A 72,089-nucleotide genomic window follows, 5' to 3' on the forward strand; every position below is an offset into this window, starting at 1 on the left:
GCACCGATTAGGAGCATGGCTCTTCCAAAATCCAAAGCGGGCGCTCCCAAGACTTGCAGTGCCTGGTCCTTTTTTGACACAGTTGCAGATGACATTTGCTTTGTCAAATGCAAGCTGTGTAATCAGAAGGTGAAAAGAGGGAAAAGTGTCAGCAACCTCAATACCACAAATATGTGGAAACATGTGCGGACCAAGCACGTGGTGGAGTTACAAAAACACACTGAAGACCTAGGCCAACCTACAGCGCCACCTACCACCTCTTCAGCTCGTGTTGTAGCCTCTTCCTCCAGCTCACACACAGCTGGTTCGGCTTCCTCACAGGATCGCCATGGAAGAATCTCTGGCACTGACTGTTGTACAGAGACACAGTGTAATTCCACCCACAGCACCACTTTCCCAGTCATCCTCACACTCCCAGGCCAGTCTACAGCCATCGTTAGCACAGGCATGGGAGAAAAGGCGCCCATACTCGGCAAACCACCCCCGAGCACAGGCTCTGAATGCTGGCATTGCTAAACTACTGGCGCTTGAAATGCTATCATTCAGGCTGGTGGAGACTGACACATTCCGTAACTTTATGGCATTGGCAGTCCCACAATACAACGTGCCCAGCCGATTTTATTTCAGCAGGCAAGCCGTCCCTGCCCTGCAACATCATGTGGAGGGAAAAATTAAGCATGCGCTACAAAACGCCGTCAGTAGCAAGGTCCACCTGACCACCGATGCGTGGACCAGTAAGCATGGACAGGGACGATACCTTTCCCTCAATGCCCATTGGGTAAATGTTGTGGAGTCGGGTACAGATCTTGAGAGTGGCGCTGTACGTGTTCTGCCAACTCCAAGGATTGCAGGAATCCAGTCTGTACACATTGACTCCTCCTCATACTCCAGTTCCTCTGAATCAGCGCTGCAGGAGCCGTCACGGTCTACCTCCACATCGACCCGTGAACGGTTACCTGTTATGGTGACCAATATGAACACAGCCGTGGCCAAACGTCAACAGGCCGTATTAAAATTAATTTCTTTGGGGAATCGAAGCCACACAGCGCAGGAGCTCTGGAATGCCATCAAGCAGCAGAGCGACGTGTGGTTTGTGCCAGCGAATCTCCAGCCAGGCATGGTAGTGTGTGACAATGGCCGAAATCTGGTGGCAGCTCTGGGCCTAGGCAACCTTACTCACATCCCATGTCTGGCACATGTGCTCAACTTGGTCGTGCAGAGTTTTTTGAGGGACTATCCGGATCTTGATGCACTGCTTCACAAGATCCGCATAGAGTGCGCTCACTTGCGGCGTTCCAGCAATGCAAGATCACGCATTGCAGCTCTGCAGCGCCGATTACGTCTTCCAGAACATCGCATCATATGTGACCTACCCACCAGGTGGAATTCAACGTTACATATGTTGGAGAGGTTGTGTGAGCAGCAGGCAGCAGTAATGGAGTACCAGCTGCAGCAGGCGCAAACAAGTCGCAGTGCGCCGTTCACACTTCACCACCACTGAGTGGGCCTCTATGAAGGACATTTGCCACGTTTTGCGTGCCTTCGATTATTCCACGCGGATGGCGAGTGCAGATGATGCACTAGTCAGCATGACTATCCCCCTTATCTGCCTGCTTGAAAAAACACTGCAAGCACTAAGGGACGAGGTTTTGGAAGAGGTGGAGGATGAGGAGTCACAAATGCCATCTGCTTCTCTACAGTCTGCGCAACGTGGTTCCTCACAAAGGCCTAGGCAGGGGACACTTTGTGAGGAGGATGAGGAGGAGTCAATGGATGAGGAAGACATCTGTCCAGAGGAGGGAGGTACACAATGCTCTAGTAGTCAGTATCTAGAGCGAGGGTGGGGTGATGCAGAGCAGGCAGAGATCACGCCTCAAGCAGGGGACAGCGTTTCTTGGCCAGTTGGCAGTCTGCAGCACATGGTTGATTTCATGCTGCAGTGCCTGAGAAACGACCGCCGCATCGCCCACATTCTCAACACGGCTGATTATTGGGTGTCCACCCTCCTAGATCCTCGCTACCGGGACAACTTACAAAGCCTTATAACACCGTTGAACCGGGAGCGTAAATTGCGGGAGTACCAAGACGCACTGGTGCATTCCATCATGTTCTCCATTCCAACTGAGAGCAGTGCTGCTAGTGCTTTACAAAGCAGCTCAGTGCGTCGAGGCAGTGGAGGAAGCTCTGCACAAAGAGGGAGCAGAAGCAGCGCCTCAGCACAAGGCAAGACCAGTATGGCCGAAATGTGGCAAAGTTTTGTGTCCCCGCCGCCACAAATGTCTACACCATCACAGACGGCTCCAGTCAGCAGGAGGCAACGTTTCCGTCAGATGGTGACAGACTACATGTCTTGCCCTCTTAGTGTACTCCCAGACAGCTGTTCTCCCTTCAAGTTTTGGGTCTGTAAGCTAGATACATGGCCAGAGCTAAGTCAGTATGCATTGGAGGTGCTAGCTTGCCCTGCTGCTAGTGTATTATCGGAACGCGTCTTTAGTGCCGCAGGTGGTGTACTAACAGACCGTCGCATGCGACTATCCTCCGATAACGTTGACCGGCTTACTTTTCTCAAAATGAACAAGGCCTGGATCTCTCATGAATTTGCCAGTCCTCTTCCAGAATAAATAATTGTTGGCAAAAGTATCCAGGTCTCCTGTTCTGTTCATGTTTCTACCACCTGAACTGTAATCCCTGAGCTCCAACACCGCCAGTTGGCGCTCGGAAGTGCCGTCTGCACAGTCAACACTTGCTGCCGTGTCATTGGGGTTCAGTAACGTCAGCTGTTCCCCGGCTGTGCGGACGGCAATTTCTCCTGCTCTGTCCACATTCTCATTACTACAGATTTTAAAGTTGCTCCAATTACACCTCTGGCTCCTCTGTTTTCAGTATTATCCCTGAGCTCCAACACCGCCAGTTGGCGCTTGGAAGTGCCGTCTGCACAGTCAACACTTGCTGCCATGTCATTGGGGTTCAGTAACGTCAGCTGTTCCCCTGCTGTGCGGACGGCAATTTCTCCTGCTCTGTCCACATCCACTGTACTACTGATTTAAAACCTCCTCCAAATACACTTCTGGCTCCTCTGTTTTCAGTATTATCCCTGAGCTAAAACACCGCCAGTTGGCGCTCGGACGTGCCGTCTGCACAGTCAACACTTGCTGCCATGTCATTGGGGTTCAGTAACGTCAGCTGTTCTCCTGCTGTGCGGACGGCAATTTCTCCTGCTCTGTCCACATTCTCACTACTACAGATTTTAAAGTTGCTCCAATTACACCTCTGGCTCCTCTGTTTTCAGTATTATCCCTGAGCTCCAACACCGCCAGTTGGTGCTCGGAAGTGCCGTCTACACAGTCAACACTTGCTGCCGTGTTATAGGGGTTCAGTAACGTCAGCTGTTCCCCTGCTGTGCGGACGGCAATTTCTCCTGCTCTGTCCACATTCTCACTACTACTGATTTTAAAGTTGCTCCAATTACACCTCTGGCTCCTCTGTTTTCAGTAGTATCCCTGAGCTCCAACACCGCCAGTTGGCGCTCGGAAGTGCCGTCTGCACAGTCAACACTTGCTGCCATGTTATTGGGGTTCAGTAACGTCAGCTGTTCCCCTGCTGTGCGGACGGCAATTTCTCCTGCTCTGTCCACATTCTCACTACTACAGATTTTAAAGTTGCTCCAATTACACCTCTGGCTCCTCTGTTTTCAGTATTATCCCTGAGCTCCAACACCGCCAGTTGGCGCTCGGAAGTGCCGTCTGCACAGTCAACACTTGCTGCCGTGTCATTGGGGTTCAGTAACGTCAGCTGTTCCCCTGCTGTGCGGACGGCAATTTCTCCTGCTCTGTCCACATTCTCACTACTACAGATTTTAAAGTTGCTCCAATTACACCTCTGGCTCCTCTGTTTTCAGTATTATCCCTGAGCTCCAACACCGCCAGTTGGCGCTCGGAAGTGCCGTCTGCACAGTCAACACTTGCTGCCGTGTTTTTGGGGTTCAGTAACATCAGCTGTTCCCCTGCTGTGCGGACGGCAATTTCTCCTGCTCTGTCCACATCCACTGTACTACTGATTTAAAACCTCCTCCAAATACACTTCTGGCTCCTCTGTTTTCAGTATTATCCCTGAGCTCCAACACCGCCAGTTGGCGCTCGGAAGTGCTGTCTGCACAGTCAACACTTGCTGCCGTGTTATTGGGGTTCAGTAACGTCAGCTGTTCTCCTGCTGTGCGGACGGCAATTTCTCCTGCTCTGTCCACATTCTCACTACTTCAGATTTTAAAGTTGCTCCAATTACACCTCTGGCTCCTCTGTTTTCAGTATTATCCCTGAGCTCCAACACCGCCAGTTGGCGCTCGGAAGTGCCGTCTGCACAGTCAACACTTGCTGCCGTGTCATTGGGGTTCAGTAACGTCAGCTGTTCCCCTGCTGTGCGGACGGCAATTTCTCCTGCTCTGTCCACATTCTCACTACTACAGATTTTAAAGTTGCTCCAATTACACCTCTGGCTCCTCTGTTTTCAGTATTATCCCTGAGCTCCAACACCGCCAGTTGGCGCTCGGAAGTGCCGTCTGCACAGTCAACACTTGCTGCCGTGTTTTTGGGGTTCAGTAACATCAGCTGTTCCCCTGCTGTGCGGACGGCAATTTCTCCTGCTCTGTCCACATCCACTGTACTACTGATTTAAAACCTCCTCCAAATACACTTCTGGCTCCTCTGTTTTCAGTATTATCCCTGAGCTCCAACACCGCCAGTTGGCGCTCGGAAGTGCTGTCTGCACAGTCAACACTTGCTGCCGTGTTATTGGGGTTCAGTAACGTCAGCTGTTCTCCTGCTGTGCGGACGGCAATTTTTCCTGCTCTGTCCACATTCTCACTACTTCAGATTTTAAAGTTGCTCCAATTACACCTCTGGCTCCTCTGTTTTCAGTATTATCCCTGAGCTCCAACACCGCCAGTTGGTGCTCGGAAGTGCCGTCTGCACAGTCAACACTTGCTGCCGTGTTATTGGGGTTCAGTAACGTCAGCTGTTCCCCTGCTGTGCGGACGGCAATTTCTCCTGCTCTGTCCACATTCTCACTACTACTGATTTTAAAGTTGCTCCAATTACACCTCTGGCTCCTCTGTTTTCAGTAGTATCCCTGAGCTCCAACACCGCCAGTTGGCGCTCGGAAGTGCCGTCTGCACAGTCAACACTTGCTGCCGTGTTATTGGGGTTCAGTAACGTCAGCTGTTCCCCTGCTGTGCGGACGGCACTTTCTCCTGCTCTGTCCACATCCACTGTACTACTGATTTAAACCCTCCTCCAAATACACCTCTGGCTCCTCTATTTTCAGTATTATCCCTGAGCTCCAACATCGCCAGTTGGCGCTCGGAAGTGCCGTCTGCACAGTCAACACTTGCTGCCGTGTCATTGGGGTTCAGTAACATCAGCTGTTCCCCTGCTGTGCGGACGGCAATTTCTCCTGCTCTGTCCACATTCTCACTACTACAGATTTTAAAGTTGCTCCAATTACACCTCTGGCTCCTCTGTTTTCAGTATTATCCCTGAGCTCCAACGCCGCCAGTTGGCGCTCGGAAGTGCCGTCTGCACAGTCAACACTTGCTGCCGTGTTTTTGGGGTTCAGTAACATCAGCTGTTCCCCTGCTGTGCGGACGGCAATTTCTCCTGCTCTGTCCACATCCACTGTACTACTGATTTAAAACCTCCTCCAAATACACTTCTGGCTCCTCTGTTTTCAGTATTATCCCTGAGCTCCAACACCGCCAGTTGGTGCTCGGAAGTGCTGTCTGCACAGTCAACACTTGCTGCCGTGTTATTGGGGTTCAGTAACGTCAGCTGTTCTCCTGCTGTGCGGACGGCAATTTCTCCTGCTCTGTCCACATTCTCACTACTACAGATTTTAAAGTTGCTCCAATTACACCTCTGGCTCCTCTGTTTTCAGTATTATCCCTGAGCTCCAACACCGCCAGTTGGTGCTCGGAAGTGCCGTCTGCACAGTCAACACTTGCTGCCGTGTTATTGGGGTTCAGTAACGTCAGCTGTTCCCCTGCTGTGCGGACGGCAATTTCTCCTGCTCTGTCCACATTCTCACTACTACTGATTTTAAAGTTGCTCCAATTACACCTGTGGCTCCTCTGTTTTCAGTAGTATCCCTGAGCTCCAACACCGCCAGTTGGCGCTCGGAAGTGCCGTCTGCACAGTCAACACTTGCTGCCGTGTTATTGGGGTTCAGTAACGTCAGCTGTTCCCCTGCTGTGCGGACGGCACTTTCTCCTGCTCTGTCCACATCCACTGTACTACTGATTTAAAACCTCCTCCAAATACACCTCTGGCTCCTCTGTTTTCAGTATTATCCCTGAGCTCCAACATCGCCAGTTGGCGCTCGGAAGTGCCGTCTGCACAATCAACACTTGCTGCCATGTTATTGGGGTTCAGTAACGTCAGCTGTTCCCCTGCTGTGCGGACGGCAATTTCTCCTGCTCTGTCCACATTCTCACTACTACAGATTTTAAAGTTGCTCCAATTACACCTCTGGCTCCTCTGTTTTCAGTATTATCCCTGAGCTCCAACACCGCCAGTTGGCGCTCGGAAGTGCCGTCTGCACAGTCAACACTTGCTGCCGTGTCATTGGGGTTCAGTAACGTCAGCTGTTCCCCTGCTGTGCGGACGGCAATTTCTCCTGCTCTGTCCACATTCTCACTACTACAGATTTTAGAGTTGCTCCAATTACACCTCTGGCTCCTCTGTTTTCAGTATTATCCCTAAGCTTCAACACCGCCAGTTGGTGCTCGGAAGTGCCGTCTGCACAGTCAACACTTGCTGCCATGTCATTGGGGTTCAGTAACGTCAGCTGTTCCCCTGCTGTGCGGTCGGCAATTTCTCCTGCTCTGTCCACATTCTCACTACTACAGATTTTAAAGTTGCTCCAATTACACCTCTGGCTCCTCTGTTTTCAGTATTTTCCCTGAGCTCCAACACCGCCAGTTGGTGCTCGGAAGTGCCGTCTGCACAGTCAACACTTGCTGCCGTGTTATTGGGGTTCAGCAACGTCAGCTGTTCCCCTGCTGTGCGGACGGCAATTTCTCCTGGTCTGTCCACATTCTCACTACTACTGATTTTAAAGTTGCTCCAATTACACCTCTGGCTCCTCTGTTTTCAGTATTATCCATGAGCTCCAACACCGCCAGTTGGCGCTCGGAAGTGCCGTCTGCACAGTCAACACTTGCTGCCGTGTTATTGGGGTTCAGTAACGTCAGCTGTTCCCCTGCTGTGCGGACGGCACTTTCTCCTGCTCTGTCCACATCCACTATACTACTGATTTAAAACCTCCTCCAAATACACCTCTGGCTCCTCTGTTTTCAGTATTATCCCTGAGCTCCAACACCGCCAGTTGGCGCTCGGAAGTGCCGTCTGCACAGTCAACACTTGCTGCCGTGTTATTGGGGTTCAGTAACGTCAGCTGTTCCCCTGCTGTGCGGACGGCACTTTCTCCTGCTCTGTCCACATCCACTATACTACTGATTTAAAACCTCCTCCAAATACACCTCTGGCTCCTCTGTTTTCAGTATTATCCCTGAGCTCCAACACCGCCAGTTGGCGCTCGGAAGTGCCGTCTGCACAGTCAACACTTGCTGCCATGTTATTGTGGTTCAGTAACGTCAGCTGTTCCCCTGCTGTGCGGACGGCAATTTCTCCTGCTCTGTCCACATCCACTGTACTACTGATTTAAAACCTCCTCCAAATACACCTCTGGCTCCTCTGTTTTCAGTATTATCCCTGAGTTCCAACACCGCCAGTTGGCGCTCGGAAGTGCCGTCTGCACAGTCAACACTTGCTGCCGTGTCATTGGGGTTCAGTAACATCAGCTGTTCCCCTGCTGTGCGGACAGCAATTTCTCCTGCTCTGTCCACATTCTCACTACTACAGATTTTAAAGTTGCTCCAATTACACCTCTGGCTCCTCTGTTTTCAGTATTATCCCTGAGCTCCAACACCGCCAGTTGGCGCTCGGAAGTGCCGTCTGCACAGTCAACACTTGCTGCCGTGTTTTTGGGGTTCAGTAACATCAGCTGTTCCCCTGCTGTGCGGACGGCAATTTCTTCTGCTCTGTCCACATCCACTGTACTACTGATTTAAAACCTCCTCCAAATACACTTCTGGCTCCTCTGTTTTCAGTATTATCCCTGAGCTCCAACACCGCCAGTTGGCGCTCGGAAGTGCTGTCTGCACAGTCAACACTTGCTGCCGTGTTATTGGGGTTCAGTAACGTCAGCTGTTCTCCTGCTGTGCGGACGGCAATTTCTCCTGCTCTGTCCACATTCTCACTACTTCAGATTTTAAAGTTGCTCCAATTACACCTCTGGCTCCTCTGTTTTCAGTATTATCCCTGAGCTCCAACACCGCCAGTTGGCGCTCGGAAGTGCCGTCTGCACAGTCAACACTTGCTGCCGTGTCATTGGGGTTCAGTAACGTCAGCTGTTCCCCTGCTGTGCGGACGGCAATTTCTCCTGCTCTGTCCACATTCTCACTACTACAGATTTTAAAGTTGCTCCAATTACACCTCTGGCTCCTCTGTTTTCAGTATTATCCCTGAGCTCCAACACCGCCAGTTGGCGCTCGGAAGTGCCGTCTGCACAGTCAACACTTGCTGCCGTGTTTTTGGGGTTCAGTAACATCAGCTGTTCCCCTGCTGTGCGGACGGCAATTTCTCCTGCTCTGTCCACATCCACTGTACTACTGATTTAAAACCTCCTCCAAATACACTTCTGGCTCCTCTGTTTTCAGTATTATCCCTGAGCTCCAACACCGCCAGTTGGCGCTCGGAAGTGCTGTCTGCACAGTCAACACTTGCTGCCGTGTTATTGGGGTTCAGTAACGTCAGCTGTTCTCCTGCTGTGCGGACGGCAATTTCTCCTGCTCTGTCCACATTCTCACTACTTCAGATTTTAAAGTTGCTCCAATTACACCTCTGGCTCCTCTGTTTTCAGTATTATCCCTGAGCTCCAACACCGCCAGTTGGTGCTCGGAAGTGCCGTCTGCACAGTCAACACTTGCTGCCGTGTTATTGGGGTTCAGTAACGTCAGCTGTTCCCCTGCTGTGCGGACGGCAATTTCTCCTGCTCTGTCCACATTCTCACTACTACTGATTTTAAAGTTGCTCCAATTACACCTCTGGCTCCTCTGTTTTCAGTAGTATCCCTGAGCTCCAACACCGCCAGTTGGCGCTCGGAAGTGCCGTCTGCACAGTCAACACTTGCTGCCGTGTTATTGGGGTTCAGTAACGTCAGCTGTTCCCCTGCTGTGCGGACGGCACTTTCTCCTGCTCTGTCCACATCCACTGTACTACTGATTTAAACCCTCCTCCAAATACACCTCTGGCTCCTCTATTTTCAGTATTATCCCTGAGCTCCAACATCGCCAGTTGGCGCTCGGAAGTGCCGTCTGCACAGTCAACACTTGCTGCCGTGTCATTGGGGTTCAGTAACATCAGCTGTTCCCCTGCTGTGCGGACGGCAATTTCTCCTGCTCTGTCCACATTCTCACTACTACAGATTTTAAAGTTGCTCCAATTACACCTCTGGCTCCTCTGTTTTCAGTATTATCCCTGAGCTCCAACGCCGCCAGTTGGCGCTCGGAAGTGCCGTCTGCACAGTCAACACTTGCTGCCGTGTTTTTGGGGTTCAGTAACATCAGCTGTTCCCCTGCTGTGCGGACGGCAATTTCTCCTGCTCTGTCCACATCCACTGTACTACTGATTTAAAACCTCCTCCAAATACACTTCTGGCTCCTCTGTTTTCAGTATTATCCCTGAGCTCCAACACCGCCAGTTGGTGCTCGGAAGTGCTGTCTGCACAGTCAACACTTGCTGCCGTGTTATTGGGGTTCAGTAACGTCAGCTGTTCTCCTGCTGTGCGGACGGCAATTTCTCCTGCTCTGTCCACATTCTCACTACTACAGATTTTAAAGTTGCTCCAATTACACCTCTGGCTCCTCTGTTTTCAGTATTATCCCTGAGCTCCAACACCGCCAGTTGGTGCTCGGAAGTGCCGTCTGCACAGTCAACACTTGCTGCCGTGTTATTGGGGTTCAGTAACGTCAGCTGTTCCCCTGCTGTGCGGACGGCAATTTCTCCTGCTCTGTCCACATTCTCACTACTACTGATTTTAAAGTTGCTCCAATTACACCTGTGGCTCCTCTGTTTTCAGTAGTATCCCTGAGCTCCAACACCGCCAGTTGGCGCTCGGAAGTGCCGTCTGCACAGTCAACACTTGCTGCCGTGTTATTGGGGTTCAGTAACGTCAGCTGTTCCCCTGCTGTGCGGACGGCACTTTCTCCTGCTCTGTCCACATCCACTGTACTACTGATTTAAAACCTCCTCCAAATACACCTCTGGCTCCTCTGTTTTCAGTATTATCCCTGAGCTCCAACATCGCCAGTTGGCGCTCGGAAGTGCCGTCTGCACAATCAACACTTGCTGCCATGTTATTGGGGTTCAGTAACGTCAGCTGTTCCCCTGCTGTGCGGACGGCAATTTCTCCTGCTCTGTCCACATTCTCACTACTACAGATTTTAAAGTTGCTCCAATTACACTTCTGGCTCCTCTGTTTTCAGTATTATCCCTGAGCTCCAACACCGCCAGTTGGCGCTCGGAAGTGCCGTCTGCACAGTCAACACTTGCTGCCGTGTCATTGGGGTTCAGTAACGTCAGCTGTTCCCCTGCTGTGCGGACGGCAATTTCTCCTGCTCTGTCCACATTCTCACTACTACAGATTTTAGAGTTGCTCCAATTACACCTCTGGCTCCTCTGTTTTCAGTATTATCCCTGAGCTTCAACACCGCCAGTTGGTGCTCGGAAGTGCCGTCTGCACAGTCAACACTTGCTGCCATGTCATTGGGGTTCAGTAACGTCAGCTGTTCCCCTGCTGTGCGGTCGACAATTTCTCCTGCTCTGTCCACATTCTCACTACTACAGATTTTAAAGTTGCTCCAATTACACCTCTGGCTCCTCTGTTTTCAGTATTTTCCCTGAGCTCCAACACCGCCAGTTGGTGCTCGGAAGTGCCGTCTGCACAGTCAACACTTGCTGCCGTGTTATTGGGGTTCAGCAACGTCAGCTGTTCCCCTGCTGTGCGGACGGCAATTTCTCCTGGTCTGTCCACATTCTCACTACTACTGATTTTAAAGTTGCTCCAATTACACCTCTGGCTCCTCTGTTTTCAGTATTATCCATGAGCTCCAACACCGCCAGTTGGCGCTCGGAAGTGCCGTCTGCACAGTCAACACTTGCTGCCGTGTTATTGGGGTTCAGTAACGTCAGCTGTTCCCCTGCTGTGCGGACGGCACTTTCTCCTGCTCTGTCCACATCCACTATACTACTGATTTAAAACCTCCTCCAAATACACCTCTGGCTCCTCTGTTTTCAGTATTATCCCTGAGCTCCAACACCGCCAGTTGGCGCTCGGAAGTGCCGTCTGCACAGTCAACACTTGCTGCCGTGTTATTGGGGTTCAGTAACGTCAGCTGTTCCCCTGCTGTGCGGACGGCACTTTCTCCTGCTCTGTCCACATCCACTATACTACTGATTTAAAACCTCCTCCAAATACACCTCTGGCTCCTCTGTTTTCAGTATTATCCCTGAGCTCCAACACCGCCAGTTGGCGCTCGGAAGTGCCGTCTGCACAGTCAACACTTGCTGCCATGTTATTGTGGTTCAGTAACGTCAGCTGTTCCCCTGCTGTGCGGACGGCAATTTCTCCTGCTCTGTCCACATCCACTGTACTACTGATTTAAAACCTCCTCCAAATACACCTCTGGCTCCTCTGTTTTCAGTATTATCCCTGAGTTCCAACACCGCCAGTTGGCGCTCGGAAGTGCCGTCTGCACAGTCAACACTTGCTGCCGTGTCATTGGGGTTCAGTAACATCAGCTGTTCCCCTGCTGTGCGGACAGCAATTTCTCCTGCTCTGTCCACATTCTCACTACTACAGATTTTAAAGTTGCTCCAATTACACCTCTGGCTCCTCTGTTTTCAGTATTATCCCTGAGCTCCAACACCGCCAGTTGGCGCTCGGAAGTGCCGTCTGCACAGTCAACACTTGCTGCCGTGTTATTGGGGTTCAGTAACATCAGCTGTTCCCCTGCTGTGCGGACGGCAATTTCTCCTGCTCTGTCCACATCCACTGTACTACTGATTTAAAACCTCCTCCAAATACACCTCTGGCTCCTCTGTTTTTAGTATTTACCCTGGGCTCCAATACCGCTAGTTGCTGCTCAGAAGTGCCATCTGCACAGTCAACGCTTGCTCCAGTGTTATTGGGGTTCAGTAACGTCAGCTGTTCCCCTGCTGTGTGTCCGGCAAATTCTCCTGCTTTGTTCACATCCACTGTACTACTGATTTAAAACTTGCTCCAATTACACCTCTGGCTCCACTCTGTTTTTAGTATTTACCCTGGGTTCCAGCACCGCCAGCTGGTTCTGGGTAGTTCCATTTGCTCTTGTACCTTCTACTACCCATCCGGGTTCCAGTACCGTCAGCTGGTTCTCGGCAGTGCCTTTGGATTAGGTGCCTCCTTCTCGGTATCCAAGTTCCACCAACGTCTGCTGGTTCTTGGTAGTGCTTTCTGGCACAGGTACCTCCTGCTTAGTAACCGAGTTCCAGTACCGTCAGCTGGTCTTCGGCAGTTCCATTGGCTCTTGTACCTTCTGCTACCCATCCGGGTTCCAGTACCGTCAGCTGGTCCTCGGTAGTTCAATTTGCTCTTGTACCTTCTACTACCCATCCGGGTTCCAGTACCGTCAGCTGGTTCTCGGCAGTGACTTTGGCACGGGTACTCCCTCCTGCCCAGCCTGGTTCCAGCACGCCAGCTGTTTCCGGGTAGTGTCAACGTCACTTTGCCTCCAATGCGTTGTCCTGTCGTGTTGCGGTCGGGTTAGCCGACTCTATGGTGCCTGCAGTTTAGGTGACTCCTATGTGGGCTGCGGGATCTGGCAAAGAAGGCTGGTTCCATAGTGCCAATAGGACAAGCACCCCCTGTAGGACTGTGGGTTTTGGTAACTGCGGCCGGCTCGCGGCCTTGAACTTTTTTTTACATGGGTACCTTCTGCTACCCATCCGGGTTCCAGTACCGTCAGCTGGTTCTCGGCAGTGCCTTTGGATTAGGTGCCTCCTTCTCGGTATCCAAGTTCCACCAACGTCTACTGGTCCTTGATAGTGCTTTCTGGCACAGGTACCTCCTGCTTAGTAACCGAGTTCCAGTACCGTCAGCTGGTCTTCGGCAGTTCCATTGGCTCTTGTACCTTCTACTACCCATCCGGGTTCCAGTACCGTCAGCTGGTTCTCGGCAGTGTCTTTGGCACGGGTACTCCCTCCTGCCCAGCCTGGTTCCAGCACGCCAGCTGTTTCCGGGTAGTGTCAACGTCACTTTGCCTCCAATGCGTTGTCCTGTCGTGTTGCGGTCGGGTTAGCCGACTCTATGGTGCCTGCAGTTTAGGTGACTCCTATGTGGGCTGCGGGATCTGGCAATGAAGGCTGGTTCCATAGTGCCAATAGGACAAGCACCCCCTGTAGGACTGTTGGTTTTGGTAACTGCGGCCGGCTCGCGGCCTTGAACTTTATTTTACATGAGTACCTTCTGCTACTCATCCGGGTTCCAGTACCGTCAGCTGGTTCTCGGCAGTGCCTTTGGATTAGGTGCCTCCTTCTCGGTATCCAAGTTCCACCAACGTCTGCTGGTCCTTGGTAGTGCTTTCTGGCACAGGTACCTCCTGCTTAGTAACCGAGTTCCAGTACCGTCAGCTGGTCTTCGGCAGTTCCATTGGCTCTTGTACCTTCTGCTACCCATCCGGGTTCCAGTACCGTCAGCTGGTCCTCGGTAGTTCCATTTGCTCTTGTACCTTCTACTACCCATCCGGGTTCCAGTACCGTCAGCTGGTTCTCGGCAGTGACTTTGGCAAGGGTACTCCCTCCTGCCCAGCCTGGTTCCAGCACGCCAGCTGTTTCCGGGTAGTGTCAACGTCACTTTGCCTCCAATGCGTTGTCCTGTCGTGTTGCGGTCGGGTTAGCCGACTCTATGGTGCCTGCAGTTTAGGTGACTCCTATGTGGGCTGCGGGATCTGGCAATGAAGGCTGGTTCCATAGTGCCAATAGGACAAGCACCCCCTGTAGGACTGTTGGTTTTGGTAACTGCGGCCGGCTCGTGGCCTTGAACTTTTTTTTACATGGGTACCTTCTGCTACCCATCCGGGTTCCAGTACCATCAGCTGGTTCTCGGCAGTGCCTTTGGATTAGGTGCCTCCTTCTCGGTATCCAAGTTCCACCAACGTCTGCTGGTCCTTGGTAGTGCTTTCTGGCACAGGTACCTCCTGCTTAGTAACCGAGTTCCAGTACCGTCAGCTGGTCTTCGGCAGTTCCATTGGCTCTTGTACATTCTGCTACCCATCCAGGTTCCAGTACCGTCAGCTGGTCCTCGGTAGTTCCATTTGCTCTTGTACCTTCTACTACCCATCCGGGTTCCAGTACCGTCAGCTGGTTCTCGGCAGTGCCTTTGGATTAGGTGCCTCCTTCTCGGTATCCAAGTTCCACCAACGTCTGCTGGTCCTTGGTAGTGCTTTCTGGCACAGGTACCTCCTGCTTAGTAACCGAGTTCCAGTACCGTCAGCTGGTCTTCGGCAGTTCCATTGGCTCTTGTACCTTCTGCTACCCATCCGGGTTCCAGTACCGTCAGCTGGTTCTCGGTAGTTCCTCAGCTTTCTTGTACCTTCTGCTACATTTCCAAGTTCAAGCTTTTTGAAATGGTTCTTGGTAATCACTCTGGATCTCCCTGACGAGGACCCTGAAGACGAGGACCCTGAAGACCAACCCTAAGTAGACGAGGACCCCGAAGACAACGACCCTGAAGACGAGGACCCTGAAGACCAACCCTAAGAAGACGAGGACCCCGAAGACAACGACCCTGAAGACGAGGACCCTGAAGACCACCCCGAAGAAGACGAAGACCCTGAAGACCACCCCGAAGAAGACGAGGACCCTGAAGACCACCCCGAAGAAGACGAGGACCCCGAAGACGAGGACCCAGAAGACCAACCCGAAGAAGACGAGGACCCCGAAGACGAGGACCCCCGAAGACGACGACCCTGAAGACCACCCCGAAGAAGACCAAGAAGATGACCCTGAAGAAGTTGACCAAGAGGACAAAGAAGAGAAGACAAGCACCAAGATACAGAAGAACAAGAGACAGAAAACCAAGAAGCAGAAATACAAGAAGCTGCAGAACAAAAAGCGGAAGAACATTAAACATAAGACTAAAAATCAGAGCAAAAGATAATATCTAAATTATAAGCAGAAGATGACTAAGCAGTGTATGGGGGTGAGTCCGTTCCTCCTCGTGGTGCCCCTGGAAAAGACCTGCTGCTGCAGGCCAAACTGAACGCGGACAAATCCTGTTGTAAATCTTTTGTGACGGGCAGAACGAAAGGTGTAATGTCCAACCTTTTATAGATAACAGCTACAGGAATGCCTGTCACAAATAAGAATATGATGAAGAAGAAGAATATGAAGAAGATGAAGAAGTAGAATATGAAGAATGTAAAAAAAAAGAATAATACGAAGCAGGTGAAGAAAAAGAAGATGAAGAAGGTGAAGAAGAAGAGGATGAAAAAGATGCTGAGGATGATGAAGGAGAAAGTGTGGGAGAAGTAAAAAAGAAGGTGAAGAGCATGGAAGTAGTGAAACATAAATATCTGACAAAATATAAAAATACTTAACATAGTCAATATTTCCGTAACTCAGAACGTCTTAAAAAAATATTAATTCCTGCTATTCCATTTGATTGGGCTAAACCTCTATGCCTTTATTGTCTCCCCCACCTCCCCCAATACATTCTACATTATTCTTAGTTGTTTTCCTTCATGTAGAATTAACCTACAAGGAAAGAAAGGGTTTATTTTCATTCCGATATTTCTGTCCCATTGACTTGCATTGGTTTCCGGTATCGGAATCGGCGATATCCGATACTTTTTCGGTATCGGTCCGATCCAATCCGATCCGATATTTCCCGATATCGGAAGGTATCGCTCAACACTAATCATAATACAAATGACAAACATTGAGGGACAACAAGTTTATGGCGAGAAATGGAAGAATTTCAATTTGACAGCTCTAAATGCTTTTTATAGGTTTACTACTGTTAGCAGGAGTGTATAGTTCGTATGGTGAATCACCCATAAGTTTATGGAATTCCGAAACTGGTCGTCACATATTTAGGGCCACAATATCTCTAGAAAGATTTCATGAGATTTCAAGAGTCCTTCCGTTTGATAATAAAACCATTCGAATTGAAAGAAGAGCCACAGAAAAACTTGCCCCTATTAAGAGATTTGTGGAATAAATGGGTAGAGATTCTACCAACATTTTATAATACTGGTGAAAATGTGACTGTAGATGAACAACTGGTGTCATTCAGAGGTAGGTGCCCGTTCAGATAGTATATTCCAATTAAGCCTGCAAAGTATGGCATCAAAATATGAACAGAAAAAGTTCATACGCTGTAAGCGCTCAGGTATATACAGGAAGAAACACTGGAGAAAGCTGAAAAAAATCAAGGTATGCGAGTAGTTTTGGATTTGACACACGGACTCAAAGGACAAAATGTTACATGCTACACTTTTTTCACATCATACCAACTGGGGCAGATGTCCCTGAAAAGAAAAATGACCATGCTGGGTACTGTTAGAGAAAATAAGCCAGTGCTGCCGCAAGGAATCCTCAGTAAGGGAGACGTTTATAGGTCTATGTTTTATTTTACTAAGGATACCACAGTAGTTTCTTATGTTCCCAAAAAACACAAACAGGTCATTCTGATGAGCACAATGCACCGTGATAGTGCAATCAGTAATTGAGACGACAGAAAGCCGGACATGATTTTACATTACAATGCCACAAAAGGGGCAGTTGATACTCTAGATCAACTCATAGGCACTTACACCTGTAAACGCAAAACAAATCGGTGACCAATGGTTGTTTTTTACAATATGCTTGATGTGTCAGCATACAGTCCATTCGTGTTATGGCATGAAATACACCCAAATTAGAATAAAAATAAACTATATAAAAGAAGAATTTTTATAGAGGAGTTTGGAAAATCACTGGTTAGCCCATATATCGAAGAAAGAAAAGTAACACCCAGAGATGATGGAGCGGCAGCCATTGTCCACAGTTTCCAACAGCATGCTCAAGAAAGTGAACCAACAGCTTCCACCGGCACTGCTACGATACCCACGGCCTCCACCAGCAACGCAACCAGCCTAAAACGGAAGTGATGTGCCTTCTGTCCAACATAAAGTAATCACAAAACAAATGTGACAAGTTGCAGTTGTGTAAAGTACTTATGCAAAAGGCATTCAAATTATACTTGTGACGAATGCAAACAGTAAATTTAGCACCGTGAACCTTACTTACCATTTTAAATAGCAAAACTAAACTATTTTTTTTTTTTATTTATTTTTTTTAAATATATTTACATACAGTTTGATGTTATTAGTTATGGTTTACAGTTATATAAAGAATATTTTTTTATGTGCAAATATGCAATATGCATGAATATTGCAATAAGGCCATGTAACATTTTTTGAAACAAAAAAATAAAAATTAAGTTTTTGATTTCATTTTTCATTTGTTTATGAACAACCATGTTCACATACAGTATAATAATGCAACAGGTATTCAAATAAAACACTTAAATTAGCTAAAAATCAAGACTTTAATAGGTCCGGTCAAAAATGACCGGAACATTATGAGTGTATAGTAGACTTCAACAGAACAGCAGGGTTAAATATCGGTACCCCTCAAGACACCGCCTCATGTTACTGCGACATCATCGCGAGGGGCCGATCATGGCCATGGTGACCCAATGTCCTAATGACAACATCTGGGTTACCAGAGCTAGCAAGTTAGTTAGATCATGGGCAATGCATGATCTACAGCAGGGGTCTCAAACACGCGGCCCGCAGGCTGCAATGGTGCCCCTCCGGCTGCTTCTTGCGGCCCGCAGGCACATAGACCCCGTAATGATCGCGGCTCTCTCCAGCAGCCGCCCACATCAGCGCTGTAATGCAGTGTATTGCCGCGCAGAGACTGGCTCTCTACACAGCAATACCAGTGCCAGCCGCCGGCCTATCAGAGGCCAGCATCTGACATCTGCATCCCAGCGCAGCGGAGTATGACGTCACTGCCATGCGCAGATGTCAGTTGCTGGCCTCTGATAGGCCGGCGGCTGACACTGGTATTGCTGTGTAGAGAGCCAGTCTCTGCGCGGCAATACACTGCATTACAGCGCTGATGTGGGCGGCTGCTGGAGAGAGCCGCGATCGTTACGGGGTCTGTGCCTGCGGGCCACAGGTGAAGAAAGGACGCCGAGGGAACAGAGGACAGGTGAAAAATTTTTTTTTCTCTGTCATGTGAAATACAGCGCTCAGTATGGGGGGGGGGACCTGTGCTCAGTATGGGGGGGGACCTGTGCTCAGTATGGGGAGGGCACTGTGCTCAGTATGGGGGGGGGACCTGTGCTCAGTATGGGGAGGGCACTGTGCGCAGTATGGGAGGACAGGGACCCTGAGCGCAGTATGGGGGACGGCATCCTGAGCGCAGTATGGGGGGACGGGGACCCTGAGCGCAGTATGGGGGGACGGGGACCCTGAGCGCAGTATGTGGGGACGGGGACCCTGTGCGCAGTATGGGGGGACGGGGACCCTGTGCGCAGTATGGGGGGACGGGGACCCTGTGCGCAGTATGGGGGGACGGGGACCCTGTGCGCAGTATGGGGGGACGGAACGGACCCTGTGCGCAGTATGGGGGGACGGGGCGGACCCTGTGCGCAGTATGGGGGGAAGGGACGGACCCTGTGCGCAGTATGGGGGGACAGGACGGACCCTGTGCGCAGTATGGGGGGACGGGACTGACCCTGTACGCAGTATGGGGGGACGGGACGGACCCTGTGCACAGTATGGGGGGACGGGACGGACCCTGTGCGCAGTATGGGGGGACAGGACGGACCCTGTGCGCAGTATGGGGGGACGGGACGGACCCTGTGCGCAGTATGGGGGGACGGGACGGACCCTGTGCACAGTATGGGGGGATGGGACGGACCCTGTGCGCAGTATGGGTGGGACCCTGTGCGCAGCATGGGGGACGGGACGGACCCTGTGCGCAGTATGGGGGGGACATGCCAGCAAAATAAGGACCCGGATGGGGGACCATGTCTGCAATATGGGGACCATGTCTGCAATATGGAGGACCTGGATGGGGGACCATGTCTGCAATATGGGGGACCTGGATGGGGGACCATGTCTGCAATATGGGGGACCTGGATGGGGCACCATGTCTGCAATATGGGGGACCTGGATGGGAGACCATGTCTGCAATATGGGGAACCTGGATGGGAGACCATGTCTGCAATATGGGGACCATGTCTGCAATATGGGGGACCTGGATGGGGTACTATGTCTGCAATATGGGGGACCATGTCTGCAATATGAGGGACCATGATGGGAGACCATGTCTGCAATATGGGAGACCATGTCTGCAATATGGGGGACCTGAATGGGAGACCATGTCTGCAATATGGGGAACCATGTCTGCAATATGGGGGACCATGTCTGCAATATGGGGGACCTGGATGGGAGACCATTTCTGCAATATGGGGGACCATGTCTGCAATATGGGGGACCTGGATGGGAGACCATGTCTGCAATATGGGGACCATGTCTGCAATATGGGGGGACCTGGATGCGAGACCATGTCTGCAATATGGGGGACCATGTCTGCAATATGGGGGACCATGTCTGCAATATGGGGGACCTGGATGGGAGACCATGTCTGCAATATGGGGACCATGTCTGCAATATGGGGGGACCTGGATGGGAGACCATGTTTGCAATATGTGGGACCATGTCTGCAATATGGGGGACCTGGATGGGGGACCATGTCTGCAATATGGGGGACCATGTCTGCAATATGGGGGACCATGTCTACAATATGAGGGACCATGATGGGAGACCATGTCTGCAATATGGGAGACCATGTCTGCAATATGGGGGACCTGAATGGGAGACCATGTCTGCAATATGGGGAACCATGTCTGCAATATGGGGGACCATGTCTGCAATATGGGGGACCTGGATGGGAGACCATTTCTGCAATATGGGGGACCATGTCTGCAATATGGGGGACCTGGATGGGAGACCATGTCTGCAATATGGGGACCATGTCTGCAATATGGGGGGACCTGGATGCGAGACCATGTCTGCAATATGGGGGACCATGTCTGCAATATGGGGGACCATGTCTGCAATATGGGGGACCTGGATGGGAGATCTGTGGGGGTCTGTGGATGATGCACTGTTATGGGTGATCTGTGGATGATGCACTGTTATGGGGGATCTGTGCATGACGCACTGTTATGGGGGTCTGTGGATAACGCACTGTTATGGGGGATCTGTGGATTACGCACTGTTATGGGGGATCTGTGGATGACGTACTGTTATGGGGGATCTGGGGATGATGCACTGATATGGGGATCTGTGAATGACGCACTGTTATGGGAGATCTGTGGATAACGCACTGTTATGAGGTATCTGTGAATGACACACTGTTATGGAGATCTGTGGATGATGCACTGTTATGGGGGATCTGTGGATGACACACTGTTATGGAGATCTGTGGATGATGCACTGTTATGGGGGTCTGTGGATGATGCACTGTTATGGGGGATCTGTGGATGATGCACTGTTATGGGAGATCTGTGGATGACGCACTGTTATGGGGATCTGTGAATGACGCACTGTTATGGGAGATCTGTGGATGACGCACTGTTATGGGGATCTGTGGATGATGCACTGTTATGGGGATCTATGGATGACGCACTGTTATGGAGATCTGTGGATGACACACTGTTATGGGGGTCTGTGGATGATGCACTGTTATGGGTGATCTGTGGATGATGCACTGTTATGGGGGATCTGTGCATGACGCACTGTTATGGGGGTCTGTGGATAACGCACTGTTATGGGGGATCTGCAGATGACGCACTGTTATGGGGGTCTGTGGATGATGCACTGTTATGGGTGATCTGTGGATGATGCACTGTTATGGGGGATCTGTGCATGACGCACTGTTATGGGGGTCTGTGGATAACGCACTGTTATGGGGGATCTGTGGATGACGCACTGTTATGGGGGTCTGTGGATGATGCACTGTTATGGGTGATCTGTGGATGATGCACTGTTATGGGGGATCTGTGCATGACGCACTGTTATGGGGGTCTGTGGATAACGCACTGTTATGGGGGATCTGTGGATTACGCACTGTTATGGGGGATCTGTGGATGATGCACTGTTATGGGGATCTGTGAATGACGCACTGTTATGGGAGATCTGTGGATAACGCACTGTTATGGGGATCTGTGGATGATGCACTGTTATGGAGATCTGTGGATGATGCACTGTTATGGGTGATCTGTGGATGATGCACTGTTATGGGGAATCTGTGCATGACGCACTGTTATGGGGGTCTGTGGATAACGCACTGTTATGGGGATCTGTGGATGACGCACTGTTATGGGGATCTGTGGATGACGCACTGTTATGGGGGTCTGTGGATAACGCACTGTTATGGGTGATCTGTGGATGATGCACTGTTATGGGGGATCTGTGCATGACGCACTGTTATGGGGGTCTGTGGATAACGCACTGTTATGGGGGATCTGTGGATTACGCACTGTTATGGGGGATCTGTGGATGATGCACTGTTATTGGGGATCTGTGGATGACGCACTGTTATGGGGGATCTGGGGATGACGCACTGTTATGGGGATCTGTGAATGACGCACTGTTATGGGAGATCTGTGGATAACGCACTGTTATGAGGTATCTGTGAATGACACACTGTTATGGGGGATCTGTGGATGACGCACTGTTATGGGGGATCTGGGGATGACACACTGTTATGGAGATCTGTGGATGATGCACTGTTATGGGGATCTGTGGATAATGCACTGTTATGGGGATCTGTGGATCATGCACTGTTATGGAGATCTGTGGATGACGCACTGTTATGGAGATCTGTGGATGATGCACTGTTATGGGGGTCTGTGGATGATGCACTGTTATGGGGGATCTGTGCATGACGCACTGTTATGGGGGTCTGTGGATAACGCACTGTTATGGGGATCTGTGGATGACGCACTGTTATGGGGATCTGTGGATGACGCACTGTTATGGGGGTCTGTGGATAACGCACTGTTATGGGGGATCTGTGGATGATGCACTGTTATGGGGGTCTGTGGATGATGCACTGTTATGGGTGATCTGTGGATGATGCACTGTTATGGGGATCTGTGCATGACGCACTGTTATGGGGGTCTGTGGATAACGCACTGTTATGGGGGTCTGTGGATTACGCACTGTTATGGGGGTCTGTGGATGATGCCCTGTTATGGGGGATCTGTGGACGACGCACTGTTATGTGGGATCTATGGATTACGCACTGTTATGGGTGATCTGTGGATGACGCACTATTATGGGGGATCTGTGGATGACACACTGTTATGGGTGATCTGTGGAGGATGCACTGTTATGGGGGTCTGTGGATGACGCACTGTTATGGGGGTCTGTGGATGACGCACTATTATAGGGATCTGTTGATGAACCACTGTTATGGGGATCTGGAGATGACGCACTGTTATGGGGGATCTGGAGATGATGCACTGTTATGGGGGATACAGTGCTTGGGCAGTTTTTACGGTATATTAAATGTGAATATGGCCTCCATCATCCTGCAGAATTCACCTATCATATGTACTGCATGGTCTGGATACATTCTTAAGGATGACTGGGGTTATTGTCATATTAAAATACAGTAAACATTTTGACTACTTACCGTACAGTGCAGTCCCTGTTTGATTGCCACCCCCTCATCCTTAGAATACAACCACGTACTGTATACATGGGAATATTCTGAAAGATGAGGGAGGTGGTAGTCACATTTACAATAAACACTTTGGCCACTTATGGTACAATCCCTGGACTGTTTATATTAACTATAACTACAATCCCCATCATCCTTCAGCATACTCCTATTGGTACTGTATATTCTGAAGGATGATGGGGGTTGTAGTTACTCCCCTTCAGTGTCTCCGCTCTCCCATAAAGCCATAGATCTTAGCTCTCAGGACCTTTCATACAAGGGACACTCTTTTACTGACAGATCCCCCATAACAGTGTGTTATCCACAGATCCCTATAACAGTGCGTCATCCTCAAAGCCCCATAACAGTGCGTCATCCACAGATCCCCCATAACAGTGTGTTATCCACAGACCCCCATAACAGTGTGTCATCCACAGATCCCCCATAACAGTGCGTTATCCACAGACCCACGTAACAGTGTGTCATCCACAGATCCCCCATAACAGTGCTTTATCCACAGACCCCCATAACAGTGCGTCATCCACAGATCCCCCATGACAGTGCGTTATCCACAGACCCCCATAACAGTGCGTCATCCACAGATCCCCATAAGTGTTTCATTCACAGATACCTCATAACAGTGCGTCATCCACAGATCCCCAATAACAGTGCGTCATCCACAGATCCCCCATAACAGTGCGTCATCCCCAGATACCCCATAACAATGCGTTATCCACAGATCCCTATAACAGTGTGTCATCCACAGATCCCCATAACAGTGCGTCATCCCCAGATCCCCCATAACAGTGCGTCATCCCCAGATACCCCATAACAATGCGTTATCCACAGATCCCTATAACAGTGTGTCATCCACAGATCCCCATAACAGTGCATCATCCACAGATCCCCCATAACAGTGCGTCATCCACAGATCCCCATAAGTGTGTCATTCATAGATACCTCATAACAGTGTGTCATCCACAGATCACCCATAACAGTGCGTCATCCACAGATCCCCCATAACAGTGCGTCATCCACAGATCCCCCATAACAGTGCGTAATCCACAGATCCCCCATAACAGTGTGTCATCCACAGATCCCCCATAACAGGGCATCATCCACAGACCCCCATAACAGTGCGTCATCCACAGATCACCCATAACAGTGTGTCATCCACAGATCCCCCATAACAGTGCGTAATCCACAGATCCCCCATAACAGTGTGTCATCCACAGATCCCCCATAACAGGGCATCATCCACAGACCCCCATAACAGTGTGTCATCCACAGATCCCCATAACAGTGGGTCATCCCCAGATCCCCCATAACAGTGCGTCATCCCCAGATACCCCATAACAATGCGTTATCCACAGATCCCTACAACAGTGTGTTATACACAGATCCCCCATAACAGTGCGTCATCCACAGATCCCCATAACAGTGCGTCATCCACAGATCCCCATAAGTGTGTCATTCACAGATACCTCATAACAGTGTGTCATCCACAGATCACCCATAACAGTGCATCATCCACAGATCACCCATAACAGTGCGTCATCCACAGACCCCCATAACAGTGCGTAATCCATAGATCCCCCATAACAGTGTGTTATCCACAGACCCCCATAACAGTGTGTCATCCACAGATCCCCCATAACAGTGCGTCATCCACAGATCCCCATAACAGTGCATCATCCACAGATCCCCCATAACAGTGCATCATCCACAGATCCCCCATAACAGTGAGTCATCCACAGATCCCCATAACAGTGTGTCATCCACAGATCCCCATAACAGTGCATCATCCACAGATCCCCCATTACAGTGCATCATCCACAGATCACCCATAACAGTGTGTCATCCACAGATCCCCATAACAGTGCATCATCCACAGATCCCCATAACAGTGCGTCATCCACAGATCCCCATAACAGTGCATCATCCACAGATCCCCATAACAGTGCATCATCCATAGATCCCCCATAACAGTGCATCATCCACAGATCCCCATAACAGTGCGTCATCCATAGATCCCCATAACAGTGTGTCCTCCACAGATCCCCATAACAGTGCATCATCCACAGATCTCCCATAACAGTGCGTCATCCATAGATCCCACATAACAGTGCGTCGTCCACAGACCCCATAACAGTGCGTAATCCACAGATCCCCCATAACAGTGCGTTATAAACAGACCCCCACAACAGTGCGTCATCCACAGATCCCCCATAACAGTGCGTCATCCACAGATCCCCCATAACAGTGCGTCATCCACAGACCCCTATAACAGTGCGTTATCCACAGACCTCCATAACAGTGCGTCATCCACAGATCCCCCATAACAGTGCATCATCCACAGATCTCCATAACAGTACATCATCCACAGATCCCCCATAACAGTGCATGATCCACAGATCCCCATAACAGTGCGTCATCCACAGATCCCCATAACAGTGCATCATCCACAGATCACCCATAACAGTGCATTATCCACAGATCCCCATAACAGTGCATCATCCACAGACCCCCATAACAGTGCATCATCCACAGATCCCCCATAACAGTGCGTCATCCACAGATCCCCATAACAGTGCATCATCCACAGATCCCCATAACAGTGCATCATCCACAGATCCCCCATAACAGTGCATCATCCACAGATCCCCATAAAAGTGCATCATCCACAGATCCCCATAACAGTGCGTCATCCATAGATCCCCATAACAGTGTGTCCTCCACAGATCCCCATAACAGTGCGTCATCCACAGATCTCCCATAACAGTGCGTCATCCATAGATCCCACATAACAGTGCGTCATCCACAGACCCCCATAACAGTGCGTAATCCTCAGATCCCCCATAACAGTGCGTTATCCACAGACCCCCATAACAGTGCGTCATCCACAGATCCCCCATAACAGTGCATCATCCACAGATCACCCATAACAGTGCGTCATCCACAGACCCCTATAACAGTGCGTTATCCACAGACCACCATAACAGTGCGTCATCCACAGATCCCCCATAACAGTGCATCATCCACAGATCTCCATAACAGTACATCATCCACAGATCCCCCATAACAGTGCATGGTCCACAGATCCCCCATAACAGTGTATCATCCACAGATCTCCATAACAGTACATCATCCACAGATCCCCCATAACAGTGCATCCTCCACAGATCACCCATAACAGTGTATCATCCACAGATCCCAATAACAGTGCGTCATTCATAGATCCCCATAACAGTGGGTCATCCATAGATCCCACATAACAGTGCGTCGTCCAAAGATCCCCCATAACAGTGCGTTATCCACAGACCCCCATAACAGTGCGTCATCCACAGATCCCCATAACAGTGCGTCATCCACAGATCCCCATAACAGTGCGTCATCCGCAGATCCCCCATAACAGTGCATCATCTACACATCCCCCATAACAGTGCATCATCCACAGATCCCCCATAACAGAGCGTTATCCACAGACCCCCACAACAGTGCGTTATCCACAGATCCCCATAACAGGGCATCATCTGCAGATCCCCCATAACAGTGCGTTATCCACAGATCCCCCATAACAGTGCATCATCCACAGATCCCCCATAACAGTGCATCATCCACAGATCTCCCATAACAGTGCGTCATCCATAGATCCCACATAACAGTGCGTCGTCCACAGATCCCCCATAACAGTGCATTATCCACAGACCCCCATAACAGTGCGTCATCCACAGATCCCCATAACAGTGCGTCATCCGCAGATCCCCCATAACAGTGCATCATCCACACATCCCCCATAACATTGCATCATCCACAGATCCCCCATAACAGAGCATTATCCACAGACCCCCACAAAAGTGCGTTATCCACAGATCCCCATAACACGGCGTCATCTGCAGATCCCCCATAACAGTGCGTTATCCACAGATCCCCCATAACAGTGCATCATCCACAGATCCCCCATAACAGTGCGTCATCCACAGATCCCCCATAACAGTGCGTCATCCACAGATCCCCCATAACAGTGCGTCATCCACAAACCCCCATGACAGTGCGTAATCCACAGATCCCCCATAACAGTGTGTTATCCACAGACCCCCATAACAGTGTGTCATCCACAGATCCCCCATAACAGTGCGTTATCCACAGACCCCCGTAACAGTGTGTCATCCACAGATCCCCCATAACAGTGTGTTATCCACAGATCCCTATAACAGTGCGTCATTCACAGATCACCCATAACAGTGCGTCATCCTCAAAGCCCCATAACAGTGCGTAATCCACAGATTCCCCATAACAGTGTGTTATCCACAGACCCCCATAACAGTGCGTTATCCACAGACCCACGTAACAGTGTGTCTTCCACAGATCCCCCACAACAGTGCATTATCCACAGACCCCCATAACAGGGCGTCATCCACAGATCCCCATAAGTGTGTCATTCACAGATACCTCATAACAATGCGTTATCCACAGATCCCTATAGCAGTGTGTCATCCACAGATCCCCATAACAGTGCGTCATCCCCAGATACCCCATAACAATGCGTTATCCACAGATCCCTATAGCAGTGTGTCATCCACAGATCCCCATAACAGTGCGTCAACCCCAGATCCCCCATAACAATGCGTTATCCACAGATCCCTATAACAGTGTGTCATCCACAGATCCCCATAACAGTGCATCATCCACAGATCCCCCATAACAGTGCGTCATCCACAGATCCCCATAAGTGTGTCATTCACAGATACCTCATAACAGTGCGTCATCCACAGATCACCCATAAAAGTGCGTCATCCACAGATCCCCCATAACAGTGCGTAATCCACAGATCCCCCATAACAGTGTGTTATCCACAGACCCCCATAGCAGTGTGTCATCCACAGATCCCCAATAACAGTGCGTCATCCCCAGATCCCCCATAACAGTGCGTCATCCACAGACCCCCATAACAGTGCATCATCCACAGATCCCCATAACAATGCGTTATCCACAGATCCCTATAACAGTGTGTTATCCACAGATCCCCCATAACAGTGCATCATCCACAGATCCCCCATAACAGTGCGTCATCCACAGATACCCATAAGTGTGTCATTCACAGATACCTCATAACAGTGCGTCATCCACAGATCACCCATAACAGTGCGTCATCCACAGATCCCCCATAACAGTGCATCATCCACAGACCCCCATAACAGTGCGTAATCCACAGATCCCCCATAACAGTGTGTTATCTACAGATCCCCATAACAGTGTGTCATCCACAGATCCCCCATAACAGTGCGTTATCCACAGACCCCCGTAACAGTGTGTCATCCACAGATCCATAACAGTGCGTTGTCCACAGACCCCCGTAACAGTGAGTCATCCACAGATCCCCCATAACAGTGCGTTATCTACAGACCCCCATAACAGTGTGTCATCCACAGATCCCCCATAACAGTGCGTTATCCACAGACCCCCGTAACAGTGTGTCATCCACAGATCCATAACAGTGCGTTGTCCACAGACCCCCGTAACAGTGAGTCATCCACAGATCCCCCATAACAGTGCGTTATCCACAGATCCCCAATAACAGTGCGTCATACACAGATCCCCATAACAGTGCATCATCCACAGATCCCCATAACAGTGCATCATCCACAGATCCCCCATAACAGTGTGTCATCCACAGATCCCCCATAACAGTGCGTTATCCACAGACCCCCGTAACAGTGTGTCATCCACAGATCCATAACAGTGCGTTGTCCACAGACCCCCGTAACAGTGAGTCATCCACAGATCCCCCATAACAGTGCGTTATCCACAGATCCCCAATAACAGTGCGTCATCCCCAGATCCCCCATAACAGTGCGTCATCCCCAGATGCCACATAACAATGCGTTATCCACAGATCCCAATATAAGTGTGTTAACCACAGATCCCCAATAACAGTGCGTCATCCACAGATACCCATAACAGTGCGTCATCCCCAGATCCCCCATAACAGTGCGTTATCCACAGACCCCCAAAACAGTGCGTCATCCACAGATCACCCATAACAGTGCATCATCCACAGATCTCCCATAACAGTGCGTCATCCACAGATCCCCCATAACAGTGCGTTATCCACAGATCCCCCATAACAGTGCGTCATCCACAGATCCCCCATAACAGTGCGTCATCCACAGATCACCCATAACAGTGCATCATCCACAGATCCCCCATAACAGTGCGTAATCCACAGATCTCCCATAACAGTGCATCATCCACAGATCCCCCATAACAGTGCGTCATCCACAGATCACCCATAACAGTGCGTCATCCACAGACCCCCATAACAGTGCGTAATCCACAGATCCCCATAACAGTGCGTCATCTCCAGATCCCTATAACAGTGCGTTATCCACAGATCCCCAATAACAGTGCGTCATACACAGATCCCCATAACAGTGCGTCATCCCCAGATCCCCCATAACAGTGCATCATCCACAGATCCCCCATAACAGTGCGTCATCCACAGATACCACATAACAATGCGTTATCCACAGATCCCAATATAAGTGTGTTAACCACAGATCCCCAATAACAGTGCGTCATCCACAGATACCCATAACAGTGCGTCATTCCCAGATCCCCCATAACAGTGCGTTATCCACAGACCCCAAAAACAGTGCGTCATCCACAGATCACCCATAACTGTGCATCATCCACAGATCTCCCATAACAGTGCGTCATCCACAGATCCCCCATAACAGTGCGTTATCCACAGATCCCCCATAACAGTGCGTCATCCACAGATCCCCCATAACAGTGCGTCATCCACAGATCACCCATAACAGTGCATCATCCACAGATCCCCCATAACAGTGCGTAATCCACAGATCTCCCATAACAGTGCATCATCCACAGATCCCCCATAACAGTGCGTCATCCACAGATCACCCATAACAGTGCGTCATCCACAGACCCCCATAACAGTGCGTAATCCACAGATCCCCATAACAGTGCGTCATCCCCAGATCCCCCATAACAGTGCGTTATCCACAGATCCCCCATAACAGTGCGTCATCCACAGATCCCCCATAACAGTGCGTCATCCACAGATCCCCATAACAGTGCATGATCCAGAGATCCCCCATAATAGTGCATGATCCACAGATCCCCATAGCAGTGCATCATCCACAGATCCCCATAACAGTGCGTCATCCACAGATCCCCATAACAGTGCATCATCCACAGATCCCCCATAACAGTGCATGATCCACAGATCCCCATAACAGTGTATCATCCACAGATCCCCATAACAGTGCGTCATTCACAGATCCCCCATAACAGTGCATCATCCACAGATCCCCATAACAGTACATCATCCACAGATCCCCCATAACAGTGTATGATCCACAGATCCCCATAACAGTGTATCATCCACAGATCCCCATAACAGTGCATCATCCACAGATCACCCATAACAGTGCATTATCCACAGATCCCCATAACAGTGCATCATCCACAGACCCCCAAAACAGTGCATCATCCACAGATCCCCCATAACAGTGCATCATCCACAGATCCACATAACAGTGCATCATCCACAGATCCCCATAACAGTGCATCATCCACAGATCCCCATAACAGTGCATGATCCACAGATCCCCCATAATAGTGCATGATCCACAGATCCCCATAACAGTGCATCATCCACAGATCCCCATAACAGTGCATCATCCACAGATCCCCATAACAGTGGGTCATCCACAGATCTCCCATAACAGTGCGTCATCCACAGATCCCCCCTAACAGTGCGTCGTCTACAGATCCCCCATAACAGTGCATCATCCACAGATCCCCCATAACAGTGCATCATCCACAGATCTCCCATAACAGTGCGTTATCCACAGGTCCCCACAACATACATTAACATTAAATGTTTTAGTACACTATTTGGCTCAAAATATTTTTTTTTCTTATTTTACTCCTATAAAACCTATGTGCGTCTCATAATGAGGTGCATCTTATAAAACGAAAAATACAGTAAATGTGGTATCATTGTAATTGTACTGACCTGAAGAATAAAGCTGCCTTATCAATTTTACCTCATGCGGAGCGGCATAAAAACAAACAAAAAAAATATGGCTAATGAAATAAGTAAAACTAGTTTCGTCTCCAAAAGAAAAAAAAACACTAGTTCGAGATTTCAACAAGGAGACACATTACACCCCCTTCAACCCAAACTAAACATCTGTCACCCGGCAAGTACCCTGCATTGATAGAGAGTGAGAGCTCTGGAAAAGCAGTATGCAGATGGGCATCATTTTCCTTTGGAGGAAACTCTTATTTGGCACAATATCCTAACTTGTGTTGTAAGCAGGCCTGTATTTGCTGCTAGGCACCAGTAGTCCGGTTCCTAGGGTGGCATGTTGGGGGGGCAGAGCAAGGTTCAACATTTTTAAAAATAAATAAATATATATATTTTATTTTTATTTTCCCGTCCTCCAGATTCCAGTACAAAACGGTGGTATTTGCAGAGGAGGGAGGATTTCATTATTTGAAATTTGCATCTTAAAGGGAATCTGTCAGCAGGTTTTTGCTACCTCAACTGAGAACAGCATAATGTTGGCAAAGAAAAGTTGAATCAAATGACATATCACTTAAGACAACCTATAAATAGGAACCAATTTTTTAAAATCTGACCAGTGTCACTTTATGTAGTAGTAGTAACTCTGGAATGCTTCAACAAATCCCATTGATTTTGAGATTGTTTTTTGTGACACGTGATACTTTATAATAATGGTAAATTTAGGTTGATATGTTTTGCGTTAATTTATAAAAATATCAGAAATTTGACAAAAATGTTTTAAAAATTGCAATTTTCAAACTTTGAATGACTATCCCTATAATTCCGATAGTCATACCACACCAAAACATTAATAAATAACATTTCCCTCATGTCCGCTTTACATCAGCACCATTTGTAAAGTGTTTTATTTTGTTAGCATTTTAGAACGTTTAAAAATGTAGCAGTAATTTTTCACTTTTTCAAGGATATTTATAAAACTTATTTTTTTAGGGACCTGTTCAGTTTTCAAGTCCCTTTGCTGGTCCTATGTGTTGGAAACCACCCAAAAGTCATACCATTTTAAAAACTGCACCCCTCAACGTATTTAAAATTGCTTTCAGGTAGTTCATTAACCCTTCTGGTTCTTTTCAGGAAGTATTGGAAAGTGGCATGACAAGAATGAAAAAGTTTATTTTTACCACCTAAATTTTGATATCTTCTGAACAGGCCGCTATAGCCGGAAGACCCTAAGGCCGTTACCTGCCATGGCAAACATCAGGACCACACAATGAAGATCTCAGAGTGCCAATGAGGTTAAAGAGGGAGCGCCCACACTCTGTTAACTATTTAGATTCTGTAGTCACTATCGACAGCAGAAACTAAGGGGTTAAACATCCATGGTCGGTGCCAACACTAATCATGGCTGATGCAGCAAGTTGTCAGCTATAATGCACAGGTGACAGTTACAGGATTGTCATCTGTCGGGGAATGCTAGTCTCTTATATGGTAGGTCAGTAAAAAGACGTCTATTGGTCACTAAGGGGTTAAAATTAGTAAATTCTTTATTTATGCAAATAGATAAAACATAAACACACAATAAAATCCATATTAAAAAGGAGAATGTCAGACATAGATTTCAACCAAACAGGTGAACCCCAAATTAGATTTAGAATCAATAGCATGTAGTGGTCACAGTTCAGTAGGTTGTATCTATGAACCATAGCACTAAGTAATCAGTGGAAGATATCCTACTGATAGTAATGATAATTAGACATAATCAAAAAAGTGCAATATAAACATGCATTATACATTACACACTATATGAACAAATATATATCTATTCTTTGGTTACAAATGCTGTAGGATCTAAGATCTCAAAGATTGTACACATATCCAAAATCAGACATTACCAAACTTGCAGAAGGAATCACTCATTATACAGTGCATAGGAGATTGAATAGTAAAGTGATAGTAAATAGATCATAAAACCCGTATGGTGGCCAGAGAAACCCCTGACGCGCGTTTTGCGTTCTGCTTCCTCCGAGGGGTATAATGTATAATGCATGCTTATATTGCACTTTTTTGATTATGTCTAATTATCACTACTATCAGTAGGATATCTTCCACTGAATACGAGTGCTATGGTTCATTAATAAAAACTACTGAACTGTGACCACTACATGCTATTGATTCTAAATCTAATTTGGGGTTAACCTGTTTGGTTGGAACTTATGTCTGACATTCTCCTTTTTTAATATGGATTTTATTGTGCGTTTATGTTTTGTCTATTTGCATAAATAAAGAATTTACAAATTTTAAACGTTCTTTGGCTAATGCTCCTGGCTTTATATAGGTTGTCTTGATTGATGGGAGAGCCCATCATTTTTTGGTCTATCTAGGTTTTGATGTATCACTTAGTTTACTGGGTGTAGCAGTTCAGAAACAATCAGAGCTTTTAGATTTAGAATGAAGCAGAGCTGAGAAAGCTAACCCCGTCCCCACCAGGCTCTCTGTGTACAGTGTCCATAGACAGAGAGGTGCTTATTACAGGGGAAGGGGGCATTGTTGGACTAATGTAGTCTGGCAATGTTAATCTCTTAGTAATAAATCCTTCACAGTTAGTAAACAACAGCACCCACTTTGACAAGTGACACATCTCTGAATTCTGTGTTTCAGCCTCTATCTCCTGCTGTATTCAGATTACATAGTAAAAACCTGCTGACAGATTTCCTGTAAAGATGCAAATACAAATGAACCTCCGAGTATGCTGCCACTTCCAGGGTCAGAGGAGTTCCAATCAGCTCCCTGCCCAGATGTGCAGTGGCACATTCATGATGCTGATGTTGCTGTAGCATGAAGAAGTTGACTCATCCCGCTGTAAATGTTGATATAAAGCATCGCAGAAGAGAAGTCACCAGAGTCTGGAAAAGGTCAGGGCTTATACAGCTGAAGGTAAGTGTGCTTTTACTGTTGACTGGAGATTAGGGGTCATAAAGAGTAAGTAACAGTGAGAGGGACATTATGGAGAAGAAGTAGTCTGACTAGTTCAATATGAAGAGAGGGTATAATGGTGGGCTCAGTATTAAGAAATCGTATCATGTACAGCTCAGTATGGTGAAGAGGCAGTGTTTAATGCCTAGTACGGAGAGAGGCTGAGTATGGCAAAGGAGCAGTGAGTGAGGCCTAGTAAGGAGAGATGTAAAATTGGAGGCTCAGTATGGAGAAGGGGTAGTGTGGCAGATTTGATATGCAGAGCGGCAGCGTGAGGGATTGAGTATGGAGAAGGGATAGCATGTAATGCTCAGTATGAAGAATGGGCAATATGGGGGGCTCAGTATGGAGAAGGAGTAGCATGGGAGGGCTCAGTATGGGGAACAGGCAGCATCAGGGGGAATATTATGGAGAAGGGGTAGAATGGGGCTCTCAGTATTGTAAAAGGGACAGCATAGGGGTCTAAGTATGGAGAAGGGGCAGCATGAGAGATTCAGTGAGTAGAAGGTGTAACATGAGTGCTGAGTATTGAGACATTGTGGTGGTCATAGTATATTAGGGGTATGGTTTGGTGATTATAGTATATAATTTGGTGTGTGATGGAAATATTTTATAGACAGGATAGTGTAGCAGCCAATTACCATAGGAGTCACAGTGTGGGAGTCATTTTTTGTGAAAGGCACACATGTATAAGAAATTATTTACTCAGGGCACAGTGTTATTTTTATTCAGGTGCCATTAAAATTACACTTTTAATTTTAAGTACACGATGCAGAAGACCAGAGAAGAGGCAATTTTGTAGAGACAACCTATGACTGTGAAATATCACCATGGTGTCAGGACCAGGAGCTATCATATACCAAGATCTAAGGGTGTAATTAAATTGGCAAATTGCAACCTTTAAATAACCACCAATCTGCTATGCAAAGCTGATTGGCAGTCATTTGATAGCCTGTTTAGACAGGCTGTGACTGCACTTTCATGTGCACAGAAAGATCGTTAACATGATCATTCTGTGCTCTTAGAATAGTAATTCTCTCGGCAGTACATGTGTACATAGCATAGTGTGCTGCTGAGAACAATAATATTTAAAGGGAGTATATCACCCCAAAAATAATTAAACTTCATAAACATCTGCTGGGCCAGTAGCTGAAGAGGGGACGACTCATGCAGGGAAAAGAGACTTCCTTTTTCTACATAGAGCAGAAAGAATATATTTAACTGAGTAGAAAGGCAAAATGAGCAATTGTAAGTACACAGTGCCATATCATATAATAATTGCAATACATTTAGAAGATAAAAACTTGGATGGGAGTACTTTTTTAAGTTATTAGAATTGTTAAGGTATAGGTTGAACTCAATAGACTTCAACCTTATAAACTATAAAACTATAGTATTAGATCATTATTAAGTCAGTATGCTGGACCTGAAATGAACCTGTTGATAATGTTGGGTTCGGCCAACTTTAGTCTACTGTGCAAAGGGGACTTAACTGCTATTAAAAAGGGTTTGGGAATTTTTAGGGCATGTGCTCACGAGTCACGACATCTACGAACCCGGCGAGCTTTTCAGCCTGAAGACACTTGAGGATACATCGACATCTCTTGTCCCGAAGTGAGTTTTTTACTTCTTTTCAGTCTTTTTCAACATCTTTTGTTCACAGTTTTTTTATTTAAATTATATTCAATAAACTAGTGTGCCGCTTCCAAACGGAAGTTGCTCGAAGAATGGCCAGTTCTCTTCTTTTAAATGCATCGAGTCTTTGGAAACCTGAAGTGTGTTAATATGGAATATATGAATAGCAAGGTATTTTTATATTGTTGTAAACCTGTTCATTCTTTTTAGCAATTATTTAGTGCTTTTTCAGACGGGTCACGGAGCGGATCAGCCTGAAAAAGACGTTGTGTGCACATACCCTTAGTCTGACTTACCACTAGGAGGCGTGGTCACTTAAAATGCCTAGGGCAGCAGGAAGGCTAAATACAGTCCTAGTTGCAAGGCTTGATAACAGGTTATGTACTGATTTATAGGGTAACAATTCATAGACTGCGTTCTTTTGGAGAGCTAAGTTTTATACTTTTTTCAGTGAGTATTACATGGGCTACAAAACTTCCAACACTGACTGGTGGTCTTCACAAGATGAAACATTACTCCAGAGACCAATGATCAATCTTCCAGTCTAGTACAACAAAGGACCAGGCACATTGAAATCCAAGCAGGTGAATTGGCTAAAATGAAACAGGCAGAAGAACCAAGAAAGATTACATTCATAAAGGCGAAAGATGAACAACTTTGCTCTTGTACTGTGGATGGTGATATGTGAGAAGCTGAGAAAATTATTCTGCTGAGACGATGATGAGTATTGGACATTCAATCAAAAATTCAGCCTACGTGATGCACCAGCAAACGCAGTATAACGCTGGAATCAGCTGCACCGAGCCACACCCGTCTCTGATTCATAGGCTTCCATCCTGTACGCCTGGGCTCACACAATACAGCAATCCTGCCAGGAATGCTTTACCGGGAAATGAACTGAATTTTTCTTCCAGAACAGGATGAAGGGGCCTCCTGGAGGTTTTACTGAAAGAAAATGACTTATTTTGAAAACATCATTTACAGTTATATGAAAAAGTTTGGGCAACCCTATTAATCATAAGCTTAATGTTTTATAAAAATTGGTGTTTTTGCAACAGCTATTTCAGTTTGATATATGTAATAACTAGTGTTGAGCCACCCCCGTAGTGTTCGAGTTCGGTTCGGTTCATCGAACACCCTTGTGTTCGTCGAACTGTTCGTCGAACACGTTCGAACACCGTTAAAACCAATGGCAGGCAAACAAAAAGCACTTAGAAACACATAGAAAACACCTTCAAAGGTGTCCAAAAGCTGACAAACTGCTCAGAAGACATAACTAACACATGGAAAAGTGACAAGTACATATAGTCATGCGAAAAGAAAAGAGGTGGAGGAGTAAAAGGAGGGGGAGAGACAGATATAGGCATGTCATGCCCTTCAAAAATCCAAAAAGTGAGAAGCCGACACGGCCAGTCCGTTCCTGCCCGTGCCACCTCCGTGTCGCCGGGTTTGTGCCAGAGCCGCGGTGGACCCTGACGGCCAGCCCCCCTCTCCCAATACTGGTGCCTGTCCGCTGGTGGGTCGAGCGAGCCCCCCTGTGGTGGAGGCAGCTCTAAGCTTTTTAATTTAAATTGTCTCTCTAATTTGAATGAATACACTTTAAATCCTTTTACAAGGATCTATTGAAGGGCAAGTCTCATGCCAGCAGCCGCGGAATTCCAGCTCCAGTAGCGTCCACTAAAGCTGCTGCAGTCAAAAAGCTTTTATAAGGATCGAGCTCGGCTGTCCACCGCAAGGCGTCCTACCGCCAGCCCCAGCCCCTATGCCTTGGGGTGCCTCCTGATGCTCTTCACTGAGTATCCCGTGGTCCCGAAGCATTTCCTTTGAAAAAATTAAGTGTCCAAACTACAGATGGTGTAGCTTGCTTTACAGCCGGGATAATCCGCTGACTAGCAGACACTGCTACTAGGCACAAAGTATTTCCTGGGCTAAATGCAGTTAAAAATTTGTAATTAGATACTCTCGTTGGATGCTGAGAAAGCATTCCATAGAGTCTCCTGGCACGCCATATATTATTCTCTTAAAAAGCTTGGGGTAGGGGTCTAGGGGACCCTTTTATAGCCAAAATCACGGCCCTGTACCGCAATACATCACCTAGGCTGAAGATAAATGGAACTGTAGCACCCCGAGGGCTCGGTTGCTACAGAGGTATTGCACCTCACCCAGAGGTGTGATATCTCACTCTCAGGTAAGGATGGAGTGTGGATCAGGACCCGACACCTGCATGCATTACACCACATTGTCGTGGGGCAGGGCGACCAATATGCCCCTGAGATGGGCACGACAGTCCTTTTCACTGGCTGGAGTGGGGTGAGGGAACACTGAGGAAGGGGAACCCTGTAGTGCAGGAGCAGGGAGGAAGCAGTTTCTGGGTGCATTGAGAAGGGAGTATAAAAGGTGGGCACCATCTTAGTTCAGTGCAGAGAAGTCTGAGCAGAAGTGACAGGGAGCAGGGGCTCTGCATGAGCTCTGCTCCGGAGGCGGGCCTAGTAACAAAGGCCCAGGCCTGGAAGAGGGAGAAGGAAGGAAGAGGAGCGGAGAAGGCTCCAGGAACGAGGAACGAAGGGATCCCAGGGTTGCGGACGGGCGAGTCGCCACCGCACACCCGAATCCACCTGCGTGGAGGGGTCAGGCCAAAGGGAGAGACCGGTCCCCGAAACTAGTGGAGGTGGGAAAACGACCCTCAGCTAGAAACCGGAGGCTGTGACATTTTATGTGGCTCAGCCCCTCGCTACACCCGCTAGGAGGGCAGCACATAGGGTCAGGGAAACTGGCGCCAAGTTTACCAAGAGGAGGCCCGAGGCAGCCAGACAGAAGGGTTGGTAAGAAAGGCCAGACAAAGGACACACAAAGGGGGTCCTGTGAAGCGCTCCAAAGTTATCTGGGAGTTGTCTGAGCCCCTCACCTGGTGAGCACAGTACGACGTGGGCAGCCGTTACCTGCAGAAGTGGTCTGGATAATAAGAACTGTGAGTAAAGGCCCTGGACTGCATCACTGACTCCGTGTCGTTACTGCTGCTGCCCTGCACTATCACCCCCAACCTCCGCATACACTGCCCTGAGGCTATACTCCTCCCGTGGGGAGTTATGCTACGCTCTGCTGCACCCACAACACCAGCCTCAGCGGTCTGCCCTGCAGCGGAGGTTCACTCTGACCCCAATCCACGGGTGGCGTAGTCGGACATTTAAACATCAAAACCACATAAATAGTTCCGCCACTGGTTTGACCGCCCTGAGCCACGGAACCGGGTCGCCGCCACGGAGACTACAACCACCAGCATCCACCAAAAAGGGTCCGGCTCCGGATGTCCCAAGGCCCAGGGGGCGCGTCAGAACATTTTCATCACCTTTCATAATCACCAATGGGACAAGGCAGGGATGTCCTCTGTCCCCTCTCTTATACATCCTAGTGACGGAGCACCTGCTCTCATCAATTCGCCATAACCCCAATATTAGGTGGATTGAGGTGGGAGGCACCGAGTACAAGTGCTCTCTATTTGCTGATGATGTCCTAGTATATATCACTCAATCACATATATCCATCCCTGCTGTTATGGCTGAAATAGATCACTTTGTTACATGGTCAAATTTTAAAATCAATACAGCGAAGTCTGAGGCCCTCGATGTCTCCCTCCCCAAATCCATACAGGATTCCATCCAGTCCAACTTTCCTTTTGCCTGGCCCTCACAGGGTATCAAATTCTTAGGAATTCCTATTCATAGAGACCTCTCCCGTCTATGTTATCTTAATTTTGGGCCCTTTATTGAACAACTCCATACAGACCACGGTTGGCAAGTTAGAACTGTAAGATTCACTACGTGAACCACTGGTGTTTTGTGGAAAAGCACATGTACACTGTGTTCCAAATTATTATGCAAAAAGTGTTTAGGAGTGATAAGGGAAGAATTTGTTTGTTTGTCAGTTAAACTCATTGATGGTGATGTGTGTCAGGGCTCTTTATATCACTGTAAGCAATTGCAGACACCTGTGCTAATTAGTTTGGCAGGTGTGTCCAATGAACGGCAAGACTACTTAAGAAGGCTGTCCCACATTATTAAGCAGCCTACATTTTCTGCCAAAATGGGAAAGAAAAAGGATGTGTCTGCTGCTGAGAAGCAACAAATTGTGGAGTGTTTAGGTCAAGGCATGACTACAATCAATATTGTGCGATGATCAGGATGAAGTGTCTTGGCAATCAAGAAGAATGTAGCTGATTCACAGTGCACACGTGTGCGTGCTGATAAGGGCAAATTGAGGACTCTTTCCTACAGGCAATTACGTCAGGTTAAAAGAGCAGCAGCAAAAAAGCCTTGTCATAGCAGCAGACAAGTTTTTGAAGCTGCTGGTGCCTCTAACGTCCCCCGAACAACAAGATGCAGGGTCCTTCAGAGATTTGCAGCTGTGCGTACGCCATCCTGTCGACCTCCTCTATCCACTTCACACAAGCAGAAACGGCTCCAGTGGGCCAAACAATACATGAAGACTGACTTCAAAACTGTTTTGTTCACGGATGAGTGCCGTGCAATGCTCGATGGTCCAGATGGATGGAGTGGAGGATGGCTGGTTGATGGACACCCCACGCAAACACGGCTACAGCGCCAACAAGGAGGAGGTGGAGTAATGTTTTGGGCTGGAATCATGGGGAGAGAGATTGTCGGCCCCTTTAGGATCCCTGAAGGGGTAAAGATGAACTCCATAATGTATGTGGAGTTTCTCAAACAGCACTTCCTGCCATGGTTCAAGAAGTAGAACCGTGTATTCCACAGCAACATCATTTTCATGCATGATAATGCACCGTCTCATGCTGCACATAACACATCTGCATCTCTGGCTGATATGGGCATAAAAGGGGACAAACTTATGGTGTGACCCCCATGCTCCCCTGACCTCTACCCCATTCAGAACCTCTGGAGCATCATCAAAAGTAGTGTCTATGATGGCGGGAGGCAGTTCACATCTAAGCAACAGCTCTGGGAGGGTATTCTGTCCTCATGCAAAACAATTGAAGCAGAAACCATCCAAAACCTGACAAATTCAATGGATGAGAGAGTTCAGAAGCTCCTTTCGAACAAGCGGTCCTATGTGCAAATGTAACATAACCTAGAATAAAGTTTTGAGTTGAAAACTGTTTGATTTCAGTTTCTAATAACCTGCTAATGCTTATAATTTCAAAAAATGACCATTTTTTTGGTCTTTATTAAAATGAAAAGGTTGATCGAAGAGTGTGGGGGATCTAAGAGTGTGGCAACCCAGTAGTCAGGATTACTTTGAATTCTGACAATCTGAGGGTCATGTTGCAGGTAGTGCAGCAAGAAGGCACTTATGTGTCTTGCGCATCTCGAAGCCCCAAAATAATTTTCCAGGCTAGATGCAGCTAAAAATTATTATTAATTTTAAATCTGGTGGAGCTAAGTATAGATGGCCTAATAGAATCAGTACTGCACACTGCTACAAAGCCCAAATTATTTTCCAGCCAAGATACAGATAAACATGATTAGTAATTTTAAATCTGGTGGAGCTTAGTATAGATGACCTAATAGAAACAGTACTGCACACTGCTACAAAGCCCAAATTATTTTCCAGCCAAGATACAGATAAACATGATTTGTTATTTTAAATCTGATGGAGCTTAGTATAGATGGCCTAACAGAATCAGTACTGCACACTGCTACAAAGCCCAAATTATTTTCCAGCCAAGATACAGATAAACATGATTAGTAATTTGAAAGCTTAAAACGGTTGGTGAGGTGATTTTAATCAATCATCAAGCTTTTACTCTCCCCAGGATGACACAGGGGTAGAAAAGTCGTTTCGGTTCCATGATTTGTTCATCTTTATGAACGTGAGTCTGTCTACATTATCAGTGGAGAGCCGCGTGCGCTTATCTGTCAGCACACCACCAGCAGCGCTGAACACACGTTCAGACAGAATGCTGGCTGCAGGGCATGACAAGATTTCCAAGGCGTAAGTGGCGAGCTCCGGCCATTTATCCAGATTGGAAGCCCAAAAAGAGCAAGGGTCCAGTGACACAGTCATGGCTTCAATGTTTACTTGGAGATACTCCTGTACCATCGTCTCTAGGCGTTGACTATGTGTCAGACTTCTTGTCTCCTGTGGCCTTGCAAAGGATGGGCTAAAAAAGTGGTGAAATGATTCTGCAAAATTGATGTTACCAGCAGATACTGTGTTTCTGTTACAGCTTGAGTGCTGAACACTCGACGGTCTTACGGTTGGCAAGTTGGAACTGTGAGATTCACTACGTGCACCACTGGTGTTTTGTGGAAAAGCACATGTAAGATTCTGCAACAGTCTCTGCTGATACTCCTGCATGCATGCATCCCTTTCTATGGCAGGAATAATTTCTGCAAATTTACTTTTGTACCGGGGATCTAACAGTGTGGCAACCCAGTAGTCAGGATTATTTCTAATTCTCACAATTCGAGGGTCATGTTGCAGGTAGTGCAGCAAGAAGGCACTCATGTGTCTTGCGCATCCAGGAGCACCAAGTCACTGTTGTCTTAGTGGCGAGGTAACAATCATGCTTCCTTCCTCTGTCCTCTCCCCCCAACGTCGCACAACAGAAATGTGATCAAGGTCTCCCTCATCTGATGAGTTTTCCATCAGTTCGTCCTCCACTTCTTCCTGGGCTCCTGCACCTTCCTCACTAGTTTGGCTGCTACCATGAGCCCAGGTAAAACCATCTCCCCCACCCTCACATGCCTGCCGACTTGGTACTGCCGACCGTCTGGACCTTGCAGATGTTAGCCCTTCCGCATACAACTCCTCCTCCTCTACTTCCTCCACCTCCTCTTGTGCCACCACCTGACTCCGAATTCTGTTTAACATGTGCTCCAGCATGTAAATCACCGGAATAGTCATGCTGATAATGGCATCGTCAGCACTAAACATCTTCGTCGCCATTTCAAAACTGTGCAGAAGGGTGCATAGGTCCCTGATCTGAGACCACTCCTCCAGCGTGATTTGCCCCACCTCTGGATCTCGCTGGCCCAGGCTATATGTCAGAACGTATTGCACCAGGGATTGTCAGTGCTGCCACAGTCGCTGCAACATGTGCAGAGTTGAATTCCACCGGGTAGGCACATCGCATTTTAGCCGGTGAAGTGGCAGGCCCAACGACTTCTGTAGAGATGTAAGTCGCTGAGCTGCGGGATGCGAACGGCGGAAGTGAGCACACAGCGACCGTGCCCTCTGCAGAAGGCCATCTAGTCCGGGATAGTGGGCTAAAAATTGCTGGACAACCAGGTTCAACACATGAGCCATACAAGGCACGTGTGTGACATTGCCCCGGCGAAGGGCCGCACCCAGGTTTGCAGCATTGTCGCACACGGCCTTCCCTGGTTTCAGGTCCAGTGGAGACAACCATTCATGAAGTTGGTTCTCCAGAGCTGACCACAACTCCTCAGCTGTGTGACTCACATTTCCCAGACATTTCAAAGTAAAAACCGCCTGATGACGTTGAGCCCTACTGCCAGCATAGTAAGGAGGTGTGCAGGATCCCTTCTGCGCAGTTAGAAAGCTTGTGGCATGACCAGACAGGCTTTGGGTGCAGGTGGAGGACCGAGAGGAGGTTGAGGAGGCAGAAGCAGTGGAGGAACTTTGAGATAAAGAGGATTGACGCACAACTCGTGGGGACGGCAAGACTTGGACAGCAGCCCCTTGTCCTGCTGTCTCCTTAGTTACCCAGTGCCCAGTCAGCGACATGTAACGCCCCTGTCCATGCCTACTCGTCCAAGTGTCTGTGGTGAAAAGCACCCTGTCACACACAGAGTTTCTCAAAGAAGCGGTGATGTTGTGTGTGACATGCTGGTGGAGCACAGGCATACCTTTCTTTGAGAAGTAGTGCCGACTGGGCATCTGGTACTGGGGCACTGGGACGGACATAAGGTCTCGAAAATCCTCTGTGTCCACCAGGCAGAAAGGCAGCATTTCTGTAGCCAAGAGCTTGCAGATGGTGAAATTCAACCTCTTAGCTTTCTCATGGCTAGGAGGAAATGGTCTTTTACTTGTCCACATCTGAGGGACCGAGGGCTGGCTGTTGTGCTTAGACGGGGTTGATAAGGGTGTCCCCGGCAAACTGCCGGTCTGTGAGGAAGATGAAGCCGGACATGTTAGGTTGCCTTGATCCAAAGGTGGTGCTATCGATGTCGGACAGCGCTCAACACCAGCTGGTGTTACCACCTCCAAAGAAAATGATGAGCTGCCAATCACGCTGGCTGTTGCGGCTAAAGAGGTGGCAGGTCTGCGTCCCAAAACAGGTGTGACTGCTGTCCCCCCAGTCACAGAGGATGAAGAGGCCGCAGATGCACAAGATGGGGCAGATGGTGGTTGGCCCGGCCGGCTAGGCCGCATTGTAGCACAGTGAGCTTCCCACTGCAACTTATGCTTCATGTCCATGTGCCGGTTCATGCATGAAGTACTCAAACTATGTATTTTTTGGCCTCTACTTAGCTTTTGTTGACAAATGTTACAGATAACACAAGTTGGGTCATCTTTATCGATCTGAAAAAATGCCCAGGCTATGCAAGGCTTAGCACCCATGCGACCTGAAGAGCCACCACGACTTGTGGTCAGAGGCAGAGTTGTGTTTGAGGATGCAGTTGTTGACTTACTTCCGGTACTACGTCTCTGTCCAGGAAGGAGCAACCTGACCTCGTCGTTACTAGCATCCTCCTCCACCTCCTCTGCTGACCTCATCTCTGGGCTGACTGTGGGTTGACAGTAAGTGGGATCTCCAACCTCATCATCATCACCCTGTGTGTTATCACACCCGTCGTCCTCAGAGTCAACCTGTTTCTGCCCTGACAAAAAACTAAAGTTGTCACTCCAATCAGGTATTTGAGTCTCATCATCGTCTTCCTCATTGTCTCCACCAACAGGAGTTACAGTTTGGGAATGAGGGTCTACATTATGTTCAGAATCTTCTGCGTCTGCTCCTGGATCCGACTCATAAAGATTCTGGGCATCAGTGCAGATCATTTCCTCGTCTGGATTCACAGAAGCGCTGGAGCCGACCTCTGATTCCCAGGCTATAGTATGAGTAAACAGCTCTGCAGACTCAACCATCTGTTCTACCTCATACTCAGACAGGGTAATAGTAAACACTATGGCCAGCATAATGAAAATCACGAATATGGAGTGCGGAAAAACCACAACTCACACCCCATGGTCGCACAAGAAATTGCTTACTCAAAATGAGTGTAAAAACACAAGGGAGAACTGAGTATACAGCATATAAAAAAGACTTTATTAATAGAAGTATAGATACACAATATTATAAATATAATGAAATGATGCAGATAGGGAGACGATACAGAGCCACAAGGGCGCAAATAGGGAGACAATCTGGAAGCACAAGGGCACGTAATAACTATCCACGACTAACCAAAATAGTAGGATAGTGTAATGGAGGGAAAAAGGGGAGGGAAAGATGGGGGGGGAGGGGAAAAAGAGCGACCCAAAGCAGCATATGCTGATAAATGGTAAGATAAGAGAGGTATCTATAGAAGGATATCAGTACATTAAATAATGGTAAATACATATCCCATTTTTCCCCCTAATGGGGCCAAAGTAGATAAAATCCGTATATAGGATACACTCACCAAAAAGGTCACCAAGGGGCGCTCAAGGAGGGGGGCAGGGAACAAGGCAGGAGCAGACCAGTGTGGAACCTGCGGGCCTCGACGCGCGTTTCGCGGGTTTGCTTTATCAAGAGGAGTTCTCATACTCAGACAGGCAGCTGGAGATTTGGGAGCTGTGAGGAAGCAAGTGCGATTGGGGTGACACCTCTGAGGACTGGAGTATTTGTGATGTTGAAGTTGATGTGGAGGAGAGCCCACTTAAAGGAGCACTTGATATCTGTTGAAGCACCTGCTGTTTTTGTGCCTCATCTGGAATTTGTAGCGATTGGCGTGGCCGTAAAAAAGGGATCTTATCACATTGTCCGCTAAAAGAAGTAGACATTTTAGTTTGGCTGGAAGATGGTCTTTCTTCTGCAGATGTTACTGTTGCTTTAACACCTACCCCACGGACACAACCTTTTTTGCCCTTCCCAACACGCCTATTCCCCTTTCCACCAGCAGCAGGCCTTTTTCCACTCATTTTGGTGGTTAACTAATTCACAACTCTGGAGTTGTTTGCACAAAAAAACAATGGATGGGAACCGAGCAGAGCTGAGTGGCCAAACTCTGTTATTAGGCCAAAACTATCGTCTGGGTTAGATGCAGAAAAAAATTATATTCAATTTGCAACCTGATGGAGGTCAGTATAGATGGACTAATAGACCAAGTCCCACACACTGCTAGAAGCCCAAATATTTTTTCAGAGCTAGATGCAGAAAAAAATTATATTCAATTTGCAACCTGATGGAGGTCTGTATAGATGGACTAATAGAACAAGTCCCACACACTGCTAGAAGCCCAAATATTTTTTCAGAGCTAGATGCAGAAAAAAATTATATTCAATTTGCAACCTGATGGAGGTCAGTATAGATGGACTAATAGAACAAGTCCCACACATTGCTAGAAGCCCAAATATTTTTTCAGAGCTAGATGCAGAAAAAAATTATATTCAATTTGCAAACTGATGGAGGTCAGTATAGATGGACTAATAGAATGATGCTATGCCCAAAAGGTTTTACTTCACTAGGTGCAGTAAAAAAATTGGTATTCTATACACAGGTGGTGTATCTTGCAACACAGATAGGCTCCTCCACTGACTAACACACTCTACAATAGGCCAAAAAGGATTAGCTTTGCTAGATTTAGCCAAATGCTGTGAAAAAAAACTTGCACAGCACTGGCACAGACCTGCCTGGCAAAAACTGATAGGAACTGATGTAACTTAGTCCTGAAAAGGACTGCATTTACAATTAGTCTTTACTCCCAACCTATTTATTTAAGAGCACAGATCTGGCTGATAAAAGTCATAGGAAATGATGTAACCTAGTCCTTTAAAGGACTGCAATCACAACTATTCCCTACTCCCAAGCTATCTGTAGATTTGTGCGAAAATTGGCTTGAAATTAACAAGGTATAGCGCACACAGCAATAGCGGTGCCGTCTAACACGCAGCTGCAGCAGTGAGAAAATTGTGGCGACGGGGAAAATGGCTGGGTCTTATAGGGAAAGGACATGTGACATACACTGCCAATGACACATGCCCTTGCTTGTGTGAAAAAAAGCAGTTCGCTCCGTGTGTGCTCTGCTGATAGGCTGACAGATTGCACCTCCCCACTGTAAATGCGGGAAAGAGAAAAAAAAATGGAGATCTTCATTATTCCTGCAGAGATCCATCCCCTGCCCCTCCCCCCACCCCGCTGTACACTCAAACTGCGTATTAACATTAATTTTCAGCATTACTGAGAAAAAATCCAGTTATGATTTTGTTGCACGAACAATTATCGAACATAACCTCGAACAGCCAAATTTTTTTCAAATCGTTCGTGTTCGCTGAACGGCTCGAACACCGCCCAAAACAGCTCGAATTTGAGATTGGCGAACAGTTCGAGTCGAACGTGGCTCATCTCTAGTAATAACTGTTGGACACAGTAATGTTTCTGCCTTGAAATGAGGTTTATTGTACTAACAGAAAATGTGCAATCTGCATTCAAACAAAATTTGACAGGTACATAAGTATGGGCACTAGAGATGAGCGTTGTTCGACTCGAACTGTTTGCCAATCTCAAATTCGAGCTGTTTTGGGCGGTGTTCGAGCCGTTCGGCGAACACGAACGATTTGAAAAAAATTGGGCTGTTCGAGGTTATGTTCGATAACTGTTCGTGCACCAAAATCATAACTGGATTTTTTCTCAGTAATGCTGAAAATTAATGTTAATACGCAGTTTGAGTGTACAGCGGGGCGGGTGGAGGGGCAAGGGATGGATCTCTGCATAAATAATGAAGATCTCCATTTTTTTTTCTCTTTCCCGCATTTACAGTGGGGAGGTGCAATCTGTCAGCCTATCAGCAGCGCACACACGGAGCGAACTGCTTTTTTTCACACAAGCAAGGGCATGTGTCATTGGCAGTGTATGTCACATGTCCTTGCCCTATAAGACCCAGCCATTTTCTCCGTCGCCACCATTTTCTCACTGCTGCAGCTGCGTGTTAGACGGCACCGCTGTTGCTGTGTGCGCTATACCTTGTTAATTTAAAGCCAATTTTCGCACAAATATACAGATAGCTTGGGAGTAGGGAATAGTTGTGATTGCAGTCCTTTTAAGGACTAGGTTACAGCATTTCCTACGACTTTTATCAGGCAGGTCTGTGCTCTTAAATAGATAGGTTGGGAGTAAAGACTAATTGTAATTGCAGTCCTTTTCAGGGCTAGGTTACATTAGTTCCTATCACTTTTATCAGGCAGGTCTGTGCTCTTAAATAGATAGGTTGGGAGTAAAGACTAATTGTAATTGCAGTCCTTTTCAGGACTAAGTTACCTCAGTTCCTATCAGTTTTTGCCAGGCAGGTCTGTGCCAGTGCTGTGCAAGTTTTTTTCACAGCATTTGGCTAAATCTAGCAAACCTAATCCTTTTTGGCCTATTGCAGAGTGTGTTAGTCAGTGGAGTAGCCTATCTGTGTTGCAAGATACACCACCTGTGTATAGAATACCAATTTTTTTACTGCACCTAGTGAAGTAAAACCTTTTGGGCATAACATCATTCTATTAGTCCATCTATACTGACCTCCATTAGGTTGCAAATTGAATATAATTTTTTTCTGCATCTAGCTCTGAAAAAATATTTGGGCTTCTAGCAGTGTGTGGGACTTGCTCTATTAGTCCATCTATACTGACCTCCATCAGGTTGCAAATTAAAAATAATTTTTATCTGCATCTAGCTCTGAAAAAATATTTGGGCTTCTAGCAGTGTGTGTGACTTGGTCTATTAGTCCATCTATACTGACCTCTATCAGGTTGCAAATTAAAAATATTTTTTATCTGCATCTAGCTCTGAAAAAATATTTGGGCTTCTAGCAGTGTGTGGGATTTGTTCTATTAGTCCATCTATACTGACCTCCATGAGGTTGCAAATTGAATATAATTTTTTTTCTGCATCTAGCTCTGAAAAAATATTTGGGCTTCTAGCAGTGTGTGGGACTTGGTCTATTAGTCCATCTATACTGACCTCCATCAGGTTGCAAATTGAATATAATTTTTTTCTGCATCTAGCTCTGAAAAAATATTTGGGCTTCTAGCAGTGTGTGGGACTTGTTCTATTAGTCCATCTATACAGACCTCCATCAGGTTGCAAATTGAATATAATTTTTTTCTGCATCTAGCTCTGAAAAAATATTTGGGCTTCTAGCAGTGTGTGGGACTTGTTCTATTAGTCCATCTATACTGACCTCCATCAGGTTGCAAATTGAATATAATTTTTTTCTTCATCTAGCTCTGAAAAAATATTTGGGCTTCTAGCAGTGTGTGGGACTTGGTCTATTAGTCCATCTATACTGACCTCCATCAGGTTGCAAATTGAATATAATTTTTTTCTGCATCTAGCTCTGAAAAAATATTTGGGCTTCTAGCAGTGTGTGGGACTTGTTCTATTAGTCCATCTATACAGACCTCCATCAGGTTGCAAATTGAATATAATTTTTTTCTGCATCTAGCTCTGAAAAAATATTTGGGCTTCTAGCAGTGTGTGGGACTTGTTCTATTAGTCCATCTATACTGACCTCCATCAGGTTGCAAATTGAATATAATTTTTTTCTTCATCTAGCTCTGAAAAAATATTTGGGCTTCTAGCAGTGTGTGGGACTTGGTCTATTAGTCCATCTATACTGACCTCCATCAGGTTGCAAATTGAATATAATTTTTTTCTGCATCTAACCCAGCCAATAGTTTTGGCCTAATACCACAGTTTTGCCACTCAGCTCTGCTCGGTTCCCATCCATTGTTTGTTTGTGCAAACAACTCCAGAGTTGTAAATTAGTTAACCACCAAAATGAGTGGAAAAAGGCCTGCTGCTGGTGGAAAGGGGAATAGGCGTGTTGGGAAGGGGAAAAAAGGTTGTGTCCGTAGGGTAGGTGTTAAAGCAACAGTAACATCTGTAGAAGAAAGACCATCTTCCACCAAACTAAAATGTCTACTTCTTTTAGCGGACAATGTGATGAGATCCCTTTCTCACAGCCACGCCAATCGCTACAAATTCCAGATGAGGCACAAAAACAGCAGGTGCTTCAACGGATATCAAGTGCTCCTTTAAGTGGGCTCTCCTCCACATCAACTTCAACATCACAAATACTCCAGTCCTCAGAGGTGTCACCCCAATCACTCTTGCTTCCTCACAGCTCCCAAATCTCCAGCTGCCCGTCTGAGTATGAGGTAGAACAGATGGTTGAGTCTGCAGAGCTGTTTACTCATACTATAGCCTGGGAATCAGAGGTCGGCTCCAGCGCTTCTGTGAATCCAGACGAGGAAATGATCTGCACTGATGCCCAGAATCTTTATGAGTCGGATCCAGGACCAGACGCAGAAGGTTCTGACCATAATGTAGACCCTCATTCCCAAACTGTAACTCCTGTTGGTGGAGACAATGAGGAAGACGATGATGAGACTCAAATACCTGATTGGAGCGACAACTTTAGTTTTTTGTCAGGGCAGGAACAGGTTGGCTCTGAGGACGACGGGTGTGATAACACACAGGGTGATGATGATGAGGTTGGAGATCCCACTTACTGTCAACCCACAGTCAGCCAAGAGATGAGGTCAGCAGAGGAGGTGGAGGAGGATGCTAGTGACGACGAGGTCAGGTTGCGCCTTCCTGGACAGAGACGTAGTACTGGAAGCATGTCAACAACTGCATCCTCAAACACAACTCTGCCTCTGACCACAAGTCGTGGTGGCTCTTCAGGTCACATGGGTGCTAAGCCTTGCATAGCCTGGGCATTTTTTCAGATCGATAAAGATGACCCAACTCGTGTTATCTGTAACATTTGTCAGCAAAAGCTAAGTAGAGGCCAAAAAATACATAGTTTGAGTACTTCATGCATGAACCGGCACATGGACATGAAGCATAAGTTGCAGTGGGAAGCTCACTGTGCTACAATGCGGCCTAGCCGGCCGGGCCAACCATCGTCTGCCCCATCTTGTGCATCTGCGGCCTCTTCATCCTCTGTGACTGGGGGGACAGCAGTCACACCTGTTTTGGGACGCAGACCTGCCACCTCTTTACCCTCAACAGCCAGCGTGATTGGCAGGTCATCATTTTCTTTGGAGGTGGTAACACCAGCTGGTGTTGAGCGCTGTCCGACATCGATAGCACCACCTTTGGATCAAGGCAACCTAACATGTCCGCCTGCATCTTCCTCACAGACCGGCAGTTTGCCGGGGACACCCTTATCAACCCCGTCTAAGCACAACAGCCAGCCCTCGGTCCCTCAGATGTGGACAAGTAAAAGACCATTTCCTCCTAGCCATGAGAAAGCTAAGAGGTTGAATTTCACCATCTGCAAGCTCTTGGCTACAGAAATGCTGCCTTTCCGCCTGGTGGACACAGAGGATTTTCGAGACCTTATGTCCGTCGCAGTGCCCCAGTACCAAATGCCTAGTCGGCACTACTTCTCAAAGAAAGGTGTGCCTGCTCTCCACCAGAATGTCGCACACAACATCACCGCTTCTTTAAGAAACTCTGTGTGTGACAGGGTGCATTTCACCACAGACAATTGGACGAGTAGGCATGGACAGGGGCGTTACATGTCACTGACTGGACACTGGGTAACTATGGTGACAGCAGGACAAGGGGCTGCTGTCCAAGTCTTGCCGTCCCCACGAGTTGTGCGTCAATCCTCTTTATCTCAAAGTTCCTCCACTGCTTCTGCCTCCTCAACCTCCTCTCGGTCCTCCACCTGCACCCAAAGCCTGTCTGGTCATGCCACAAGCTTTCTAACTGCGCAGAAGGGATCCTGCACACCTCCTTACTATGCTGGCAGTAGGGCTCAACGTCATCAGGCGGTTTTTCTTGAAATGTCTGGGAAATGTGAGTCACACAGCTGAGGAGTTGTGGTCATCTCTGGAGAACCAATTTCATGAATGGTTGTCTCCACTGGACCTGAAACCAGGGAAGGCCGTGTGCGACAATGCTGCAAACCTGGGTGCGGCCCTTCGCCGGGGCAATGTCACACACGTGCCTTGTATGGCTCACGTGTTGAACCTGGTTGTCCAGCAAATTTTTAGCCCACTATCCCGGACTAGATGGCCTTCTGCAGAGGGCACGGTCGCTGTGTGCTCAATTCCGCCGTTCGCATCCCGCAGCTCAGCGACTTACATCTCTACAGAAGTCATTGGGCCTGCCACTTCACCGGCTAAAATGCGATGTGCTTACCCGGTGGAATTCAACTCTGCACATGTAGCACCCTGAGGATTCGGCTGCTACAGGGGTATTGCACCTCAACCCAGAGGTGTGATATTCCACTCCCGGGTAAGGATGGAGTGTGGAACTGAGCTCAGAAAGCTGCATGCACTACACACATCCCATTTCCGAGGAACAGACCAACGGTACTCCCACTTAGAAATGTGCAGGTACGACCGAGTCTGTTCCTGGCTGGAGTGGGAGGGGGGTGGTACATCCCAGTAGTGTAGGGGCAGATAGGGGGAGCAGCCTGGGTAAAGATAGGAGCTCATTGGGTGCTGGTCACCTGAGCTCACACATAGAGGGAGTATTTAAGGTGGGCACCATTTAAGATCAGGGTCAGTCAGTCAGCCAGTCTTTGCAGAGAAGTCAGAGGAGGAGAGCAGAGGAGCAGAGCAGCCCCAGGCCCAGAGTGAGAGAGGAGAAGAAAGAAAGACCCAGAGGGGGAGAAAGAAGGAACTCTGAGAACCCAAGTACAACCCTAGGGTGAAGAGTTGGCAACAGGGTACCGGATCCCAAACTGGTGGGGGCTAAAGCATACCCCAGCCAGAGACCGGAGGCCGTGGGCAGGATCTGCCACGGCCACCCACCACATCCACCCTGAAGGCAAACCACGTGTAGGGTCAGGGAACCCAAGGCCAAGGGTCTCCCAACAGAAGGCCCGAGGGAGCTGGACCTAGGTGGATCCCTGGTGGGGACGGCCAGAAGAAAGGACAAGAAGGAGGGCTCAGGGACACGCTCCGGACTTGCTTGGGGGTTGGCTGAATCCAGGACCTGGTGGACGCAGCACGGCTCGGGTGGTCACTCAAGGCTGGAGTGACCGGAATATCTGCAGTAAGTAAACACCCTGAACTGCACAACCCGACTCTGTCTTTAATTATCATCTACGCTGCACCACCACAACCCCCATCCTCTGCACCTGACCCCCTGAGGCCATACCCCTCCCGTTGGGGGTTATACTATCTAAAGCTGCACCAACACCATCAGCCTCAGCGGACCCTGCTGCAGCGGCGGCAGTAGTGACCGCAATCCAACGGGTGGCGTAGTCGACATAACGAACTTTGTAACATCTGTAGGACTGCCACATACTCTGAGCTTGACACCCTGGGCACGGACCGGGTCACAGCCACTCGGAGACTACAACCCCCATCTGATCCGGCTCCGGGTATTCCCCTAAAGAATATGGCCCAGGGGGCGCGTCAACTTTGGCGTAGTCGGCAGGATTACGTGCCCGCAACACCCGGGTACTGCGTGCCTGAAGAAAAGAACAAGTTTACCTCAAAAAGAAGTCTCCTGCCGGTTCCGGAGGGTCCCCGCCATCGGACTCCATCACAGGTCGATTCCCGCCGGTTGTCCGCCATTAACAGCTTTTTCCCGCCATCTGCAGAGTTTCCCGCCACTGGGAGACGATTCCCGCCATTTCCAAAGATTTCCCGCCTTGGAAGAGCGGACGCCATTATGGGCGTGCCAGAGGGTGGCAAGAGGCCGCCTCCCATCGTGGGCCAGGACCGAAAATGGCGCCAAAAGTGGAAACCGCCCCCACCAACAGAGACTGTGATGCTAGAGGTGTCTGTCAGCGTGAAAGAACTGCCCCTGGAGCTGACAATCACCAAGTGGCCCCGGGACCGCCCTCGAAGTGGGAGGACTGAGAAGAAGAGAGCAAAGATGGGTGTCGCCTGGAGCAGTCTGGAGAGAGCGCACCCGGAGACAAGAAGCCTGGAGCAGAGTCCAGAAAGAGCCTACCCGGAGATGGAGGAAGAGCCAGGCAGCACCGACCCAGTGGTCAGGAGCCTGTTGCCGGTCGCCACTCCAGAAGGCCTGCTGGAGACAACAAGAGGAGAGCAGAGCAGCACCGACCCGTTGGTCAGGAGCCTGCTAGAAGCAACGACCCCACTAGGCTTAGTGGAGGTCCTGGCACAGCTCCCCCGAGATCGGGAGTGTGCACAGACTGCGCTGGAGGGCCTCGCACGGAGGATGGCCCGGGTGCAGCGAGAGACGTTAGCGGAGTGGAGCCGAGAGATGGCCCAGCAGACAAGAACCCGTCAGCGGAGCACGCCACCCGAGACGAGGAGACAGACCGCCTCTGAGGATGGCGCAGGAGGACTGAAGGCCGGAGACGGCGCCGAGAAGGGAGCCGAACGAATGGAGGCAGGTAAAGGGGACGTCTCTACCCCAAACCGGGAAACCGCGCACCTGCCCCAGCTCCCCGTTGCAGAGCCCGAAGTATCCCCTGCCGTGCCCGTCGCTGCAACGTCACCGCCGCAGACTAGGCCTCAAACGGGAGCCGCGACCCCTGTGATGTCATACGCCTCGACCCCGAGCGTGACCAAGCAGGAAGTACCATCGGCCTGGTCGCAAGGCCTAGTACCCCCGGGCGCCGCAATACCAACAGCGCCCCCTACCTCCGCGGAGCCACCGGCCTGGTCGCAGGGCCAAGTAGCCCAGGGCGCCGCCGTCCTTACGGTGCCCTTCACTTTCCAGGTGCCCCAGGCCTGGCCGCAAGGCCTGGGCAACCCGGGCGCCACCACCACCGCGCCCATAAAACCAAGAGTGCCGCATCTGGGAGAAGATCTGTTCGCCCAGCATACGTGCCCGGATGGGCAGCCCTTTATATGGCCACCGGAGTTTCACCATCCCCGACTCCGGAAAGAGAGACCCCTAGACGAGCCCCTGATTCCGGTTCCAAAGCCCGTAAAAAGGATCTCGCCCCCGCTAGAAGAGACCCAGTTTGAGTGGGACCCCACCGGAGAAGACCTCATGGGGTTCACTCAGGAGACCCGGGCGGCTGCAGCGGAGCGTGCAGAGTGCTGCCGGCAGCAGCTCGAGGTCTTTGAGAGGGAGCGGAGAGAGAGGCGGGTCCGGGAACAACAAGCCCAAATAAAGAGCGCGGAGCAGAAGAGCCGGGCCAGGAGGAGTCCCCGTGCAGCTCATGGTCCCCCTTCCACCGGGACTGTGATCAAGTTCAATATGCAGCACGGGTGGGGCTTCATCCGAGATCACCGCACCCCAGGCGACGTCTTCGTGACCAGGAGAGACGTTGAGTCCCACCTACCGGAGGGACACAGAGGTCGTGACCTTTATATAGGGGACGAGGTCACCTTCACCCGGCACAAGTGTGCCAAAGGACCCTACGCCCTCCATGTGCATCGCCTGACGGAGGAGGAGCTGCGGTGTGAGGAGGAGCAAGAGGACCCGGACGGGTCTGAAGCTAAAGTTAATCACAAAGAAAGAGCAGGAGGACGTCGTCGTTGAGTACAGCGGAGTAGAAGCTGTATATAGTTGCCCGTCGGGGCACAGTGAACCGTTGCTGCTATTATAGTCCCCGTTGGGACCAGAGAATTGAACTGTTACCCGTATTTCCCTTAATCCCTCTGACCGAGGACTGAGAGCGGTCATCCCTTTCCTAAATACCTGGCCGAGGACTGAGAGCGGCCATATCCCCTTGTATATAGTTGCGCTTTCTAAAGCGCCCCCTACCGGTTTTATAGGAAGACCATTTTTCTAGAGAAACTGTTGCACTTTTCCCGGGCACACGTTGCACAGTGTCCGGAGGAGGAGCTAGAAGCAAGAGAAGTCTACGAGAATGTTATTTATGAAAAAAGTTTTATTGCTGATATATATGTTTTATATGTGTTTATTATGTTGTTTATGCAAAAATTGTATGTTTTGGTGTTTTTATATCTTACAGCCCGAGGACGTGCTGTGATTTACCGGGGGGGAATGTAGCACCCTGAGGATTCGGCTGCTACAGGGGTATTGCACCTCAACCCAGAGGTGTGATATTCCACTCCCGGGTAAGGATGGAGTGTGGAACTGAGCTCAGAAAGCTGCATGCACTACACACATCCCATTTCCGAGGAACAGACCAACGGTACTCCCACTTAGAAATGTGCAGGTACGACCGAGTCTGTTCCTGGCTGGAGTGGGAGGGGGGTGGTACATCCCAGTAGTGTAGGGGCAGATAGGGGGAGCAGCCTGGGTAAAGATAGGAGCTCATTGGGTGCTGGTCACCTGAGCTCACACATAGAGGGAGTATTTAAGGTGGGCACCATCTAAGATCAGGGTCAGTCAGTCAGCCAGTCTTTGCAGAGAAGTCAGAGGAGGAGAGCAGAGGAGCAGAGCAGCCCCAGGCCCAGAGTGAGAGAGGAGAAGAAAGAAAGACCCAGAGGGGGAGAAAGAAGGAACTCTGAGAACCCAAGTACAACCCTAGGGTGAAGAGTTGGCAACAGGGTACCGGATCCCAAACTGGTGGGGGCTAAAGCATACCCCAGCCAGAGACCGGAGGCCGTGGGCAGGATCTGCCACGGCCACCCTCCACATCCACCCTGAAGGCAAACCACGTGTAGGGTCAGGGAACCCAAGGCCAAGGGTCTCCCAACAGAAGGCCCGAGGGAGCTGGACCTAGGTGGATCCCTGGTGGGGACGGCCAGAAGAAAGGACAAGAAGGAGGGCTCAGGGACACGCTCCGGACTTGCTTGGGGGTTGGCTGAATCCAGGACCTGGTGGACGCAGCACGGCTCGGGTGGTCACTCAAGGCCGGAGTGACCGGAATATCTGCAGTAAGTAAACACCCTGAACTGCACAACCCGACTCTGTCTTTAATTATCATCTACGCTGCACCACCACAACCCCCATCCTCTGCACCTGACCCCCTGAGGCCATACCCCTCCCGTTGGGGGTTATACTATCTAAAGCTGCACCAACACCATCAGCCTCAGCGGACCCTGCTGCAGCGGCGGCCGTAGTGACCGCAATCCAACGGGTGGCGTAGTCGACATAACGAACTTTGTAACATCTGTAGGACTGCCACATACTCTGAGCTTGACACCCTGGGCACGGACCGGGTCACAGCCACTCGGAGACTACAACCCCCATCTGATCCGGCTCCGGGTATTCCCCTAAAGAATATGGCCCAGGGGGCGCGTCACACATGTTGCAGCAACTGTGGCAGTACCGACAAGCCCTGGTGCAATACCTTCTGATGTATAGCCTGGGCCAACGAGATCCAGAGGTGGGGCAAATCACGCTGGAGGAGTGGTCTCAGATCAGGGACCTATGCACCCTTCTGCACAGTTTTGAAATGGCGACGAAGATGTTTAGTGCTGACGATGCCATTATCAGCATGACTATTCCAGTGATTTACATGCTGGAGCACATGTTAAACAGAATTCGGAGTCAGGTGGTGGCACAAGAGGAGGTGGAAGAAGTAGAGGAGGAGGAGTTGTATGCGGAAGGGCTAACATCTGCAAGGTCCAGACGGTCGGCAGCACCAAGGCGGCAGGCATGTGAGGGTGGGGGAGATGGTTTTACCAGGGCGCATGGTAGCAGCCAAACTAGTGAGGAAGGTGCAGGACCTCAGGAAGAAGTGGAGGACGAACTGATGGAAGACTCATTAGATGAGGGATACCTTGATCACATTTCTGTTGTGCGACATTGGGGGGAGAGGACAGAGGAAGGAAGCATGATTGTTACCTCGCCACCAACACAACAGGGACTTGGTGCTCCTGGATGCGCAACACACATGAGTGCCTTCTTGCTGCACTACCTGCAACATGACCCTCGAATTGTGAGAATTAGAAATAATCCTGACTACTGGGTTGCCACACTGTTAGATCCCCGGTACAAAAGTAAATTTGCAGAAATTATTCCTGCCATAGAAAGGGATGCACGCATGCAGGAGTATCAGCAGAGACTGTTGCACAATCTTACATGTGCTTTACCACAAAACACCAGTGGTGCACGTACTGAATCTCACAGTTCCAACTTGCCAACCGTGGGACCGTCGAGTGTTCAGCATTCAAACCGTAACAGAAACACATTATCTGCTGGTAACATCAATTTTGCAGAATCATTTCACCACTTTTTTAGCCCATCTTTTGCAAGGCCACAGGAGACAAGAAGTCTGACACATAGTCAACGCCTAGAGACGATGGTACAGGAGTATCTCCAAGTAAACATTGAAGCCATGACTGTGTCACTGGACCCTTGCTCTTTTTGGGCTTCCAATCTGGATAAATGGCCGGAGCTCGCCACTTACGCCTTGGAGATCTTGTCATGCCCCGCAGCCAGCGTTCTGTCTGAACGTGTGTTCAGCGCTGCTGGTGGTGTGCTGACAGATAAGCGCACGTGGCTCTCACTGATAATCTAGCAGACTCACGTTCATAAAGATGAACAAATCATGGATCCGAAACGACTTTTCTACCCCTGTGTCATCCTGGGGAGAGTAAAAGCTTGATGATTGGTTAAAATCACCTCACCAACCGTTTTAAGCTTTCAAATTACTAATCATGTTTATCTGTATCTTGGCTGGAAAATAATTTGGGCTTTGTAGCAGTGTGCAGTACTGATTCTATTAGGCCATCTATACTAAGCTCCGCCAGATTTAAAATTACTAATCATGTTTATCTGTATCTTGGCTGGAAAATAATTTGGGCTTTGTAGCAGTGTGCAGTACTGATTCTATTAGGCCATCTATACTTAGCTCCACTAGATTTAAAATTAATAATAATTTTTAGCTGCATCTAGCCCGGAAAATAATTTTGGGGCTCCGAGATGCGCAAGACACATAAGTGCCTTCTTGCTGCACTACCTGCAACATGACCCTCAGTTTGTCAGAATTCGAAGTAATCCTGACTACTGGGTTACCACACTCTTAGATCCCCCACACTCTTCGATCAACCTTTTCATTTTAATAAAGACCAAACAAATGATCATTTTTGAAATTATAAGTATTAGCAGGTTATTAGAAACTGAAATCAAACAGTTTTCAACTCAAAACTTTATTCTAGGTGATGTTACATTTGCACATAGGACCCCTTGTTCGAAAGGAGCTTCTGATGTCTCTCGTCCATTGAATTTGTCAGGTTTTGGATCGTTTATGCTTCAATTGTTTTGCATGAGGACAGAATACCCTCCCAGAGCTGTTGCTTAGATGTGAACTGCCTCCCGCCATCATAGACACTCCTTTTGATGATGCTCCAGAGGTTCTGAATGGGGTAGAGGTCAGGGGAGCATGGGGATCACACCATAAGTTTGTCCCCTTTTATGCCCATATCAGCCAGAGATGCAGATGTGTTATGTGCAGCATGAGATGGTGCATTATCATGCATGAAAATGATCTTGCTGTGGAATACACGGTTCTTCTTCTTGAACCATGGCAGGAAGTGCTGTTTGAGAAACTCCACATACATTATAGAGTTCATCTTTACCCCTTCAGGGATCCTAAAGGGGCCAACAATCTCTCTCCCCATGATTCCAGCCCAAAACATTACTCCACCTCCTCCTTGTTGGCGCTGTAGTCGTGTTTGCGTAGGTTGTCCATCAACCAGCCATCCTCCACTCCATCCATCTGGACCATCGAGCTTTGCACGTCACTCATCCGTGAACTAAACAGTTTTGAAGTCAGTCTTCATGTATTGTTTGGCCCACTCGAGCCAAGCCATTTCTGCTTGTGTGCAGTGGATAGAGGGGGTCGACAGGATGGCGTATGCACAGCTGCAAACCTCTGAAGGACCCTGCATCTTGTTGTTCGGGGGACGTTGGAGGCACCAGCAGCTTCAAAAACTTGTCTGCTGCTATGACAAGGCTTTTTTGCCGCTGCTCTTTTAACCTGACGTAATTGCCTGTAGGAAAGAGTCCTCAATTTGCCTTTATCAGCACGCACACGTGTGTACTGTGAATCAGCTACATACTTCTTGATTGCCAAGACACTTCATCCTGATCATCGCACAATGTTGATTGTAGTCATGCCTTGACCTAAACACGCCACAATTTGTTGCTTCTCAGCAGCCGACACATCCTTTTTCTTTCCCATTTTGGCAGAAAATGTAGGCTGCTTAATAATGTGGGACAGCCTTCTTAAGTAGTCTTTCCTTTCATTGGACACACCTGCCAAACTAAGTAGCACAGGTGTCTGCAATTGCTTACAGTGATATAAAGAGCCCTGACACACATCACCATCAATGAGTTTAACTGACAAACAAATTCTTCCCTTATCACTCCTAAACACTTTTTGCATAATAATTTGGAACACAGTGTACATGTGCTTTTCCACAAAATACCAGTGGTTCACGTAGTGAATCTTACAGTTCTAACTTGCCAACCGTGGTCTGTATGGAGTTGTTCAATAAAGGGCCCAAAATTAAGATAACATAGATGGGAGAGGTCTCTATGAATAGGAATTCCTAAGTATTTGATACCCTGTGAGGGCCAGGCAAAGGGAAAGTTGGACTGGATGGAATCCTGTATGGATTTGGGGAGGGGTACATCGAGGGCCTCAGACTTCGCTGCATTGATTTTAAAATTTGGCCATGTAACAAAGTGATCTATTTCAGCCATAACAGCAGGGATGGATATATGTGATTGAGTGATATACACTAGGACATCATCAGCAAATAGAGAGCTCTTGTACTCGGTGCCTCCCACCTCAATCCACCTAATATTGGGGTTTTGGCGAATTGATGAGAGCAGGTGCTCCGTCACTAGGATGTATAAGAGAGAGGACAGAGGACATCCCTGCCTTGTCCCATTGGTGATTATGAAAGGTGATGAAAATGTTCTGACACGCCCCCTGGGCCTTGGGACACCCGGAGCCGGACCCTTTTTGGTGGATGCTGGTGGTTGTAGTCTCCGTGGCGGCGACCCGGTTCCGTGTTGTGGGTGCATCAGAGCGTAGCATAACTCCCCACGTGAGGAGTATAGCCTCAGGGCAGTGTATGCGGAGGATGGGGGTGATGGTGCAGGGCAGCAGCAGTAATGACACGGAGCCAGTGATGCAGTCCAGGGCCTTTACTCACAGCTCTTATTATCCAGACCACTTCTGCAGGTAACGGCTGCCCACGTCGTACTGTGCTCACCAGGTGAGGGGCTCAGACAACTCCCAGATTACTTTGGAGCGCTTCACAGGACCCCCTTTGTGTGTCCTTTGTCTGGCCTTTCTTACCAACCCTTCTGTCCGGCTGCCTCGGGCCTCCTCTTGGTAAACTTGGCGCCAGTTTCCCTGACCCTATGTGGTGCCTTCCTAGCGGGTGTAGCGAGGGGCTGCACCACATAAAATGTCACAGCCTCCGGTTTCTAGCTGAGGGTCATTTCCCACCTCCACTAGTTTCGGGGACCGGTCTCCCCCTTTGGCCTGACCCCTCCACGCAGGTGGATTCGGGCGTGCGGTGGCGACTCGACCGTCCGCAACCCTGGGATCCCTTCGTTCCTCATTCCTGGAGCCTTCTCCACTCCTCTTCCTTCCTTCTCCCTCATCCAGGCCTGGGCCTCTGTTACTAGGCCCGCCTCCGGAGCAGAGCTCATGCAGAGCCCCTGCTCCCTGTCACTTCTGCTCAGACTTCTCTGCACTGAACTAAGATGGTGCCCACCTTTTATACTCCCTTCTCAATGCACCCAGGAACTGCTTCCTCCCTGCTCCTGCACTACAGGGTTCCCCTTCCTCAGGGTTCCCTTCCCACACTCCAGCCGGGGACAGGGACTGTCGTGCCCATCTCAGGGGCATATTGGTCGCCCTGCCCCATGGCAATGTGGTGTAATGCATGCAGGTGTCGGGTCCTGATCCACACTCACTCCATCCTTACCTGAGAGTGAGTTATCACACCTCTGGGTGAGGTGCAATACCTCTGAAGCAACCGAGCCCTCAGGGTGCTCGAGTTCCATTTATCTTCAGCCTAGGTGACGTAATGCGATACAGGGCCGTGATTTTGGCTATAAAAGGGTCCCCTAGACCCCTACCCCAAGCTTTTTAAGAGAATAATATATGGCATGCCAGGAGACTCTATGGAATGCTTTCTCAGCATCCAACGAGAGTATCTAATTACAAATTTTTAACTGCATCTAGCCCAGGAAATACTTTGTGCCTAGTAGCAGTGTCTGCTAGTCAGCGGATTATCCCGGCTGTTAAGCAAGCTACACCACCTGTAGTTTGGACACTTAATTTTTTCAAAGGAAATGCTTCGGGACCACGGGATACTCAGTGAAGAGCATCAGGAGGCACCCCAAGGCATAGGGGCTGGGACTGGCGGTAGGACGCCTTGCGGTGGACAGCCGAACTCGATCCTTATGAAAGCTTTCTAACTGCAGCAGCTTTAGTGGACGCTACTGGAGCTGGAATTACACGGCTGCTGGCATGAGACTTGCCCTCCAATAGATCATTGTAAAAGGATTTAAAGTGTATTCATTCAAATTAGAGAGACAATTTAAATTAAAAAGCTTAGAGCTGCCTCCACCACAGGGGGGCTCGCTCGACCCACCAGCGGACAGGCACCAGTATTGGGAGAGGGGGGCTGGCCGTCAGGGTCCACCGCGGCTCTGGCACAAACCCGGCGACACGGAGGTGGCACGGGCAGGAACGGACTGGCCGTGTCGGCTTCTCATTTTTGGGATTTTAGAAGGGCATGACATGCCTATATCTGTGTCTCCCCCTCCTTTTACACCTCCACCTCTTTTCTTTTCGCATGACTATATGTTCTTGTCACTTTTCCATGTGTTAATTATGTCTTTTGAGGAGTTTGTCAGTTTTTGGACACCTTTGAAGGTGTTTTCTATGTGTTTCTATGTGTTTTTGTTTGCCTGCCTTTGGTTTTAATGGTGTTACTAAAGCACTTTTTTTGGTTTTGTAACCTCATTGAGCTTTGAACTTCATAGCCAGGTGTATGCAATCATGAGAAAAGCTACTTAAACTGGCCACTTGCAAGTTGTTCTCCTGTTTGAATCTCCTCTGAAGAGTGGCATCATGGGCTCCTCAAAACAACTGTCAAATGATCTGAAAACAAAGATTATTCAACATAGTTGTTCAGGGGAAGGATACAAAAAGCTGTCTCAGCGATTTAACCTGTCAGTTTCCACTGTGAGGAACATAGTAAGGAAATGGAAGAACACAGGGACAGTTCTTGTTAAGGCCAGAAGTGGCAGGCCAAGAAAAACATCAGAAAGTCAGAGAAGAAGAATGGTAAGATCAGTCAAGGACAATCCTCAGACCTCCTCTAGAGAGCTGCAGCATCAACTTGCTGCAGATGGTGTCACTGTGCATCGGTCAACTATACAACGCACTTTGCACAAGGAGAAGCTATATGGGAGAGTGATGCGAAAGAAGCCGTTTCTGCAAGCACGCCACAAACAGAGTCGGCTGAGGTATGCAAAAGCATATTTGGAGAAGCCAATTTCTTTTTGGAAGAAAGTCCTGTGGACTGATGAAACCAAGATTGAGTTGTTTGGTCATACAAAAAGGCGTTATGCATGGCGGCAAAAAAACACAGCATTCCAAGAAAAAGACTTGCTACCCACAGTAAAATTTGGTGGAGGTTCCATCATGCTTTGGGGCTGTGTGGCCAATGCCGACACCGGGAATCTTGTTAAAGTTGAGGGACGCATGGATTCCACTCAGTATCAGCAGATTCTTGACAATAATGTTCAAGAATCAGTGACAAAGTTGAAGTTACGCAGGGGATGGATCTTTCAGCAAGATAAAGATCCAAAACACCGCTCCAAATCTACTCAGGCATTCATGCAGAGGAACAATTACAATGTTCTGGAATGGCCATCCCAGTCCCCAGACCTGAATATCATTGAACATCTGCGGGATCATTTGAAGAGGGCTGTCCATGCTCGACGACCATCAAACTTAACTGAACTGGAATTGTTTTGTAAAGAGGAATGGTCAAAAATACCTTCATCCAGGATCCAGGAAATCATTAAAAGCTACAGGAAGCAACTAGAGTGTAACGGGTCTGGGAGGCGGAACCTCTGAGCTACTATACAAGGGGGCGGTCCTTGTAAGGGAGCGGGTGGCGACCAGGGAAGATGGGCAGGCAGTCACAGCAGGTGACCGGGACAGTCTCTGAGTGAACGGGATGGAGGTCACGGCAAGTGACCGGGGCAGTCTCTGGATGAACGGGCAGGAGGTCACGGCAAGTGACCGGGGCAGTCTCTGGATGAACGGGCAGGAGGTCATGGCAAGTGACCGGGGCAGTCTCTGGATGAACGGGCAGGAGGTCACGGCAAGTGACCGGGGCAGTCTCTGGATGAACGGGCAGGAGGTCACGGCAAGTGACCGGGGCAGTCTCTGGGTAAAGGGTTGGTACGACCTGTGGCGGCTGATGGTAGACGTGAGCTCCCAGGTGAGCAGGGGAGAGTCTCTGGATAAACGGGTGGTCACAGCATGTGACGGCGGAGCCTCCAGGAAGACCAACAGACAGGCGGCAGATGAGCGCTCCCAGGTGAGCGGGCAGAAGTCACTGGACAGGCGGGTGGTCACAGCACGTGACGGCAGAGCCTCCAGGTAGGCTAGCAGACAAGCAGCAGATGAGCGCTCCCAGGTGAGCGGGCAGGCGTCACTGGACAGGCAGGTGGTCACTGCACGTGACGGCGGAGCCTCCAGGTAGGCTAGCAGGCAGGTAGCAGATGTGCGCTCCCAGGTGAGCGGGCAAGCTGGTCCATAGACAGACTGACAGGAGTTGGAAGGCAGACCGTCGGACCTCAGGCAAGCAGGCAGGTAGCTGATGTGCGCTCCCAGGTGAGCGGGAAAGCTGGTCCTTAGACAGACTGACAGGAGTTGTAAGGCAGACCGTCGGACCTCAGGCTAGCAGGCAGGTAGCAGAATATCAGGCAGGAATAAGACAGCAAGCTGGCAGGAATCTGGCAGGTATCTGGCAGGTAACTGGCAACGGGACCTGAGGGCTGAAGCAGAGTAGTGAACAGTGCAACAACATTGCTCGGGCACCTCCATTTTGGAGGAGGTGCCTTATATATGGTGAAGTCCTCCGGCCATTGGCCGGGGACTCCTTAGGACGGCGCGCGCGGCCCCTTTAAGAGGGAGGGAGAGCGCGCGCGCCCTAAGCACAGTGGCCGGGAAGGAGCGCGCGCTGCCAGCAGAGCGGGAGGAGGATGCCGGGCACGGAGCAGAGAGGTGAGGGGAACAGCGTCCCTGCCTAGCAGAGGGCAGGGACGCCGGCGCTACAGTACCCCCCCCTTTAGGCCCCCCCTTTTTTAGGCCAGACAGAAATTTAGCAAGGATAAGAGGGGCATGGATGTTCTCCCGGGGCTCCCACGTTCTCTCCTCAGGACCAAACCCCTTCCAATCCACTAGAAAAAAGGTCTTTCCTCTTACCCTTTTGGTGGCAAGAATGTTCTCTACCTCAAACTCGTCCTCAGCAGAAACCGGAGCAGGAGGCGTACCTGTAGACTTGGAAAAAGAGTTAAGAACCACAGGTTTGAGGAGAGATACATGGAAGGAGTTAGGGATCCGTAAGTTGGCCGGGAGTTTCAATTTATAGGCCACCGGGTTGATCTGACTGATGACCTCCAGAGGACCGATGAACCGAGGCCCTAACTTGTAAGAAGGTATCTTGAGTCGGACATATTTAGATGAGAGCCAGACTTTATCTCCAGGACGAAATTGTGGAGGATCCAGGCGTTTTTTGTCAGCGTGTCTTTTCATCCGTTCGGACGACTGAAGGAGTGCGGATCGGGTACTCTCCCAAATGGAGGAAAATTTGCTAACGAGAGATTCCGCAGCCGGGTTGTCCACAGAGGTGGAGACAGGAAAAGGAATCCGAGGATGCTGACCGAAGACTACAAAAAATGGGGATTTGGAGGAGGATTCGCTCTCGTGATTGTTATAAGAGAACTCGGCCCATGGTAGGAGATCCACCCAGTCTGAATGATGGGCATTAACGAAGTGCCGGAGGTAACTGGTCAGGTTCTGATTGATCCGCTCCACTTGACCATTGGACTGTGGGTGGTAAGCGGAAGAGAAGTCCAGGGTGACGTCTAGCAGTTTACAAGTGGCTCTCCAGAAGCGTGAGGTGAACTGTACCCCACGATCCGACACGATGTGGAGGGGCAGGCCATGAAGACGAAAGATGTGACGAATAAAGTCTTTAGCTAGCTCGGGTGCAGACGGGAGGCCTGGCAGGGGAACGAAATGAGCCATCTTGGAGAAGCGGTCAGCGACCACTCAAATGACCGTACAACCGGCAGAGACTGGGAGGTCAGTTATAAAGTCCATTGCTATATGCTGCCAGGGGGCAGCAGGTACAGAAAGCGGAAGGAGGCGACCGGCTGGCAGATGTCTCGGAACCTTGTTGCGGGCGCAGGACACACAGGCAGAAACAAAGTCTATTACGTCCTTGTGCAGGGTAGGCCACCAGTAGTGCCGGGTAATAAGCTGGAGGGTCTTTTTCTGACCGGCGTGGCCAGCCAGTTTAGACGAGTGACCCCAGTGAAGGATCTTCTCCCGATCAGGTACTGATACGAACGTCTTTCCGGGAGGGAAACGATTTAGACTCACGGGAGCCACCTGCATTACTCTGGCGGGATCGATGATGTGTTTCGGATCTTCCTCGAGATCAGACACCAGAAAGGATCGAGACAAGGCGTCCGCCTTGACGTTTTTGTCAGCCGGGCGAAAATGAAGAACAAAATCAAAGCGAGCAAAAAACAAGGACCACCGGGCTTGGCGCGGGTTAAGTCTCTGGGCATGCTGGAGGTAAGCCAAGTTCTTGTGGTCAGTGTAGATTATTACCGGGTGAAGAGCCCCCTCGAGCAGGTAACGCCACTCCTCCAATGCCAGTTTGATGGCCAATAACTCTCGGTCTCCTATGGAATAATTGCGCTCTGAGGAGGAGAAGAGTTTAGAGAAGAAGCCGCAAGTTACCATCCTCCCGGAAGATGATTTTTGAGTAAGTACCGCTCCGGCTCCAGAGGAGGAGGCGTCAACTTCCAGGAAGAACTGCTTGTTGCCGTCCGGGCGATGCAGCACCGGGGCGGAAGAGAAGGCCTGTTTTAAGGAAAGAAAGGCCTCCTCTGCTTCGGGCGGCCACTCTTTGGGATTAGTACCCTTACGGGTGAGAGCGGAAATTGGGGCAGTCCGGGAAGAGAAGTGTGGTATGAAGAGGCGGTAGTAGTTGGCGAAGCCCAGGAACCGCTGAATGGCCTTCAACCCCTCCGGTCGAGGCCATTTCTCGATGGCAGACAGTTTCTCTGGATCCATTCGTAGGCCGGTCTGAGAAATAATGTAGCCCAAAAACGGAAGCGAGGTCTGCTCAAAGAGGCACTTCTCGTATTTAGCGAAGAGGTGATTCTGCCTGAGCCTGAGCAGGACCTGACGAACGTCCCTCCGGTGAGTCTGGAGATCCGGAGAGAAGACCAAGATGTCGTCCAGGTACACCACTACGCAGGAGTAGAGAAGGTCCCGGAAGATGTCATTGACCAACTCTTGAAAGACGGCAGGAGCGTTACAGAGACCAAAGGGCATTACCAGATATTCATAGTGGCCGTCCCGGGTGTTGAATGCCGTCTTCCATTCATCCCCCTGACGGATACGAACCAGGTTGTACGCCCCACGGAGGTCCAGTTTGGTGAAGATTCTAGCCCCCCTCAGACGATCAAATAACTCCGGAATGAGCGGAAGGGGGTACTTATTCTTCACCGTGATCTGGTTAAGGCCTCTATAGTCTATACAGGGACGGAGAGAGCCGTCCTTCTTTTTGACGAAAAAGAAGCCTGCTCCCGCCGGGGAGGTAGATTTCCGGATGAATCCCCTGGCCAGATTCTCCTCAATATATTCGGACATCGACCGGGTCTCAGCAGCGGATAATGGATAAATACGCCCACGGGGAGGAGTAGTACCGGGTAACAGGTCGATAGGGCAGTCGTATGGTCTATGAGGGGGTAGTGTCTCTGCCTCCTTTTTATTAAAGACATCAGCATAAGACCAATAAGGAATCGGAAGTCCAGGTAGATTAGCTGGGGTAGGAGAAGGACGGACGGGATGGACGGGAACCAGACAGGTTTTATGGCAGTCCTGTCCCCAGCGAAGGACTTCTCCGGTCTGCCAGTCAAGCACGGGTGCATGTCTCTGGAGCCAAGGTAAACCTAGCAAGAGGGCGTGAGAGAGTCCAGGCAGAACATGAAAGGAGATACTCTCAGAATGCAGCATTCCCACCTGCAGAGTAATGGATTCGGTGATGAGTTGGATGGGGCGTGGTAAGAGACCCCCATCCACGGCAGCAACAGACAAGGGTACAACCAGAGGTTTGGTGGGGAAGCGGTATTTCTCTACCAGGGACTGTGAAATAAGATTCCCGGCTGCTCCAGAGTCAAGTTGGGCTAGTTCGAAATAACGGTTCTCCCCGCAGACAATTGTGACTGACAGCAGCAGAGATGGAGAGGATTTATTCTTGTCTAGGTCGACCTCTCTGAGCGAACCTAGACACAGGCGTTTCCCGACCTCTCTGGGCAGGCACGGATCCGGTGCTCCTTACTGCCACAGTAGAAGCAGCTCCCCTCGGCACGGCGTAAGTCCTGACGGGTTTTGACCATCTTGGTCTGATCGACCTGCATAGGCTCAGGAGAGTGTACCTGGGGAGAGACGGAGGGAGTGACGGGTTTCTGAAAAGTAGGAGCTAGACGTGGAAACCTCCTCTCACGGATGACCTCTTTGGCACGCTCCTGGAACCGTAGGTCAACCCGGGTGGCAAGAGTTATTAGGTCATCGAGAGTGGTAGGAATGTCCCGACCGGCAAGTTCATCTTTAATACGGCCGGACAGACCCTCCCAGAAGACGGATACCAGAGCGTCGTTATCCCAGGCCAGCTCCGAGGCAAGGGTACGGAACCGTATGGCATATTGGCCCACGGTGAGACTTCCCTGACGGAGGCGAAGCAGTAATGATGCGGATGAGTTCCTCCGTCCGGGTTTGTCGAAGACTTTCCGGAAAGCCGTGAGAAAGGCAGGCAAGTCGGACACCAGGGGGTCTCCTCTCTCCCATAGAGGATTTAGCCAGGCCAGGGCCTCCCCGGTGAGATGGGACATGATGAAGGCAATTTTGGCCCGGTCGGAGTTAAACTGGTGGGACAGGAGTTCAAAGTGCAGGGTGCACTGATTTATGAAGCCCCGAGCCTCGGCGGAGTCGCCTCCGAAGCGAGGAGGTGCAGAAAGCCGGGTTCCGGGGTAGGATACCATGGTATTAGTGGACAGCGGAGTTGCCGGATTGCGAGTCCTGGCACTGGCGGAGGTTGCTGGCGGAGCAGTCAGAGTGTCCAGGCGAGAATTGACATTCCGCAGGTGACCCAGGATGGACTCCTGTTGGGACCTCTGACGGGACAGTTCATGTCACAGGTCCGAGAGCGAGGGAGCTTGGGTGCCACCGGGTTCCATGGCCTGAGCAAACTGTAACGGGTCTGGGAGGCGGAACCTCTGAGCTACTATACAAGGGGGCGGTCCTTGTAAGGGAGCGGGTGGCGACCAGGGAAGACGGGCAGGCAGTCACAGCAGGTGACCGGGACAGTCTCTGAGTGAACGGGCTGGAGGTCACAGCAAGTGACCGGGGCAGTCTCTGGATGAACGGGCAGGAGGTCACGGCAAGTGACCGGGGCAGTCTCTGGATGAACGGGCAGGAGGTCACGGCAAGTGACCGGGGCAGTCTCTGGATGAACGGGCAGGAGGTCACGGCAAGTGACCGGTGCAGTCTCTGGATGAACGGGCAGGAGGTCACGGCAAGTGACCGGGGCAGTCTCTGGGTAAAGGGTTGGTACGACCTGTGGCGGCTGATGGTAGACGTGAGCTCCCAGGTGAGCAGGCAAGAGTCTCTGGATAAACGGGTGGTCACAGCAAGTGACAGCGGAGCCTCCAGGAAGACCAACAGACAGGCGGCAGATGAGCGCTCCCAGGTGAGCGGGCAGAAGTCACTGGACAGGCGGGTGGTCACAGCACGTGACGGCAGAGCCTCCAGGTAGGCTAGCAGACAGGCAGCAGATGAGCGCTCCCAGGTGAGCGGGCAGGCGTCACTGGACAGGCAGGTGGTCACTGCACGTGACGGCGGAGCCTCCAGGTAGGCTAGCAGGCAGGTAGCAGATGTGCGCTCCCAGGTGAGCGGGCAAGCTGGTCCATAGACAGACTGACAGGAGTTGGAAGGCAGACCGTCGGACCTCAGGCAAGCAGGCAGGTAGCTGATGTGCGCTCCCAGGTGAGCGGGCAAGCTGGTCCTTAGACAGACTGACAGGAGTTGTAAGGCAGACCGTCGGACCTCAGGCTAGCAGGCAGGTAGCAGAATATCAGGCAGGAATAAGACAGCAAGCTGGCAGGAATCTGGCAGGTATCTGGCAGGTAACTGGCAACGGGACCTGAGGGCTGAAGCAGAGTAGTGAACAGTGCAACAACATTGCTCGGGCACCTCCATTTTGGAGGAGGTGCCTTATATATGGTGAAGTCCTCCGGCCATTGGCCGGGGACTCCTTAGGACGGCGCGCGCGGCCCCTTTAAGAGGGAGGGAGAGCGCGCGCGCCCTAAGCACAGTGGCCGGGAAGGAGCGCGCGCTGCCAGCAGAGCGGGAGGAGGACGCCGGGCACGGAGCAGAGAGGTGAGGGGAACAGCGTCCCTGCCTAGCAGAGGGCAGGGACGCCGGCGCTACATAGAGGCTGTTATTTTTGCAAAAGGAGGATCTACTAAATATTAATGTCACTTTTCTGGTGAGGTGCCCATACTTATGCAGCTGTCAAATTTTGTTTGAATGCAGATTGCACATTTTCTGTTAGTACAATAAACCTCATTTTAAGGCAGAAACATTACTGTGTCCAACACTTATTACATATATCAAACTGAAATAGCTGTTGCAAAAACACCAATTTTTATAAAATATTAAGCTTAAGATTAATAGGGGTGCCCAAACTTTTTCATATAACTGTATATAGTAATTAATTTGAAATTCAGTTAAATAAGATAATTTAAAAGTAACTAAAGAAAATGCAATTAGTTTTAATCAACGTGGAACAAAACACATTAAGAGGAAGAATGAACTGTCTATGGAAGTAAGAAAATACATAAACTACAAACGCAGACTCCATGCTGTAATCGGAGTAGGAATTATATTTATAAAAAAAAATAAACATTTTCTGGAATATTATACTTTCTTGCAGTTTCTTTGTATAATAAAACGTTAGAAAACTTTCCAATATTCTTTCTGGATCAATTCCTTGTGGTTTTAAAGTTCTCTACTTGCTGACATTCACTAATATTATATGAAGATGACAGACTGCTATTTCCTGCCAGTTAACAATGAGTAGTCCCAGTGGTGTAAGTAGAGTCCGATGGGCCCGGTGCAGGATTTGTATGGGGCCCCCCGTCCTGATATATATATATATGCCCTCTATCCTGGTATATATATCCCTCATCCTGGTATATACACTACCGTTCAGAAGTTTGGGGTCACCCAGACAATTTTGTGTTTTCCATGAAAACTCATACTTTTATTTATCAAATGAGTTGTAAAATGATTAGAAAATATAGTCCAGGCATTGACAAGGTTAGAAATAATGATTTTTATTAGAAAGAATAATTTTCTCCTTCAAACTTTGCTTTCCCTTTGCAGCAATTACAGCATTGCCGACCTTTGGCATTCTAGCTGTTAATTTGCTGAGGTAATCTTGAGAAATTCCCCCCCATGCTTCCTGAAGCCCCTCCCACAAGTTGGATTGGCTTGATGGGCACTTTTTGCGTACCATACGGTTAAGCTGCTCCCACAACAACTCAATGGGGTTGAGATCTGGTCACTGCGCTGGCCAATCCATTACAGATAGAATACCAGCTGCCTGCTTCTTCCCTAAATAGTTCATGCATAATTTGGAGGTGTGCTTTGGGTCAATGTCCTGTTGTAGGATGAAATTGGCTCCAAACAAGTGCTGTCCACAGGGTATGGCATGGCATTGCAAAATGGAGTGATAGTCTTCCTTATTCAAAATCCCATTTACCTTGTACAAATCTCCCACTTTACCAGCACCAAAGCAACCACAGACGATCACATTACCTCCACCATGCTTGACAGATGGCGCCAGGCACTCTTCCAGCATCTTTTCAGCTGTTCTGTGTCTCACAAATGTTCTTCTGTGTGATCCAAACACCTCAAACTTTGATTCGTCTGTCCATAAAACTTTTTTCCAATCTTCCTCTGTCCAATGTCTGTGCTCTTTTGCCCATATTAATCTTTTCCTTTTATTAGCCAGTCTCAGATATGGCTTTTTCTTTCCCACTTTGCCCTGAAGGTCAGCATCCCGGAGTCGCCTTTTCACTGTAGACGTTGACACTGGCGTTTTGCGTGTACTATTTAATGAAGCTGCCA

Source organism: Phyllobates terribilis, unplaced genomic scaffold (assembly GCF_046119375.1).
Source record: "Phyllobates terribilis strain yellow unplaced genomic scaffold, ASM4611937v1 Scaffold_10__3_contigs__length_209671492, whole genome shotgun sequence".
In the NCBI taxonomy this organism is placed as follows: Eukaryota; Metazoa; Chordata; class Amphibia; order Anura; family Dendrobatidae; genus Phyllobates; species Phyllobates terribilis.